The 65,858-nt window shown below is 37.5% G+C and overlaps 1 protein-coding gene and 2 long non-coding RNA genes across 9 annotated transcripts; 2 read left to right on the top strand and 1 right to left on the bottom strand.

The window, feature by feature from the left end:
• The first annotated feature begins 4,392 nt into the window (after positions 1-4,392).
• Positions 4,393-6,621, top strand: LOC135439553 (uncharacterized). 5 transcript variants are annotated; one of them, XR_010438094.1, is made up of 6 exons: positions 4,393-4,476; positions 4,537-4,701; positions 4,772-4,831; positions 4,909-5,015; positions 5,305-5,373; positions 6,603-6,621. It is a non-coding gene; the product is annotated as an uncharacterized LOC135439553 (long non-coding RNA). The 5 variants fall into 5 exon arrangements; XR_010438093.1 differs by lacking the exon at positions 6,603-6,621 and adding an exon at positions 5,759-6,155; XR_010438092.1 differs by lacking the exon at positions 6,603-6,621 and having other exon boundaries at positions 5,305-5,726.
• Positions 6,622-17,544: 10,923 nt separating this feature from the next.
• Positions 17,545-18,898, top strand: LOC135439554 (uncharacterized). 2 transcript variants are annotated; one of them, XR_010438098.1, is made up of 6 exons: positions 17,545-17,620; positions 17,680-17,844; positions 17,915-17,974; positions 18,052-18,158; positions 18,451-18,519; positions 18,596-18,898. It is a non-coding gene; the product is annotated as an uncharacterized LOC135439554 (long non-coding RNA). The 2 variants fall into 2 exon arrangements; XR_010438097.1 differs by having other exon boundaries at positions 18,451-18,898.
• A 7,176-nt stretch (positions 18,899-26,074) lies between these two features.
• Positions 26,075-28,396, bottom strand: LOC135439549 (obg-like ATPase 1). 2 transcript variants are annotated; one of them, XM_064698298.1, is made up of 6 exons: positions 28,274-28,396; positions 28,179-28,208; positions 27,872-28,067; positions 27,301-27,361; positions 26,862-27,243; positions 26,075-26,787 (listed from the first exon to the last, which is right to left on the bottom strand). In XM_064698298.1, the coding sequence occupies exons 3-6, from the start codon at positions 28,050-28,052 to the stop codon at positions 26,218-26,220; spliced, it is 1,194 nt and encodes a 397-aa protein (XP_064554368.1). In that variant the 5' UTR covers positions 28,053-28,067; positions 28,179-28,208; positions 28,274-28,396; the 3' UTR covers positions 26,075-26,217. The 2 variants fall into 2 exon arrangements, with proteins under 2 accessions (XP_064554368.1, XP_064554369.1); XM_064698299.1 differs by lacking the exon at positions 28,274-28,396 and having other exon boundaries at positions 28,179-28,219.
• Between the last annotated feature and the right edge of the window lie 37,462 nt (positions 28,397-65,858).

Below are 65,858 nucleotides of genomic sequence, written 5' to 3' on the forward strand. Positions count from 1 at the left end.
TGTCGACCACCAATAAATAAAATAAATAAATAAAATCGACAACGCACGGCTGTTGCGGCGGCCGGCGGCTAAATTCAAATTTAAGCTATGAGGGGCTCCTTGCCCTTAACTATACTTATAACTAATACAATGCGCATGACATGAACGATAAACTTAACGGCTCCTTGCCCTTTAATTAATAACGCTTAATTATAATATTAGTGGCTCCTTGCCTCTTACTCAACTAGGATCTTATTCTAATATAATGAAAGCTTATGAACTAAAAGGCTATAAAAATAATAGTGCCCACGGCTCCTTGTCGCGATCTTGGCCATAAAAGTAACGGCTCCTTGCCGTGGATCAAAGCTGTAGGGTGGCTGACTCCAGTAGCCTCCAGTAGACTCCAGTTGATGCACGCTGGAGATTACTGTGGACGATAGCAAAGATTTCTTTGAACCTATCCGCTTTCGTCCTAGGGTCGAGCGCACTAGTTGCGGACCCCGGAGTCACCTGATCGTACAAGGCTGCGGGCAGCCGCGGCTCCCTCCCCTGCATCAGGAAAGCGGGACTGAATCCCGTCGAGTCCGCCACACTTGTGTTGACCGCTAGCGATATCTCCGGCAAGAGCTCGTCCCACGAACTCTGATGGCCTTCGATAAATTGCGCTATCATGGTCTTCACGGTCCTATTGGTCCTTTCGGTAGGATTCTCTTGTGGACAGTACGGGGCGGTATACTGGACCTCTACACCCAGCGACTCCAGAAAAGCCGTGAAGCTATGGCTTGTAAATTGTACACCGTTGTCGCACACGAACTTCTTGGGCACCCCGAACCAACTCAAAATCCTCTCTCGAAACGCTGTCTGCAGATGCGCCGCCGTGGCTCTCCTGAGAGGGACCAGTTCCACCCACTTCGAGAAAGCCTCATGGAACACCAGTAGCATCGTGTTGCCATGTCTCGACCGTGGAAGGGGTCCGACGAAATCCGCGCAGAGTACCGCTCAGCTCTATCAAGTATTCCTTGAATTCTTCGCCCACGCGCTGCCTGCGGGACCGGATTTCGTCCTCAAGCCTTTCGAAGTAGCGTGGAGGTAGGAAGAACTCTAGGAAACCCCTCCTACACACTGACCACGGCACATCCCTTAGCCCACTGCTCAAGAACCAACGAGCAGCCCTGTCGCTGAAAACCTCACTCATTGCTCGAGGCAAGCGATCAAGGGCAATACCATATGTGCGCGCTCCTCTAGGAACCCAAGGGGGGTCGGAGCAACTAACGTGCGGTGAAAAGTGGAATTCTCTTCGACGCCGACGTCGGCGTGGTCTCGACGTCGCCCGTCTGGAGCGCGCGCGCTGTACTTTTATGACCGGCCGTTGTATTTTCGGCTCTATGCTTTGTGTGCTCGCTTTTGCACACATTTTTGTCGCCTAGATCTTGCAGGTGTTAATTTTGTTTGTTTTTGCCTAACACAGGGTATGAAAAATATTCGCTAGGGTATGCTCGACTGTTTTTTTTTTTGAAAACACTTATTTGGGCACGCTTGCGGGGCTTTAATCCGCCAACATGCCACGCCCTGCTTGGGCGCCACTTGTAAAGAAGCTACTGGCCGGGGTACAACTCTGTCTTACCAGGACCAGCAAGTTACAAGACATTTATTAATCTGCTGAGACGGCGAGTTTAGGGGAGGGGGAAAGTAAGTGCTTCAACCATACGGTCTCTATCACTACTTCTACAGGGTAGGGCTTGAAGTACGCGCCCTCGAACCACATATACCACCAGACAGCAAACTCGAAACTCCTGATCTCGGGCCGTGGCCTCGTATTGCACATACTACCAGTCAGCAAACTCAAAATAACTGCTCTCGGGCCGTGGCCTCGCACCGCTCACACAACTCGAAATACCTACTCTCGGGCCATAGCCTCGTACCGCTATCACTTTGGGCAATCGCCTCGCAACACACTATACTGGGCAGCAGCCTCATATCACGTTCACTACTGGGCAACAGCCTCGCACCACATTCACTGCACTTCGGGTTAGGGGAAGAAGGTTATATTGAACATCGGTAGACCCCGATGTTAGAGAATAAGGCTAACCGGAGATGAAATCAAAACTAGCAGACTTTTTTTTTTAACTTCATCTTTATTCACTTCTATGTTCCTTATTAATCAAACGCTATCCTACTCTGTAACCTAACTTAGGGCCTTGTCGCACTGTTTGGAGCCCTAGCGCTCCGCTATACACTCTCCCTTTTCACTCGCTATGCACCTGCGATGCACGTCTACTCAACCAGATAGTTGCACCAAAAGTGCCGGAACGCTCGCAAGCGAGCCATGCGCTTGCCTCGGCCGCTCAACTTCACCGCGAGCTTTCGCAACTTCATCTCGGAGCTTTCGCTCTTCGCCGCCGAATTGAAGTTGCGCTCTCGAAGACGGTGTTGAGCAACCAATCGACAAGGCACGGTTGCTGCGGCGGCCGGCGGTTAAATTCAAATTAAAGCTGTGAGGGGCTCCTAGCTTTAACTATACTTATAACTAATACAATGCGCACGACATTAACGATAAACTTAACGGCTCCTTGCCCTTTAATTAATAGCGCTTAATTATAATATTAGTGGCTCCTTGCCTCTTGCTCAAATATGAACTTATTCTTATATAATAAAAGCTAATGAACTTAAAGGCTATAAAAATAATAGTGCCAACGGCTCCTTGCCGCGATCTCGGCCATAAAAGTAACGGCTCCTTGCCGTGGATCAAAGCTGTGGGGTGGCTGACTCCAGTAGCCGCCTCACAGGCTTGGCTTTTATTGAAATTGTTTAATTGTGTATTGATAATTGCGTTATAATAAATCTGATAATTAATTCCATTCAACAAAAATATAAAAATAAAACAAAACAAATAATATATACATAATTTTACGGATGTGTGATATTTACTTGTTTAAATTAATTAATTAATAATAAATTAATAGAATACACACATTTTTAGAAAATGTTACATTTTTGAAAAATGTGGCCCGTACGTTTTCCCAAAAGAAAACACATATTTTGAATTTAAAAAAAATGTGTGTATTCGCCCCGAACAATTCGTGTTTTTTGCGATGATTTATCGAATTTCGTATCGATGTTATGAAAAATTCAAAAGTTGCATTACCATAAACAGCTGATGTAGCAAAGAAGGCGACCAGTAAATTTAAATTATAATTTGAAATTTTAATAATCCCACAGTTTTAAACATTTAAAGATGGCCAAATCCCACAAAGAGTCCCTGAAATGGAGCCCCTACTTCGAGGTCGTATTATTTACCTTTTGGAAGCAAAACTTTGCGGCGTTTAAGTACTAACCAAAGAACATATAGATGGGACATGCAGTACTAGAAATGTGGGCACTAATAAATCGGGATATCTGGTCCAAAAAAAAGTGTAAGATATACATTGATATCTTTTATTCACTTACACTACAGGAAAGTGCTTTGGCTTACTCTCTTCCATATGGTTTGTGCGATAGAACGGTATCGCTGTTTATTTTTATCTCGCTCGCACTTCCTATTCATATAGAAAATATGCAAGTATGCGTGAATAGCAAGTCCAAAAACTTTTAAATGCACACATGCCAACGCTTAGGTACCCTTTCGAACAAGAACGAGCTAAAATTAAAGAATTTCGCATCGACTTGGCAAACCCTTTCATTATTTCATATTACTCGTCCCCTCAAAAGGGAAGAAATGCCACCGACTTTTGAGAAAAATTGAATTTGTGGGCATTTTTACTTGTGCGGACACATACACACACAAACATTTAAACGGTACCTAGACATAAAGAGAGCATTGAGAGCACTGACAGTAAGTGCGAGCGAGATAAAAATAAACAGCGATGCCGTTCTATCGCACAAATGATATGGAAGAGAGTAAGCCAAAGCAGTTTCCTGTAGTGGGAGCGAGATAAAAAACAGCGATGCCGTTCTATCGCACAAATCATATGGAAGAGAGTAAGCCAAAGGAGTTTCCTGTAGTGTGAGCGATCAAAATATATCATATGTATATCTTACTCGCTCGTTGGACCAGATGCAAATTTTTTTTGGTGCCCTAATTTCTAGTACGTCATGTCCCATCTATATGTTTTTTGGTTAGTGGTTACACATTTTGGGACAAAATTATAATACCCTCTGCAAGTGGATAACAAATTCACACGCCGTAAGCTGCGCACCTCATGCAACGGCCGTGCTTTTCTTTCACACTATGTATGGAAAATGCATTCTTGATGTTACGGAACTGCTTGTTTCTCAGTGGGCTGCGCCGGCTGGCTCATCGGTTTCTCTGGGTGTAGTCCCATCCCTGGCCCGCAGTCCGCACAATCGATATTAACAAAACTTCAACGTCTGTAGCAAAACCTACCTATACAACACTCTTCAAAATGAACTACATAATCGATAACAACAAACAATCGGAACTTCTAACAAATGAACAACACTAACAGCTGTAACAACAAGAAAATGTAAGCAAAAAAGGTGAGGCGCTCGATATAAATTAACAAAAAAAAACACTTTTTAACCACTTTACTCTTCCAGATCGGGTTCCGGTTCCGGACCCCGCGTACCTGCCCTACCTGAGACGATCCGCTGATCTTGTCTCCCACATTTTGGCCACTAGATGGCCTGCATCAGCCCGTATTGGCTGACATGTCCCCTTTTCCCCTCAATTGAGATTTAGCTGGACATTTCTCTCTACAGTAGGTGCGTATAGTTGGCTGCGTTTCTTATAATTATTAACAATTTTAACATCTCTTATCTCCTATTTTTACAGGGTATCCCCATTCTGCAATTTATTCTATGCAAGCTGACATTGTCTTCAATTCTTCAACAGGTGCGTGTTATTGCTTTGCTTTGCCTTATAATTATCACAATTGTGATTTAATTTCTAAAATTTCAAATATCTTACAGAATACATTTTTATTTAACAACATTAAATGAAACAGGCGACGAAACACTGCAAAGTTATTGCCAGTCAAGAAAAGAAAAAAATAACCAGGGGAAAGATATAACACCAGGTAATTAATTCACCAATGGGGAGCAAGTACCCGCTAAAATACTGAAATGCGTGTATATATATATATGTGTTACAAAAAAAAGGAAGTTATATGTTTGTCAAGAGCGCTTATAATACCTTGCCTGCCTAAAGAGCTCTCTGGGTGGGGGCGGTAAGGTCCATCACAATGGTTATTCTGCACATATGGTGTATGACATATGCATATATGTATATACATATATATAAGCGGGTATCGCTCGTGCAAAATTTATCAAAAATCTAATTATTTTGTTTTTTTATTTGTTTGGCAGACGCAATAATCTTTGGGGCCTTTCCTTCACTGTTCGCACTTTCGAAAATTTTCTTACGTGAAACTAGGCGTAAGTATATTATATATTCATACAAAAGAACTAATTCTATTGGCAAAAAAAATCTTTTCTCCGTCGGGGTCTCGAGCACAAGTCTACGTCTGACTCTGATGATGTGGGCGTGGTGTTGCTTATGGCCACTTCTTAGCCTGTCCTTCGGGATACGGTCGGTGACTCGTGCGCCGTGGGTATGGCTGAGGTGCGCCGCTGCGTCGAAAACTGGTCCCTTCGGTGGCGGAGCCGTTTATTTTGTTAATTGTCTTATGATTTTTATTTGTACGTCTCGCGTCGCACGTAAGTTTTTAGTGTTTTCTAATTTTTCTATAATGTGACACAATGTTTAAATTCGGATTATTAAACGGCAAACAAAATTTAATTGTTTAATTTTAAATTGCAGAAAACTTTTCTAGAAAATTTTTTTTTATGGGGCCGACATGTAAAAAAAAAATAACTTTAAGCTCGCTTTGAGCACGCCCGCCGTTGACTGCTGATCATATCGAACTCCCTGCTGTACATTTGGGCAGCAACATCGGTGCCGAATTTCGGCACACGCAAACATTTACTAGGCGGACACCGTTGCTGTCCATCTGCACGGCTGCATTTTTTGGGTCAACGGCCCAAATGAAGGCCAAGGGCATATCAAAGGGCATGCGATCCGCTCTCCCTAAAATCTCTTTAAGGGCGAATCGGGCGGCCAATAGCAATCGCCCCTTTTGGCGCCGTGGATCACAAGCCCGGCATTTCCAATCTTCAATAAATTGGGCGCCGCTGTGGGCCCAGCTTCACCCCCGATACCCTGATATCGGCGTGGCCGATAATAAAGAACGCACCCAACTAGGCAAACTATCGATGCTGCCGATAACGTCAAATGCAACATTGATACGAATTTGTGTTTATAATCCGATTAACTAATATATAAATTGCATAAAATATATGAATGCCACTTTATTCCACTTTTCTTGTTATAGCCTCTGTCCACTGAACAAATTTCTTGAAAATGTCATATTTTTGCAAAATGTGTAAAATTCGGCCTGTACGTTTTCCCATAGGAAAACACATTTCACATTTTTGAAAAATGTGTAAATTCGCCCCGAACAGTTCGTGTTTTTTGCGATGATTTATCGAGTTTTCTATCGATGTTGTGAAAAATGTGAATGTGTTCATTACCATAAACAGCTGATATTGCAACGAAGGCAAGCAATAACTTTAAAATATTATTTTAAATTTTAATATTCCCACAGCTTATAACATTTAAAGTTGGCGGTACTTTTGCCAATCACATGTTACCGAAAACCGGTGGAGCACCAATATGTGAAACTTGAAAATGTGACATTTTTAAGCCCAGTGGAGTAAGACTATTACATATATTTGTGCAACACTATTATAATCCTTTTCTTAACACAATTAATTGAAACATAAAATCTTACCATTTTGCGATTCCTGGAGCCATTTGAAGTTTTTTCTTATCTTAGTATAATAAAAAGTATATTTATATATAGTATATATATATATAACATAGCGGCACTTTTAATTATGACGCCAATTTTGTATGGCGCTTTATGTACATACATACATATGTATACAAAAACACAGTTCAAATGAAATACTGCGCAATTGCCATGATAGATTGTTCTAACTTTTATTTTAATTTTTTCCATGCACTTTAATCTTTTTCCCCAGCTTACGAGAATTTCTAATAAATTTCAATAAAAAAGGATTTTCTAAGTAATTTTTATTTTATTTATCATTATAAATACAGATATATACACATAATTTTTTATTGGGCCATATACTACTCGTATGCCACGTACTGCATCCATGGCTGCACCCATAGTTGCTGCGGCTTTGACATCCGCTGTGGCTTCTGTGGCTGTGGAGCCTGTGTCATCTGCGGCGCCTTTAGACCTGCGACCTCAGCCGTAAGTCGCTGAAGCTGTGCGTTCATTTTTATACCCTTGCAGAGGGTATTGTAATTTTGTCGTGAAATGTGTAACGCATAGAAGGAGACATCTCCGACCCCATAAAGTATATATATTCTTGATCAGTATCAACAGCCGAGTTGATATAGCCATGTCCGTCTGTCCGTCTGTCTGTTTCTATGCGAACTAGTCTCTCAGTTTTAAAGCTATCTTTATAAAACTTTGCAGAAGTCCCTCTTTCTGTTGCAAGCAGTTCATATGTCAAAACCAGCTGGATCGGACCACTATATCATATAGCTGCCATAGGAACGATCGGTCGAAAAGTAGGCTCTTGTATGAAAAACATTTTTGTTTATAAAGTTATCTTTACTAAACTTGGTATTTATTTGTTTTACTACGTTCCCCATATATATGCAAAATCCTATTAAGATCGGACAACTATATCATATAGCTGCCATAGGAACGATCGGTCGAAAATTATGCTGTTGTATGGAATATTTTTGTTTTTCAAGATATCTTGACCAAGCTCGGCATTTATTAGTTTTACTATGCTCCCTCCACGTATGCAAAATCTTATTCACATCGGGCTACTATATCATATAGCTGCCATAGGAACGATCGGTCGAAAATTAAGTTTTTGTATGGAAAATTTTTATGTTTTTCAAGATATCTTGACCAAACTCGGTATTTATTAGTTTTACTACGCTCCCATATATATGCAAAATCCTATTAAGATCGGACAACTATATCATATAGCTGCCATAGGAACGATCGGTCGAAAATTATGCTGTTGTATGGAATTTTTTTTGTTTTTCGAGATATCTTGACCAAGCTCGGCATTTATTAGTTTTACTATGCTCCCTCCACTTATGCAAAATCTTATTCACATCGGGCTACTATATCATATAGCTGCCATAGGAACGATCGGTCGAAAATTAAGTTTTTATATGGAAAATTTTTATGTTTTTCAAGATATCTTGACCAAACTCGGTACTTATTAGTTTTACTAAGCTCCCCATATATATGCAAAATTCTATTAAGATCGGGCAACTATATCATATAGCTGCCATAGGAACGATCGGTCGAAAATTATGCTGTTGTATTATGCATTTTGAAAAGGTTGGGTCTGCAAGGGTATTAAATCTTCGGTGTGCCGAAGATAGCACTTCTTTCTCGTTTTTATTTTTGTTTGTTGAGCCCTTTTAAGGCTTTGCTGCTGGTCGCTCCTATTTTTTAACGCAGCATAACTTTTAGTTTTGGGTTGGCGAGGCAAAATAAGCCGAGTCCTCTTATTTTTATACCCTTGCAGAGGGTATTATAATTTTGTCGTGAAATGTGTAACGCATAGAAGGAGACATCTCCGACCCCATAAAGTATATATATTCTTGATCAGTATCAACAGCCGAGTTGATATAGCCATGTCTGTCTGTCCGTCTGTCTGTTTCTATGCGAACTAGTCTCTCAGTTTTAAAGCTATCTTTATGAAACTTTGCAGAATTCCCTCTTGTTGTTGCACGCAGCTTATATGTGAAAACCAGCTGTATCGGACCACTATATCATATAGCTGCCATAGGAACGATCGGTCGAAAAGTAGGTTCTTGTATGAAAAACATTTTTGTTTATGAAGTTATCTTGACTAAACTTGGTATTTATTAGTTTTACTACGCTCCCCATATATATGCAAAATCCTATTAAGATCGGACAACTATTTCATATAGCTGCCATAGGAACGATCGGTCGAAAATTAAGTTTTTGTATGGAAATTTTTTATGTTTTTCAAGATATCTTGACCAAACTCGGTACTTATTAGTTTTACTAAGCTCCCCATATATATGCAAAATTCTATTAAGATCGGGCAACTATATCATATAGCTGCCATAGGAACGATTGGTCGAAAATTAAGTTTTTGTATGGAAAATTTTTATGTTTTCAAGATATCTTGACCAAACTCGGTATTTATTAGTTTTACTACGCTTCCCATATATATGCAAAATCCTATTAAGATCGGACAACTATATCATATAGCTGCTATAGGAACGATCGGTCGAAAAGTAGGCTCTTGTATGAAAAACATTTTTGTTTATAAAGTTATCTTTACTTAACTTGGTATTTATTAGTTTTACTACGTTCCCCATATATATGCAAAATTCTATAAAGATCGGGCAACTATATCATATAGCTGCCATAGGAACGATTGGTCGAAAATTAAGTTTTTGTATGGAAAATTTTTATGTTTTCAAGATATCTTGACCAAACTCGGTATTTATTAGTTTTACTACGCTTCCCATATGTATGCCAAATCCTATTAAGATCGGACAACTATATCATATAGCTGCCATAGGAAAGATCGGTCGAAAATTAAGTTTTTGTATGGAAAATTTTTATGTGTTTCAAGATATCTTGACCAAACTCGGTATTTATTAGTTTTACTACGCTTCCCATATATATGCAAAATCCTATTAAGATCGGACAACTATATCATATAGCTGCCATAGGAACGATCGGTCGAAAAGTAGGCTCTTGTATGAAAAACATTTTTGTTTATAAAGTTATCTTGACTAAACTTGGTATTTATTAGTTTTACTACGTTCCCCATATATATGCAAAATTCTATTAAGATCGGGCAACTATATCATATAGCTGCCATAAGAACGATCGGTCGAAAATTAAGTTTTTGTATGGAAAAATTTTTATGTTTTCAAGATATCTTGACCAAACTCGGTATTTATTAGTTTTACTACGCTTCCCATATGTATGCAAAATCCTATTAAGATCGGACAACTATATCATATAGCTGCCATAGGAACGATCGGTCGAAAATTATGCTGTTGTATGGAATTTTTTTTGTTTTTCAAGACATCTTGACCAAACTCGGCATTTATTAGTTTTACTATGCTCCCTCCACTTATGCAAAATCTTATTCCATCGGGCTACTATATCATATAGCTGCCATAGGAACGATCGGTCGAAAATTAAGTTGTTGTATGGAAACCTGTTTTGTTTTTCAAGATATCTTATCCATACTCGGCATTAAGTATTTTCCCTGTGCTTCTTAAATACGGGCAAAGCACTATGAGCATTTTGAAAAGGTTGGGTCTGCAAGGGTATTAAATCTTCGGTGTGCCGAAGATAGCATTTCTTTCTCGTTTTAGTTACTTGCGGCATATTTAATAGGCGTGCAAACGCATCCCATGCCTTGTTTTGGTGGCTTGTCATTTCCATTTCTCAATTCTAAATGAGGACACCCAATTTGAACTATGCCACCTTTTTTTGTAAAGCATAGTTATAAAAAAAAATTTGCTGCCATTTGGTAGAAATATGTTGAAATATTGCCGCCATTTTGATGAATAAAAATGTTAAGTGAATATTGCCAGCTAGTTCTTTTGCATTAACATAGGGTGTAATATGAAAAATAGAAAAAAGAGCATTTCCTTAAAACTGGCTGGACGATTTTCTTGATGTAAAAAGCAAAATGATTGATAATTCGTGGTCTATATGCTAAACTACAGTGCATTTGGGGCCATTATCGGAGGAATTAATAAATAAAGGTTGAAATTTGAATAGATATTGCCGCCATTTTGATGAATAAAAATGTTAAGTGAATATTGCCAGCTAGTTCTTTTGCATAAACATAGGGTGTAATATGAAAAATAGAAAAAAGAGCATTTCCTTAAAACTGGCTGGACGATTTTCTTGATGTAAAAAGCAAAATGATTGATAATTCGTGGTCTATATGCTTAACTACAGTGCATTTGGGGCCATTATCGGAGGAATTAATAAATAAAGGTTGAAATTTGAATAAATATTGCCGCCATTTTGATGAATAAAAATGTTAAGTGAATATTGCCAGCTAGTTCTTTTGCATTAACATAGGGTGTAATATGAAAAATAGAAAAATGAGAATTTCTTGAAAAAAAAAACAAAATGATTAATAATTAGCTGTCTATATGTTAAACTACCGTGCATTTATGGCCATTATCGGAGATAAATAAAATTACCCTTGCAGAGGGTATTATAATTTTGTCGTGAAATGTGTAACGCATAGAAGGAGACATCTCCGACCCCATAAAGTATATATATTCTTGATCAGTATCAACAGCCGAGTTGATATAGCCATGTCTGTCTGTCCGTCTGTCTGTTTCTATGCGAACTAGTCTCTCAGTTTTAAAGCTATCTTTATGAAACTTTGCAGAATTCCCTCTTGTTGTTGCACGCAGCTTATATGTGAAAACCAGCTGTATCGGACCACTATATCATATAGCTGCCATAGGAACGATCGGTCGAAAAGTAGGTTCTTGTATGAAAAACATTTTTGTTTATGAAGTTATCTTGACTAAACTTGGTATTTATTAGTTTTACTACGCTCCCCATATATATGCAAAATCCTATTAAGATCGGACAACTATTTCATATAGCTGCCATAGGAACGATCGGTCGAAAATTAAGTTTTTGTATGGAAATTTTTTATGTTTTTCAAGATATCTTGACCAAACTCGGTACTTATTAGTTTTACTAAGCTCCCCATATATATGCAAAATTCTATTAAGATCGGGCAACTATATCATATAGCTGCCATAGGAACGATTGGTCGAAAATTAAGTTTTTGTATGGAAAATTTTTATGTTTTCAAGATATCTTGACCAAACTCGGTATTTATTAGTTTTACTACGCTTCCCATATATATGCAAAATCCTATTAAGATCGGACAACTATATCATATAGCTGCTATAGGAACGATCGGTCGAAAAGTAGGCTCTTGTATGAAAAACATTTTTGTTTATAAAGTTATCTTTACTTAACTTGGTATTTATTAGTTTTACTACGTTCCCCATATATATGCAAAATTCTATAAAGATCGGGCAACTATATCATATAGCTGCCATAGGAACGATTGGTCGAAAATTAAGTTTTTGTATGGAAAATTTTTATGTTTTCAAGATATCTTGACCAAACTCGGTATTTATTAGTTTTACTACGCTTCCCATATGTATGCCAAATCCTATTAAGATCGGACAATTATATCATATAGCTGCCATAGGAAAGATCGGTCGAAAATTAAGTTTTTGTATGGAAAATTTTTATGTGTTTCAAGATATCTTGACCAAACTCGGTATTTATTAGTTTTACTACGCTTCCCATATATATGCAAAATCCTATTAAGATCGGACAACTATATCATATAGCTGCCATAGGAACGATCGGTCGAAAAGTAGGCTCTTGTATGAAAAACATTTTTGTTTATAAAGTTATCTTGACTAAACTTGGTATTTATTAGTTTTACTACGTTCCCCATATATATGCAAAATTCTATTAAGATCGGGCAACTATATCATATAGCTGCCATAAGAACGATCGGTCGAAAATTAAGTTTTTGTATGGAAAAATTTTTATGTTTTCAAGATATCTTGACCAAACTCGGTATTTATTAGTTTTACTACGCTTCCCATATGTATGCAAAATCCTATTAAGATCGGACAACTATATCATATAGCTGCCATAGGAACGATCGGTCGAAAATTATGCTGTTGTATGGAATTTTTTTTGTTTTTCAAGACATCTTGACCAAACTCGGCATTTATTAGTTTTACTATGCTCCCTCCACTTATGCAAAATCTTATTCCATCGGGCTACTATATCATATAGCTGCCATAGGAACGATCGGTCGAAAATTAAGTTGTTGTATGGAAACCTGTTTTGTTTTTCAAGATATCTTATCCATACTCGGCATTAAGTATTTTCCCTGTGCTTCTTAAATACGGGCAAAGCACTATGAGCATTTTGAAAAGGTTGGGTCTGCAAGGGTATTAAATCTTCGGTGTGCCGAAGATAGCATTTCTTTCTCGTTTTAGTTACTTGCGGCATATTTAATAGGCGTGCAAACGCATCCCATGCCTTGTTTTGGTGGCTTGTCATTTCCATTTCTCAATTCTAAATGAGGACACCCAATTTGAACTATGCCACCTTTTTTTGTAAAGCATAGTTATAAAAAAAAATTTGCTGCCATTTGGTAGAAATATGTTGAAATATTGCCGCCATTTTGATGAATAAAAATGTTAAGTGAATATTGCCAGCTAGTTCTTTTGCATTAACATAGGGTGTAATATGAAAAATAGAAAAAAGAGCATTTCCTTAAAACTGGCTGGACGATTTTCTTGATGTAAAAAGCAAAATGATTGATAATTCGTGGTCTATATGCTAAACTACAGTGCATTTGGGGCCATTATCGGAGGAATTAATAAATAAAGGTTGAAATTTGAATAGATATTGCCGCCATTTTGATGAATAAAAATGTTAAGTGAATATTGCCAGCTAGTTCTTTTGCATAAACATAGGGTGTAATATGAAAAATAGAAAAAAGAGCATTTCCTTAAAACTGGCTGGACGATTTTCTTGATGTAAAAAGCAAAATGATTGATAATTCGTGGTCTATATGCTTAACTACAGTGCATTTGGGGCCATTATCGGAGGAATTAATAAATAAAGGTTGAAATTTGAATAAATATTGCCGCCATTTTGATGAATAAAAATGTTAAGTGAATATTGCCAGCTAGTTCTTTTGCATTAACATAGGGTGTAATATGAAAAATAGAAAAATGAGAATTTCTTGAAAAAAAAAACAAAATGATTAATAATTAGCTGTCTATATGTTAAACTACCGTGCATTTATGGCCATTATCGGAGATAAATAAAATTAGGATGAAAAATATGTTGAAATATTGCCACCGTTTTGTTATTATACTGTGTATAAATACATAATTGCACTGTTGCCTTATTTAGCAGCAGTCTATTTCACCAAAGATAATGTTTTATTGTAAAATGCCAATTATTTCTTTTATTAATTCATTTCTTTCACATATACAAATATTTTGAATTAATTTGTTCCCGCTCAATTCTGTATAACCACTAACCAAATAACATGTAGACTGGTCAAACCGTACATTTGGTGGTGACAAGCGTTTTTTTTGCGGCTGGTCCAAAGTCGCCTTCGTGTTTGTTCGGGTTCGAGACATGCCCGCATGCTCTCACAGCAAGAGAGTAAGAATACATATGACCTGTGTCGTGGAACGGCATCGCTGTCTTTTTACTCGCTCACTCTACAGGAAACTGCTTTGGCTTACTCTCATCCCATTGAGTAATAAAGAGACAGAGGAGGCGTTTGGATCAAAAGCTCTTTTTCGAAACACTTCGTGCGCGATAGCGAGGTTGCAAACAAAAATTGCAAACACAACACCCGGCTGTCTACAGCTACTTCTGCCGTTGCCCAAAAATCAAAGACAACTTCAGAACATTTCCCATATGAACCAACAACAACCATAATCAAAACAAACGACTCGACAATGAAAAAATCACACCCCAAATTCTGTATAATTTCCTATTTAGTGTGCAACTATTAGTACAATCAATAATAATTGTTTTCTTTAAACATTCTATACCATTTCTATACATGAGGGTATCAATGCCTCGACGCGCCAAATAGTTGTTGGCATGTGTGTCTCATCTCACACACATAGGCAAAAAATATTCATGTGTGTGTTTTCCAAGCCAAGGGAAGTATATGAATTTAAGAAGATTGCAACATGCTGTTGCGCATGTGACGTCACAAGCTAGGGCTTTTTGTATGCGATCGTGGCGTACAATAAAGTAATACATTATTTAATACATGCATTATTATAAAAGACCCTATTAATATATTACTTTAATGTACGTAATAAAGATAGAAATATATTCTAAGCATCACAAGAAATGAAATTCTTTAAAACGTGACGTAATAGTATATGATGTTGACGAGCCGTGTGCATAACCCTTTGATTTAAATGGCATGGCCTGCTCGCATTCGATTTTTCTACCTACTTGCGCCGAGACTCGGCTATGGAACAACAACATTAGAACCCAAATAGTGTTGTTGTTGTTTCTACGCGCCGCCTTGTTGGAACGACAGAGAAACCAGCAACAAACACAGTGGCATTATTTGTCCCTTTTTTTTGCACTGAGTTTCCTATGTCCTCATCATCGCGCAGAAACTTTTGAAGATCAAGACGGACGACGAAAAAAAAAAAGGGTTTTCGTGCGCACTGTTGTTGTTTTGCGAGTGATTTGTTGTTGCTTCCTATAGTAAATGAGCTTTATTTTTGAGTTGGATTTTGCGTTTGCGGACCAACCCGATCTACCTCTCGGGATTTTTAAAACGGTAAAAAAAGCTCGGAGTGAGCCTTCAGCTCTGTCTCTTTATTACTCAATGAAATCATGTTAGTAAACCAACTTGTATTGCCTATATAATTAAGCCACAAGTTAAATGCAATTGTCATTTTGAGAATACACGAATATTTTATAGTACAATAAGATTTACTACTGAAAATTTCATCAGATCGGTTAAGAAACACGAAAGAAAATGTGCTTTGGCCAGCAAACACGTGCAGCAGCAAGCGCAAATTCCAAGAATTTCTGCATACATGTACTCACACACAATCATGCGCGTCTTCTTTGAATTCTATCAACAGCATTGCAATTGCGATTGTTTTATTTTCTGTGCTGCTATTTTAATACGTTTTTTTCTCATTAAGACTTAATTATTGGTGTGGCTATTGAGTAGAGGCGGCGAAAAGTAGCGCGGTCAGTTACGAGTTGGCTGCATTTGGTGTATATAAGAAAAAGAGGGTTCAGGGTATCCCCTAGTCGGGAGCTCCCGACTAGAACCTCTTACGTGTTATTTTTTATTTATTTATTTTTTAAGCACGAAACCAAATAAATTTAAATGCAGAATTGCAAAAAAATTAAATTATTTATTGTCTACATTCATTTGTTTTTTAATTTTAGCTTATAATATGGGTAAACCAAGGGGTTGAAAAATTAGGATTCCACTATTCTTTAAATATCTTAATTCCGGGATAATTTAAGAAAACACATTTTTTGAATTTTTAAAAAAATGTCTGTATTGTGTGTTATTTGCGATGATTTATCGAATTTCGTATCGATGTTATGAAAAATAGAAAAGTTGCATTACCATAAACAGCTGATGTAGCAAAGAAGGCAACCAGTAATTTTAAATTTTAATAATCCCACAGTTTTGAACATTTAAAGATGGCCAAATCCCACAAAGAGTCCCTGAAATGGAGCCCCTACTTCGAGGTCGTATTATTTACCTTTTGGAAGGAAAACTTTGCGGCGTTTAAGTACTAACCAAAGAACATATAGATGGGACATGCAGTACTAGAAATGTGGGCACTAATAAATCGGGATATCTGGTCCAAAAAAAAGTGTAAGATATACATTGATATCTTTTATTCACTTACACTACAGGAAAGTGCTTTGGCTTACTCTCTTCCATATGGTTTGTGCGATAGAACGGTATCGCTGTTTATTTTTATCTCGCTCGCACTTCCTATTCATATAGAAAATATGCAAGTATGCGTGAATAGCAAGTCCAAAAACTTTTAAATGCACACATGCCAACGCTTAGGTACCCTTTCGAACAAGAACGAGCTAAAATTAAAGAATTTCGCATCGACTTGGCAAACCCTTTCATTATTTCATATTACTCGTCCCCTCAAAAGGGAAGAAATGCCACCGACTTTTGAGAAAAATTGAATTTGTGGGCATTTTTGCTTGTGCGGACACATACACACACAAACATTTAAACGGTACCTAGACATAAAGAGAGCATTGAGAGCACTGACAGTAAGTGCGAGCGAGATAAAAATAAACAGCGATGCCGTTCTATCGCACAAATGATATGGAAGAGAGTAAGCCAAAGCAGTTTCCTGTAGTGGGAGCGAGATAAAAAACAGCGATGCCGTTCTATCGCACAAATCATATGGAAGAGAGTAAGCCAAAGGAGTTTCCTGTAGTGTGAGCGATCAAAAGATATCATATGTATATCTTACTCGCTCGTTGGACCAGATGCAAATTTTTTTTGGTTCCCAAATTTCTAGTACGTCATGTCCCATCTATATGTTTTTTGGTTAGTGGTTACACATTTTGGGACAAAATTATAATACCCTCTGCAAGTGGATAACAAATTCACACGCCGTAAGCTGCGCACCTCATGCAACGGCCGTGCTTTTCTTTCACACTATGTATGGAAAATGCATTCTTGATGTTACGGAACTGCTTGTTTCTCAGTGGGCTGCGCCGGCTGGCTCATCGGTTTCTCTGGGTGTAGTCCCATCCCTGGCCCGCAGTCCGCACAATCGATATTAACAAAACTTCAACGTCTGTAGCAAAACCTACCTATACAACACTCTTCAAAATGAACTACATAATCGATAACAACAAACAATCGGAACTTCTAACAAATGAACAACACTAACAGCTGTAACAACAAGAAAATGTAAGCAAAAAAGGTGAGGCGCTCGATATAAATTAACAAAAAAAACACTTTTTAACCACTTTACTCTTCCAGATCGGGTTCCGGTTCCGGACCCCGCGTACCTGCCCTACCTGAGACGATCCGCTGATCTTGTCTCCCACATTTTGGCCACTAGATGGCCTGCAACAGCCCGTATTGGCTGACATGTCCCCTTTTCCCCTCAATTGCGATTAAGCTGGACATTTCTCTCTACAGTAGGTGCGTATAATTGGTTGCGTTTCTTATAATTATTAACAATTTTAACATCTCTTATCTCCTATTTTTACAGGGTATCCCCATTCTGCAATTTATTCTATGCAAGCTGACATTGTCTTCAATTCTTCAACAGGTGCGTGTTATTGCTTTGCTTTGCCTTATAATTATCACAATTGTGATTTAATTTCTAAAATTTCATTTATCTTACAGAATACATTTTTATTTAACAACATTAAATGAAACAAGCGACGAAACACTGCAAAGTTATTGCCAGTCAAGAAAAGAAAAAAATAACCAGGGGAAAGATATAACACCAGGTAATTAATTCACCAATGGGGAGCAAGTACCCGCTAAAATACTGAAATGCGTGTATATATATATATATATATGTTACAAAAAAAAGAAGTTATATGTTTGTCAAGAGCGCTTATAATACCTTGCCTGCCTAAAGAGCTCTCTGGGTGGGGGCGGTAAGGGCCATCACAATGGTTATTCTGCACATATGGTGTATGACATATGCATATATGTATATACATATATATAAGCGGGTATCGCTCGTGCAAAATTTATCAAAAATCTAATTATTTTGTTTTTTTATTTGTTTGGCAGACGCAATAATCTTTGGGGCCTTTCCTTCACTGTTCGCACTTTCGAAAATTTTCTTACGTGAAACTAGGCGTAAGTATATTATATATTCATACAAAAGAACTAATTCTAATGGCAAAAAAAATCTTTTCTCCGTCGGGGTCTCGAGCACAAGTCTACGTCTGACTCTGATGATGTGGGCTTGGTGTTGCTTATGGCCACTTCTTAGCCTGTCCTTCGGGATACGGTCGGTGACTGGTGCGCCGTGGGTATGGCTGAGGTGCGCCGCTGCGTCGAAAACTGGTCCCTTCGGTGGCGGAGCCGTTTATTTTGTTAATTGTCTTATGATTTTTATTTGTACGTCTCGTGTCGCACGTAAGTTTTTAGTGTTTTCTAATTTTTCTATAATGTGACACAATGTTTAAATTCGGATTATTAAACGGCAAACAAAATTTAATTGTTTAATTTTAAATTGCAGAAAACTTTTCTAGAAAATTTTTTTTTATGGGGCCGACATGTAAAAAAAAAAATAACTTTAAGCTCGCTTTGAGCACGCCCGCCGTTGACTGCTGATTATATCGAACTCCCTGCTGTACATTTGGGCAGCAACATCGGTGCCGAATTTCGGCACACGCAAACATTTACTAGGCGGACACCGTTGCTGTCCATCTGCACGGCTGCATTTTTTGGGTCAACGGCCCAAATGAAGGCCAAGGGCATATCAAAGGGCATGCGATCCGCTCTCCCTAAAATCTCTTTAAGGGCGAATCGGGCGGCCAATAGCAATCGCCCCTTTTGGCGCCGTGGATCACAAGCCCGGCATTTCCAATCTTCAATAAATTGGGCGCCGCTGTGGGCCCAGCTTCACCCCCGATACCCTGATATCGGCGTGGCCGATAATAAAGAACGCACCCAACTAGGCAAACTATCGATGCTGCCGATAACGTCAAATGCAACATTGATACGAATTTGTGTTTATAATCCGATTAACTAATATATAAATTGCATTGTAAAATATATGAATGCCACTTTATTCCACTTTTCTTGTTATAGCCTCTGTCCACTGAACAAATTTCTTGAAAATGTCATATTTTTGCAAAATGTGTAAAATTCGGCCTGTACGTTTTCCCATAGGAAAACACATTTCACATTTTTGAAAAATGTGTAAATTCGCCCCGAACAGTTCGTGTTTTTTGCGATGATTTATCGAGTTTTCTATCGATGTTGTGAAAAATGTGAATGTGTTCATTACCATAAACAGCTGATATTGCAACGAAGGCAAGCAATAACTTTAAAATATTATTTTAAATTTTAATATTCCCACAGCTTATAACATTTAAAGTTGGCGGTACTTTTGCCAATCACATGTTACCGAAAACCGGTGGAGCACCAATATGTGAAACTTGAAAATGTGACATTTTTAAGCCCAGTGGAGTAAGACTATTACATATATTTGTGCAACACTATTATAATCCTTTTCTTAACACAATTAATTGAAACATAAAATCTTACCATTTTGCGATTCCTGGAGCCATTTGAAGTTTTTTCTTATCTTAGTATAATAAAAAGTATATTTATATATAGTATACATATATATATATATATATATAAAACATAAAATCTTACCATTTTGCGATTCCTGGAGCCATTTGAAGTTTTTTCTTATCTTAGTATAATAAAAAGTATATTTATATATAGTATATATATATATGTATATATATATATACTATATAAGTAGTAATTAATTTAATTAATAAGAATATTTTATTATAAATTGTAATGTTACAAAATCGGCGTCATAATTAAAAGTGCCGCTATGTTAGGGGCTGCCAACTTATAAAGAATGCTAACCTATGTGAACATAAAGGTGCCACCTTGTGAGAATAAATAAAAGAGAAAAGTAAAAGTATACATAACGATAAATATTTTGTTAACATGATATTTATATTAAATAGTTGTTGAAACATTCTACAATTTGGGTCATTATATGTTTAAATATAAATAAAGATGCGAATTATAGATTTTTATTGCAAGCCTTTTTACAAACTTTTCATCGCCATGCGTAAAAAGAGTGACCGACATTTTAATTATTCACTTTTTTCACAGGCTGTCAACTTCGTGTTCTTGTATGCTAGCATACGCATTAGTTGGCAGCCCCTAACATAGCGGCACTTTTAATTATGACGCCAATTTTGTATGGCGCTTTATGTACATATGTACATACATATGTATACAAAAATACAGTTCAAATGAAATACTGCGCAATTGCCATGATAGATTGTTCTAACTTTTATTTTAATTTTTTCCATGCACTTTAATCTTTTTCCCCAGCTTACAAGAATTTCTAATAAATTTCAATAAAAAAGGATTTTCTAAGTAATTTTTATTTTATTTATCATTATAAATATAGATATATACACATAATTTTTTATTGGGCCATATACTACTCGTATGCCACGTACTGCATCCATGGCTGCACCCATGGTTGCTGCGGCTTTGACATCCGCTGTGGCTTCTGTGGCTGTGGAGCCTGTGTCATCTGCGGCGTCTTTAGACCTGCGACCTCAGCCGTAAGTCGCTGAAGCTGTGCGTTCATTTTTTTTATTTTTGTTTGTTGAGCCCTTTTAAGGCTTTGCTGCTGGTCGCTCCTATTTTTTAACGCAGCATAACTTTTAGTTTTGGGTTGGCGAGGCAAAATAAGCCGAGTCCTCTTATTTTTATACCCTTGCAGAGGGTATTATAATTTTGTCGTGAAATGTGTAACGCATAGAAGGAGACATCTCCGACCCCATAAAGTATATATATTCTTGATCAGTATCAACAGCCGAGTTGATATAGCCATGTCTGTCTGTCCGTCTGTCTGTTTCTATGCGAACTAGTCTCTCAGTTTTAAAGCTATCTTTATGAAACTTTGCAGAATTCCCTCTTTCTGTTGCACGCAGCTCATATGTGAAAACCAGCTGTATCGGACCACTATATCATATAGCTGCCATAGGAACGATCAGTCGAAAAGTAGGTTCTTGTATGAAAAACATTTTTGTTTATAAAGTTATCTTGACTAAACTTGGTATTTATTAGTTTTACTACGCTCCCCATATATATGCAAAATCCTATTAAGATCGGACAACTATATCATATAGCTGCCATAGGAACGATCGGTCGAAAATTAAGTTTTTGTATGGAAAATTTTTATGTTTTTCAAGATATCTTGACCAAACTCGGTACTTATTAGTTTTACTAAGCTCCCCATATATATGCCAAATTCTATTAAGATCGGGCAACTATATCATATAGCTGCCATAGGAACGATTGGTCGAAAATTAAGTTTTTGTATGGAAAATTTTTATGTTTTCAAGATATCTTGACCAAACTCGGTATTTATTAGTTTTACTACGCTTCCCATATATATGCAAAATCCTATTAAGATCGGACAACTATATCATATAGCTGCCATAGGAAAGATCGGTCGAAAATTAAGTTTTTGTATGGAAAATTTTTATGTGTTTCAAGATATCTTGACCAAACTCGGTATTTATTAGTTTTACTACGCTTCCCATATATATGCAAAATCCTATTAAGATCGGACAACTATATCATATAGCTGCCATAGAAACGATCGGTCGAAAATTATGCTGTTGTATGGAATATTTTTGTTTTTCAAGATATCTTGACCAAACTCGGCATTTATTAGTTTTACTATGCTCCCTCCACTTATGCAAAATCTTATTCACATCGGGCTACTATATCATATAGCTGCCATAGGAACGATCGGTCGAAAATTAAGTTGTTGTATGGAAACCTGTTTTGTTTTTCAAGATATCTTATCCATACTCGGCATTAAGTATTTTCCCTGTGCTTCTTAAATACGGGCAAAGCACTATGAGCATTTTGAAAAGGTTGGGTCTGCAAGGGTATTAAATCTTCGGTGTGCCGAAGATAGCATTTCTTTCTCGTTTTAGTTACTTGCGGCATATTTAATAGACGTGTAAACGCATCCCATGCCTTGTTTTGGTGGCTTGTCATTTCCATTTCTCAATTCTAAATGAGGACACCCAATTTGAACTATGCCACCTTTTTTTGTAAAGCACAGTTATAAAAAAAAATTTGCCGCCATTTGGTAGAAATATGTTGAAATATTGCCGCCATTTTGATGAATAAAAATGTTAAGTGAATATTACCAGCTAGTTCTTTTGCATTAACATAGGGTGTAATATGAAAAATAGAAAAAAGAGCATTTCCTTAAAACTGGCTGGACGATTTTCTTGATGTAAAAAGCAAAATGATTGATAATTCGTGGTCTATATGCTAAACTACAGTGCATTTGGGGCCATTATCGGAGGAATTAATAAATAAAGGTTGAAATTTGAATAAATATTGCCGCCATTTTGATGAATAAAAATGTTAAGTGAATATTGCCAGCTAGTTTTTTTTGCATTAACATAGGGTGTAATGAAAAATAGAAAAAAGAGCATTTCCTTAAAACTGGCTGAACGATTTTCTTGATGTAAAAAGCAAAATGATTGATAATTCGTGGTCTATATGCTAAACTACAGTGCATTTTGGGGCCATTATCGGAGGAATTAATAAATAAAGGTTGAAATTTGAATAAATATTGCCGCCATTTTGATGAATAAAAATGTTAAGTGAATATTGCCAGCTAGTTCTTTTGCATTAACATAGGGTGTAATATGAAAAATAGAAAAATGAGAATTTCTTAAAAAAAAAAACAAAATGATTAATAATTAGCTGTCTATATGTTAAACTACCGTGCATTTATGGCCATTATCGGAGATAAATAAAATTAGGATGAAAAATATGTTGAAATATTGCCACCGTTTTGTTATTATACTGTGTATAAATACATAATTGCACTGTTGCCTTATTTAGCAGCAGTCTATTTCACCAAAGATAATGTTTTATTGTAAAATGCCAATTATTTCTTTTATTAATTCATTTCTTTCACATATACAAATATTTTGAATTAATTTGTTCCCGCTCAATTCTGTATAACCACTAACCAAATAACATGTAGACTGGTCAAACCGTACATTTGGTGGTGACAAGCGTTTTTTTTGCGGCTGGTCCAAAGTCGCCTTCGTGTTTGTTCGGGTTCGAGACATGCCCGCATGCTCTCACAGCAAGAGAGTAAGAATACATATGACCTGTGTCGTGGAACGGCATCGCTGTCTTTTTACTCGCTCACTCTACAGGAAACTGCTTTGGCTTACTCTCATCCCATTGAGTAATAAAGAGACAGAGGAGGCGTTTGGATCAAAAGCTCTTTTTCGAAACACTTCGTGCGCGATAGCGAGGTTGCAAACAAAAATTGCAAACACAACACCCGGCTGTCTACAGCTACTTCTGCCGTTGCCCAAAAATCAAAGACAACTTCAGAATATTTCCCATATGAACCAAGAACAACCATAATCAAAACAAACGACTCGACAATGAAAAAATCACACCCCAAATTCTGTCCCTGCTATCCCTTTTTGGTTTGAAGCTATAGGCTATGATCTAAGCTTCTACACTCTTCTAACTCATTGTTGTGGTTTCTAAGCACTGCTATGCCTTTAATTCGCAAAGTTATGTCTTTTTCTTCTCCACTGGCTTTCAACTTTCAAGCAGCCCGGCAGATTTTATAATTTTTAATTTTTCGATCAGCAAAGCACCCTTTCTCAAAATAGGGTATTTTAACTATTCATAAGTTCTGTAACCAAGTACCACTAACCTTCTTATATACACATATTTGACCCAATGTCTGAGAAAAATACAATTTCCTATTTAGTGTGCAACTATTAGTACAATCAATAATAATTGTTTTCTTTAAACATTCTATACCATTTCTATACATAAGGGAATCAATGCCTCGACGCGCCAAATAGTTGTTGGCATGTGTGTCTCGATCTCACACACATAGGCAAAAAATATTGCATGTGTGTGTTTTCCAAGCCAAGGGAAGTATATGAATTTAAGAAGATTGCAACATGCTGTTGCGCATGTGACGTCACAAGCCTAGGGCTTTTTGTATGCGATCGTGGCGTACAATAAAGTAATACATTATGTTAATACATGCATTTATTATAAAAGACCCTATTAATATATTACTTTAATGTACGTAATAAAGATAGAAATATATTCTAAGCATCACAGGAAATGAAATTCTTTAAAACGTGACGTAATAGTATATGATGTTGACGCGCCGTGTGCATAACCCTTTGATTTAAATGGCATGGCCTGCTCGCATTCGAATTTTCTACCTACTTGCGCCGAGACTCGGCTATGCAACAACAACATTAGAACCCAAATAGTGTTGTTGTTGTTTCTACGCGCCGCCTTGTTGGAACGACAGAGAAACCAGCAACAAACACAGTGGCATTATTTGTCCCTTTTCTTTGCACTGAGTTTCCTATGTCCTCATCATCGCGCAGAAACTTTTGAAGATCAAGACGGACGACGAAAAATAAAATGGGTTTTCGTGCGCACTGTTGTTGTTTTGCGAGTGATTTGTTGTTGCTTCCTATAGTAAATGAGCTTTATTTTTGAGTTGGATTTTGCGTTTGCGGACCAACCCGATCTACCTCTCGGGATTTTTAAAACGGTAAAAAAAGCTCGGAGTGAGCCTTCAGCTCTGTCTCTTTATTACTCAATGAGTGTAAGCGATAAAAAGACATCATATGTACATATATCTTACTCGCTCGTTGGACCAGATGTACCGATATTCTATGTGTCCACTTCGGTAACACGGCATGTCCCATCTATATGTTCTTTGGTTGGCGGTATAACATAATTCAGCACTGATTCCAATCACTGGTTCGGTTCCGGTTGGAGCTAGTAGCTCGATAGGCCTTTTGAAAGAACAACATGAGGTGTGCTTACATTTTATTATTTTTCTAAAAAACTGGCTGATCGATTTGTTTAGAATTAATGCGTAAGGCTTCCTAAAACATGTATCTTCAAGTTGGTATAGCGTGCATTAAGAGCCATTATCCCTGAGAAAAGATATTAGGGTTTAAGTGCAAGGCTAATTGTTTAAGGTAATTTTTCATGGGGCTAGCGACGAGGTTGCTGCACTGTTGTACAAATATCTTAAAAACGTGCTGATCGATTTTTATAATTTTTTCAAGGTTGGTTAGGTGAAACTATATGCTTTAATCTTGTATATGCGGTTTTCGAGGCCACTATCCCGGAATTAAGATATATAGAGAATGGTGGAAACCTAATTTTTCAACGTCTTGTTATACCCATATTATAAGCCAAAATTCCAAAACAATGAATGTAGACAGTAAATAATTTAATTTTTGGCAATTCTGCATTTAAATTTATTTGGTTTCGTGCTTAAAAACATTAATAAGTGCATTTAAAAGTGACCGATTCCTTTTCCGATACCAAGTACCAAAAATCGACGCTAAGTCACCGTCGCTAATTTGACGCACATTGACAATCGTGCCGCCACCGTGCTATCGATAACTTTTAATTGCTTATTATATTTAATAAAAAAAATAACTAATCAAGTTTCGCCGACGGAAATGGACTCCTGATAAAAACTACGTGGAGTGACCAAAACGAAGAATTACCATAATTAAATCTTTTTTTTTTTAAATTAACTATACCTATCCAATGCTGGATTCTAACAAAATAAAATTCACAATTTTTTGTCATACAAAAATCAAATGCATTTTTACTTGGGACATGTATGTATGTGAAGCGTGGCATCAGGCAAAGCAAACAGTTGTGAATATAAAATTAAATGTACGAGATAGTCAACATGATTATCTAAGTGGCCATACAATATCATTTTTTCTTGGCGTCCTTGAGACCAGCGCCGGCGTTGAATTTGAAGAAAATTATATCGCCGTCTTCAACGGTATAGTTACGTCCCTGCTGGCGATATTTGCCGGCCGCCTTAGCAGCTACCTCACTGCCCTCCGCTTTAAAATCTTCGAAGTGCATCACTTCGGCCATAATGAAGCCCTTCTCAAAATCAGTGTGTATACGTCCAGCGGCCTGTGGAGCCTTTGTGCCCTTTTGGACCGTCCAAGCCTTGACCTCATCGGGGCCGGCAGTAAAGAAATATTCCAGCTGCAAGGCCTTGTAACCAGTAATAATGATCTTATCCAGCTGACTTTTGCATTTGGTCTCTTCTTCGTAGGCCTTGCGCTCCAATTCATCCTTTTCAGTAAGCTGCAGCTCGAAAGCACCTGAAAAGGGTATAAGTAGCGCGCCGGGGTCGTTCTTGTCAATCCAATCCTTAATCTTGGGCAGCCATTTGTTTTTTTTGCGTATAAAATCTTTGTCGGAAAGATTGACCAGATAAATAGCTGGCTTGGAGGTCAAAAATAAATATTTGCTCAACGTTTCAATCTAAATTAAAGAAAAAGATGCAAGCAAAAATTTAGGCGATAGCTAAAATAGCGATACAAATGTACGAAGCTTACATCGTGCGCATTCCAGTCCTCAAAGCGCAAATGACGCTTCTGATCAATCAATATGTCCTTGATTTTCAGCATGGAGTCATATTCGGGCTTAAGCTTTTTGTCACCGCCTCGAGCTACAACCTTTTCCAACTTGTCAAGGCTCTGCAGCAGTTTTTCTTCATCCTTCAGACGAAGTTCCTCAGAAATGATTTCCAAATCGCGCACAGGATCAACTTCTCCCTCTACATGCGTCACGTCCGGATCCTCAAAGGCGCGGCACAAATGGAAAATGGCGTCGCAAGCGCTGATGTGCGAAAGAAAGTCATTACCCAAACCCTGTCCCTCGGCGGCTCCCTTGACCAGCCCAGCGATATCTACCACATTTAGATAAGCGGGTACAACACTGCAAGAAACATCAAACAATTTTATTTTACCTCAATACAATACACGGCTTAGTCACCTGGCTGGCTTGTGAAACTCCACAAGGTAGTCGAAGCGCTCGTCGGGCACGATCACCCGACGTGTAGGTAACGCAAGTAAAGCGAGAGAGAATACGTGATAGAGAGAGAAGGAAAAACAAAGACAAAACGCATGTTAGCTTGTATTGAAATTGGGTTTGGGGCGGAATCGAAGCCGGCACTGACTTAGCCACATTGCCAATCATTGCAATTTTCTATAATTTTTTTTTTTTAAATCACTAACCCCGCGAGCCACAGCCGCGCACTCGAAGTTAACCAAAATGAAGTCGCTCAAATTAAACGACCTGCGCGTAATTTGCATACAAAACAGCTGCTGGCCCGTTGCTTTGCAGCCTGTGGAATCTTAGCCTGCAACTAGATCCGGCAAATTGCCGAGACTGAGACACGCCCCCGCGACGGCAGCAAAGTAAGAAGCAACTCTTGGAAACTTGGGCAAGGCGATCGATTGAACGCAAAAAAATTGTTCAAATGCCATTGATTACAATTATTTAAAGGCAACGTAAATTGCGATTGGAATGGCCAGCGGCTGCTTATGATAATTGGAATACTTATTCTCATTGGGCTTAATGGTGCAGAAGGGGAAATTCTCAGCTGGAGCGGCGCTTTGGGTCAGCACGTTAAAGAACGTTGACTTGCCAACGTTGGGCACGCCAACAATGCCGATGCGCAGGTTAGTACCAATGCGTCCGATCAATGGCTTGCGTTCAGGTTCATCGTGCTTCTTAGGTGGCATATTGACTGTTTGTTGCTGTTGGTGCAAAAGAAACATATGTATGTAGATATATATTTATTTTTTTTTACCTTTTTTGGCCACAGCATTCAACATAACCTCAACGTCATTTGCTACGTTCACACTTACTTGTAAGCTGTACCCTGCTGTTCGCCCTGGCTGTAAAGTAACTTGAACATTTAAAATTATATTGAATAAATTAAAATGCTTTATTTTATATTTACATTAAGTGCTGGTGCCGGTCACGATAAAATGAAGTTGTAGCACGGCTGCTGACTGGGACTACCTCGTTGAAATAAAGAGGGGAGAGAGAATAAGTAAACAGCTGTCATCAAATATCTGCGATTATGCCGAAACATTCTCATTTTTTTCACATAGCAGCCAGCTTTGTGTTACTCACATTATCTCAAGTTTACACTGTGGGCAATAGATGGCGCTAACCGGCGCGCATTTAAAATACTGAAAATGGAAACTCTCTGACTGACTGAAGTTAAACCAACTGATTGGTGATCAACACACAACTATAACTGTAGGAGATAGGAAACTGACATTTTTCTGAAGCTTTCTTTTGGCTTCAAATAAGGCGAGGTTTTGGAAAATCGATCCGCAAGTGGAGGAAAATGGTGGTCGATGTTTGTATGATAAACATATAAAAAAACAGAATTATAATTGCGATTACGATGGTTTTTGAGCATAACTCCTAGGAACTAAGAGTTAGAATTAGCAATTTTGAAATATAGCTTCTAAAATAGTACAAACCGATCATGTATCTTTTATTTTATGGCTATCACAGCTTAAAAACAAAAAATTTCCAGATATTGATCAAATATCTTACGCAAATGTTTATGGCAAGCCATGTTTCAGAAAAAAACGCACGCAAAAACGGCCCACATAGCTCTGCTTCTAAACAATTGTTCTGAAAGTGGCCACAATAATTTATTAATAGGCCTTAAATGTCTTTTTCCAAAATCAAAACGAGACCATTTGAATAAACGTTGTTTTTACCCACAGTATGTGTTTAGAGTATATCTTAGCCGCATTCATCCGCTTGGCCAAATATCCAGCTTTGCTAGGCATAATCTTTGTCAGAAAAGCCAGTTTGCGGTGCACTGTTAGATGTTGAAGCGGTGTTCGACACAGTATGACACAATGGTCTGATCCACGAGCTATTTGCATGACACGACCCCAAATACTTAACTAAAACAATGCAAAGCTTCTGTACGGACAGGTGCATATACTTCTACCTGACTGGCACAAGCTCAAAGAAAAAAAATTAAGACTCTATATAAAAATAATAAGACCATTCGTATCCTGAACAGATACATCAACCGAAAATGTAAACAATCCATTTAAAACAAGCTTGCTATATACAAATCAATATTTTTGCACATCATTTTATAAGCATCGGGAGTTAAAGATAATCTGCCATATTTCTATTAAACAAAATCCTTACATAAGGATACCAATGTCGAGGCAATTGATGATCTAATTTCTCGTTCAAATTCACTTAAATAACTCTAATATAATGCACAACCTACGTACTGTCAGATATTCCCATGAAGTATTAGTCAATTACCTTTAAAATACTTATATATAAGTTTTATATTTCCATCTCCAAAGTTTTTTGTGCTATGGGTTATTAAATATTTTTTAAAAAATATAATAATAAAAAAAATGATTTGGATGTAAGGATTCTCACCCTAAATCTAATCATTGACTTCCTAAATAGTTAGAATATTAATATATCTATGAAAATAAGGAAAACTATTGAGTGGATGGAAACAAGGTGGATGTTGTAGTCGGGTAAAATCAGTCCTGCAATACTCTGCTTATTGATCATTAAAAACTTAAATGGAAAAGAGTCTTCTTTATCATTTGGTTGGGGACTTTTAGACTTAGCCCAGGCATTATCGTTTTTGGCAATTTGTGGGCGCGTTGTTGCAATATGCTTGTAGTGGGAATCATAGATTATCGCAGTGTTTTCATTGAGGATACAATCTATTAAATGTGTAGCTTCAATAAAAGACATAAGACAGACTTACCGTTATACGTATATTGTAAAAACCAATATACTCTATTACTTTGTACACAGTGTATAATAAAACACTAAAAGGTGTGCGTGTGTCTGGTTGCAGAGAATCTGACTAAATTATTCCTTCATTTTCGGTACAGTTTCTGTTCTATAATGTGATTAGCAACAACAATGGGCAACATATCTGTGAAAGTTATTTTTTCAGACGCACGTACACGCAATTTGGCGGCTTAGTGAAAACCCGCAATAATCAATAATTAAGCATAATTAGTGAACCGATCGTGAGCTTTATTGTATATTGAAACGCAACCAGATTCCCAAATGTTCAGAAAAGAGAAATATATATAGGGAGAGTTCGCAACTGATCGTTTGATTCGACTTGATTCATTTCTACAGAGTGTTTCTGTCTCAAATTAAATGCGCCGTTATGCGTAAGTCCACGCTTCATAATGGATAAACATTCGTATGTATGAACACATATAATTTTAAGCTTTTAAAATAGGTAAAAATAAAAAAAGGATAAAAATAAATTGCAAAACAAGTTGTGCAAAATGTGTGGCAGATGTGGCAAATAAGATATCTTCGATGCCATTAAATGCATATTGCGTCCATCTACACTTACAAACATTTTTTCCTAAAACATATAAATTATTGGCGAAAAAGTTGTTATAATGCTTAATTTTGCTTAATTCATTACATTTCATTTTTTAATTACAATTATCAATGCCTAAGAACTAAGCCTAGCCTAAGAATTAGAATGTTGCCTAATTCGTTGCTTTGAATTTGTATACCCTGAACCCATTAAAAATGGGTATAATTTATTTTTGCAAATGTATGTTACAGGCAGAAGGTAGCAGCTCCGACTCCATAATTCTTGATCTTGAGCTAGAGACTTGAAATTTTGAACGTAGGTCCTCCTAGTGCCCGCGTAGTAGTACGAGTTTAAATAATCTGTAAATTGCCACCTCGTAATCAAAATCTGTTTTATTAAGCATATCTCTTAGGTTTCAAGAGCTAGAGTCATCAAATTTCACATGTAGCTCCTCTAAAGTATTTACAGATCATGTATACATTTTTGTAAAAATGAAAAATTTCGTAAACTGTTGAAATTTAAATAATAAAACTGGCGTTGTCACCCAACCTCCAAAAATAACATAAAATAGTTTCTTCAAAGTGTCAAAATTTTATTTAAATATAACTTGGGCTACAAGCAGTTTAAAAATTCCAATTGGGATTTAGGGCCCCCCAATATGTATATAAAAAAATATTGTTTGTAATGATAATTAAGTCCTTTTTTATTTTCATCACTATTTTCAACAAATATTTAATGTGATTTTCATTATCATTAATTTTTAATATTTGTGAAAAAATAATGCAAGTATGTATGCTCTTACTTATTCCTATACGAATGTTAATTCGAGGTTTGCGTGTCACATCATGTGCTTTGCTGTGCACTCTAAATTACACAATTTGTACATAAATAAAAAATATGTTGGCCTGACTGACTAATCGGTGATCAATACATAGCCCTATTTTTATCTAACAAATCTAAAGCGATCCACGCGACATATATTGATCTTATTTATGCATAAGCATTTAGCATATGTACGAATATGCTTGTACATACATATGTGTAGATCGTGTCACTGTGCACGATAGGGAGCTGGATCATAATTTGACTGCGGTTTGGAAGCATTTAAAAATTCATTTATCTACGTATAGGCAACCGCAGTAGCGTTTAAATGATCATATTCAGGCCAACTGTTGTTTAGTACATTTGGCGATTCGTAACAATTTAATTTTTTTGCCCACAAACCGCAAAACGTTCTCTCACCGGTTTTTTATCCGTTACAAATTGGTAAAATAGGGTAAAGCTATGCACATGTAAGTAACAGGCAGAAGGCGGCATATTTGACCCTACAATGTGCATCGACAGCTGAGTCGATTTATCCGTTTATCTATCTGACCGCCATAGAATTCATACGATGAGCATACGAGCCTGGTCGATCTAGCCATATCCCTCTGTCTGTTGTTTTGTATAGGTGCGTCGATTTCGGAAACTATATTTGAAATACTTGTTCTTCAATATCATAAGCAGAACGACAGATATCGATTTTAAAATAAGACTTTTATTAAAATATCTCGAAGATTATAAAAGCATGAAATACCAAATGAAATACCGAAAATGGGTAGAAAGCGTATAATGTTTATTTGCATGTGCATGTAATAGGCAGAAGGAAGCATTTAGGACCACGTAAAGTATACATATTTTTGTTCTGCAGAAATATCAAAGCCAATCTAGCCATGTCCATCTGGCTTTCCATCCCTATGTATGTACACTTCTATATCAGAGCTAGGTATTCCTGGTGCCCGCGTGAAACGACTTTGTATCCGATGATCGAAAAATAAAATTGTAATTGGAGCCCCCACCTATTTATACCAGAATTTTAAGGCTCTTTTCCTTTTGCAAATATAAGAATATTCTTTGGCACAATAACATCCACTGATAGTGTAAGGTGCCTGGCATCTCCATGGTGACAGCCTTAGGGCCGCTGTCTCAATAATCAAGTAGAATCACATGGACCGAATTAAGAAGAAACATTTTAAAAAGGGGTATATTGTATTTGTGCTAAATAATATAAATAACTGGCAGAAGGAAGCACCTAGGATTTATATTCTTGATCAGGACGACGAGCTGCGTGGGTTTATCCATGCTGTCCGTCTGTATAAAAGTATCTATATATAAAACTGTTTGTCCTGACTGACTGAGTGACTGGTAATTAACGCATAGCTCAAACCGTATATGAAATGAATCTAAACGTTTTACTCTTATTATCTTACGTGATGGAGGTGTACGCTAAGTCGGGGCTGTATGAAATGCCACCCGCAAGTGGGGAAAATTGCGAAATTCGGTTGTATGAAACTTTTTACTTGTCATCTAGAAAATCCAGGCCCCTTGCTGGAAACGGGGATCAAGTTTGGGCAGAAATAAACATTCAAGGATCTTTATGAAAATTAATTTCAGACGTTCTTCACACTTTTCGGAAATTTCACTCCTCGTGGAAAATGGATGTCAAAATTTGTATATGCCTACTTTTCAGTTTCGTCCGATCGGCTTCAAGCTTTATTTCAAAGACCTTTGTAAAATTCATTTGAGAGGTTTTTCCCACTTTTGGCGGACTTCAAATGAATTTTCAAAAATATTCAAAAATGGATTTCAAAAAAACTACGGAAAGATTAAAATTTGCAAGGTCGGGAAATGGGGGTAAACTTTAAATTTAATGCAAGCCGGGCTAGTCAAAATGCCAGCTACTACATACATATGTATATGTATATAAGTTAAAAAATAGGCTCTAGTCGCGAGTTCCCGACACCAAAAGCAGCATGCGCTACGCGCTCGTGTGTCTAAGCAGTAATAAAAATAAATACAAAAAAAGGTCCTTCAGCAGGATTCGAACCCGTCGCAGATCGCAATACTTGCAATACCGCCTCTATTTAACAGCCATGCTTAAAATTCAAATTCACTGAAAAACAACGAATTAAAATAGAAGCAGAAACACACGGCACAGAAAAAAATACATTCGCGATTGTACTTCTGTTTATCGAATTCAATAACAACGCGCATGAATTTGTGTGTGTACATGTACACAGAAATTCTTGCAATTTGCATTATCTGATGCAAACACGTGTCAATATTAGAACACGAATTTTTTTAAAACCTTTTGGGTTTCTTAACCGATCTTGATCAAATTTTCAGTAGTAGATCTTATTGTGCTGTATAATAATAGAATAATTAAAAAAAAAAACAATTGCATTTAAATTGTAGCTTAAGTTGTTGGCTTATTTATTTGATTTATAGCTATTGGGTGGAGGCGAAAGGGGTGGCGATAGCTATAAAATAAAATATATTTGTTATATATAAGTTATTCGATAAGCTCCATGTCAAGTTTGGTGTTTTTAGCTCTTAAAAGATTCTTAAGAGATTTGCTCAAAAAACAGGGTTTTGATTTCGAGTCTTATCGATTGCTCGGAAACGGGGAAAGTTATCGATTATCGGAAACAATCTCGTACTGCACGGGCACTAGGAGGACCTACGTTCATTTCAAATTTCAAGTCTCTAGCTGTCCATAGACGGACATGGATAGATTGACTCGGCTATTAATGCTGATCAAGAATATATATTCCTTAAAGGGCCGAAGATTTTTCCTTCTGCCTGTTACATACAAGCACCCGCAAGCTCGCCTTACGCTCTTTTGGCAGCAGCTTTGGTTTTTCTTTACTTTGGACGAACGGAGGGACACCCGAATATTGGACAAAACGAATACACTCTCTCAAACTATTGGAACAGAGTATAAAATGTTAGTAGACAGGAGTTTACGTATTTTACCGAAATAGGACGGTTAGCTTCAGAGTAGGCAAGTTTTGCATGTAGATATACATACAAGTATTTTCTAATAAAAGTACAATTTTCGCTCTCAGAAAAAGGTAGCATCGACCGTAACTTGCCAAGATTCAGATATGAATATTTTCATAACTGTGACAAATCATTTGCGTGTATATACATACAGCTTTAACCATGTTAGCTAGGCAGTTTTTCTTTTTTGTTGTCCACTATGTCCATTAAAGGCGCTCTTTGCATATTGTTTGTTAATTAGCAGCACTTAATAGACTTTTATTGCGCTTAATTATCCCAAGCGACGAGCTGAGCGAGGAGCGGTTGGCTGGGAGCGTTAGCGGGGTGGGCTGCTCCACCCTTGGCCCGCCCGCATGGATATGGGCAGCTGCACTGACCTAAGAACGTATGCGGCCCATAAATTTCTGAATGTATGTATTAGTTTGAATTTGACTGTAATTGCCGCTTCTTATTGGCGTTGCACCCGCTTTTAATTTGCCAAATTAGAAATAAGCCTGAGAGCGCCGTCAAAAGGCTACCCACGCAACTATTCATGTTTCATTCTCCAGGTGTCCGCAGGCTATGGTCATAATTAAAGCAACGCCGCATACACAAAACACTCATACCTCCAATGTACAATATACTTTTTGAATTTCATATTCATAGTTAGTTATTAAGCGTACGTTTATGTTACGCAGCGGGGCGTGGTTGCGCTCAGGCAGGTGAAATGAATATGAATATTAGTTTGAACGCATAACAAAAAGTTTCCATGAATTTGAGTTGTTGCTGCTATATCAGCTTGTTGCCTCATTTAATAAAAGTGTATTATTCGTTTAGTTTGTTTATAATATAACTTTCTTTCAACTACTGCATCCCAACATAAAATAATTCAAAATGGGGACTGGGAAAGCAAATCAAAAGACTTAAGCAGCGAACGCGATAGCTGTTATATCGCAAATATATTTGACATATTTTCAAGAACTCTAAATTGCAAGGATTTTTCGATAAATTTGAAGCTTATCGGACGAAACTTGAAGTTTTACCTAAGAGATCGTTGACCCGCAGTTTCCACCCAGTGCAGATAGATTTTGCACTTTCATATATTTCTTTGGAAATAATTTTTCAAATCAGATCCTACTAAATTTAAAGGTCTATTTAATTGGGTAAAGCCTGAGCAAATGAGCGCGTTGCTCGAGGTGTTTCTTGTTCATTTTTATTTTTTGGATGTGTGCATTAAGTAAACATATAAAAATGAATATAAATGCGTATCTATGCTTGCCTGCCTCTAGTTGGGCACTCCCGACTAAAGCAGCAGCTGTCTTCTTGGCACTCTCAATTTGTATTAGCTAATTTTGTATTTCTTAAATTTGTAGCCTGCTTACAATCGAGTCACATATTGCCCGCCATAATGATAAAAAGTGAACTCAAGGAAAGGCCCAGGTAGAGAAGAAAGGCCAGAATGTGGAGCAGGGTACTTTAACAGTGTCAGTCTCAGTCTCTGCTAAAACCTCAGGGTTGTTTTGAATTTCTATTTTCACAAAAAAATGTTTGATGCGTGTGTGCAGAGTGTTCTTTTTTATTTTTTTATGATTATTGTTGTGCTTATTACGGTTTCCATTTTAACTGTGTGGCTAGGGGAGTCGTAGGGTAACGCCCATTTTCTTCATATGTACATTCTTACACATATTTCTGTGAGCGGTCTCGTTCCGGTGTCAGCTTTTTCCATAACACAAACATGTGTATGTGTAGGTTAGCCATGTATAATTTTTATATACATATTTATTTATATGTGTTATCATTATATTATGTGTTTTTGAGTTTAGCGGACCTTTAATATTCAATTCAATTCATCTTGCATCATTTCCGAAATCGTCCTCCCCGTCTTACGCATTTTACGTGTACTTCTTTTTCTTTTGCCTTTTATTAAAAACAAGCTGGTATTCTCCGGCCTTGCCCGTGGCAAGTTTTGTGTTTAACATTTTCGATATAAGCTTTGCACAAATTTCCGCCCATGCAAAATGTTTTTTCTTTGTATATAAGTTTAAAGTCCATCGATTTTAGAACAGAAAGTTGGAATTGGGCCATGTAAGTCTTGTGGTGAAAATCTTGAAGCCGAAAAATAAACTTTCCTTCAGTAAACATTTTCATTAAGTTCTTATATAAGGCTTCGAAAATAATTTTGAAGCAAATCGAACAAAATTTAAAACTTCGACCAAAAAATTGCCACAGATGAAGCTTGAAAAGTGTGAAAAATCTTTCGAAATTAATTTGAACGTAAAACTTCACCCACCAAATCTGTAACCCCCTTTTATACCAGGGAGGAATGAAATTTCCGAAAAGTGTAAAACATCTCTCACATGAATTTCAACAAAGATCTTTGAAAATAAGTTTGACGCCGATTAGATAGTAAACTCAAAAGTTTTATACACGCGTTTTTCGTGATTTTTTCACAATTGCGAGTGGAATTTCCAAAACCACGTTTCGCGTGCATGTCCATCACATAACGTAACTACAGTTAAAGTGTCAGCTTCGCACCTCCTACTGTTTGGGCTGTGTGTCTAATCAAACAATCAGCCAGTCAGGACAAACAATTTTATATAAAGAGATAATTTGGTTGATCGTGTACAACTTAAAATTCCAATAATGTTTACCTATTTAAAATTTGTAGAAAGTGTGACAGGCAAAAGGAGGCTCTGCGGCCCCATTAAGCATACATACTTTTGGTCAGCATCGATAGTCGATGTAACTATGTTTTTTCGTTTGTTTGTCTGTCTTGCTGTCCATTCGTCTGAGTAATTGCGACGGCCTTTATACGAGCTGGAGACTTAAAAGCGTTCAACTCTTTTCGTATTTGCTCGCTTCCTACAAAATTGAATAAGCAATTGTAGTGGTATAGCGTTATGCTATGGATTATACATACTTGCCAACTTTATAAAGATTGAACTATAAACATTGAAGCTTTATCAAGTAAGCATTTTTCGTAGTTTGGGACTAAGGGACAAAAAATACAACTTGTGGCTAGCGTGCTTATGTGTGTTTATGCTCAAGGGCAGCTATGTACTGGCTACACAGGGCATTTCCCAGCCGGGAACTTCCGACCAGAACACCCTCACTTGTTTTAGTTTATTTATTTATTTTTTTGTATATTTACATGTAATTGGCAGCAGATGCGAGAACATTGAAATAGATCGGGATCTGCAGGGAGTTTAGGTTGTAATTGGCGTGACGACCTCAGGCATTTGTTGTTTACCATATGTAAAATTGAAATATTGGACTAATACATCATTCTTAACGTTAGAATAAAACATGGGTATGTGTGTGCTTTCAAAAGTAATAGACTTTGGGTGAATTAGTTATACAATTTTCAACCTATTTAACTGTTTAAGCAAGTAGGAAAAGCCAATGATAGTAGCGGATATTACCCGGCATTGCCGATTTTGCTTAAAGCTGATCGAATAAAAAACAATTTTTTTGATCTTCCAAAAACTTGTTTATAATATGGGTAATATGGTGGGAATAATTTTGGTTTCACTTTTTTGCGTTTGTCAGAAATGAAATATGTCGATGTGCTCTGAGCTATATAAATTGGTTAAACAAAAATAACTGGGCTCTGGATCTCTAAGACAATAGTAGGGGCACACGAGGCTTTAAAAGATTACACGTGTTGGATCTTCCACATATCGTCATAAATTAAACTAAATGAATAATCTCTATATATATAACTGTTTGTCCTGACTGATCAACGCAAAGCCCAAACCGTAAGAGCTAGGAAGCTGAAATTTTCACTGTAGTTACCTTATGTGATGTAGGTGCACGTTAAGACGGGGTTTCGGGAAATTCCACCCGCAACAGTGGTAAATTGGCGGAAAACGGTTTTATTAAAGTTTTTTGTTTACCATCCGATCGGCCTCAAACTTATTTTCAAAGATCTTTGCTCAAATTCATTTGAGGGGTGTTTCACACATTAGGAAAATCCATTCCTCCTTGGTGGAAATGGAGCTCAAAGATTTGGTGGGTGACGTTTCGCGCTCAAATTCAGTTCCAGAGATCTATAAGAAAAATCATTTGAGACGTGTTGCACACTTTTCTCAGAATCCAATTTTTTCGGGTGGAATGCGACTCAATGAATTTTTGGGCGAAGTTTTAAGTTGTGTCCGATTTGCTTCAAACTTACCTTGCCCGTGGCACGTATGTTAAAAATCAACGTTCTCAAAAAGCTTTAAACATGATTTTGAAACTTATCGGACGGTAAACAAACAACTTTCATACAAACGTTTTCCATCAAATTACCACTGTTGCGGGTGGAATTTATTAAGTTCTTATTTAGAACTTTGAAAATAAGTTTGAAGCAAATCGGACACAACTTAACACTACGCCCAAAAAATCTTTAAATCCCATTCCCCCCGAAGAAGTTTGAATTCTGCGAAAAGTGTGAAACACGTCTCAAATGATTTTTCTTATAGATCTTTGGAAACGTATTTGAGCGCGAAACGTCACCCACCAAATCTTTGACCTGCATTTCCACCAAGGAGGAATGGATTTTCCTAAAAGTGTGAAACACCCCTCAAATGAATTTGAACAAAGATTTTTTGTGCGAAGTTTTAAATTGTGTCCGATTTGCTTTAAACTTATTTTCAAAGCTCTACATAAGAATGTAATGAATACGTGTTTCAGCGATTTGGGAAATTCCACTCGCAAGATTGGTAAATTGCCGGAAAACGTTTGTATGAAAGTTATTTGTTTACCGTCCGATCAGTTTCAAAATCATATCAAATTTGTTTGAGAACATTGATTTTATAACACACGTGCCACGGGCAAGGCCGGGTTATACCCGCTAGTATGTAATATGGAGAAGGAGGTATTTCTGATGACATATAGTGAATATATTCCGGGTCGGCATTAATTGCCGACGCGACCCAGCCATGTCCGTATGCTTGTATAAAGGTGGCGATCTCGGAAATTTATGAGATATCGTATACCATAGGTAAAATATGTTAAGTTGCTTATAAATCTCTCTCATATCCATAATATCGAATCGAAATTGTTTTCAGATAAAGTTAGTAAGAATAAATCGGATTATATGAACTATATAAACATCAAATGATGCATGTTTATATGAAGGTTTTGGCATAGCATTTACAGATCTAGATCAAATTAAGGGGAAAAGGGGGGTGTTATCTGAAACGTAAATTATACTTGATCTTTGTATGCATTCAATTTTATGTCTCTACCTCCTAAATTGTTCGAGACATGCTCAAAATACGGCAGTTGAAAGCTGATATCTACCCATTTCATCGAAATGGAGTGCATAAACTTAATCCACGTAGCAAACAATAATCTACATTCCAAATATAAGCCGCCGTTAAAGCTGAACAAGGGGATATACATTTATTGATTTAGAGGCATTTTCCAGTTACAGATATTTGCTAAATATCATTGCATTTCATTTACCCTATAGGGTATAAATTGCTTCTCCGTAGTTTTTTACTGGTTAAACAATGCTTAGAGAACGCATTCACATATTGTGAGACACAAAAAATGCGGTAATAAAAATGAATTGAGGTTGAATTTGAAACTTAGAAGCCAGTGTCGACGACTGAGCCAATTATTGTTAGTAACAATAACAGCAGCAACAAGTTGCAGTTGAAGAAAAAACCAGCAGCTCTGTCGACGGCAGTGAGCAGAGCAAAAAAGTTAATAGGACCGCATTCATTAAATCCATTTAATGTTCAGAGCGGCAAATTATTGCACTAAAAAAGAAAAAAATAATATACAGCGCACCATAATTGCAGTTGGTTGAACACCCCAAACCATGATGACGGCCATTAAACTGGCCAACAAATTTGCCGAAGCTGAGGGATGGGTTAGGTGCCTGAATGCTGGCACTGGCCATGTAAAGTAGCCCGAAACAAAACGCAAAGCAAAACCGGTAGCTGTAGCTGAAGCAAAAAGGAGTAGTAACGAGTCCAGCTCCACCTTCAGCTCCAACTCGAGGTTTCAACTCTCAAACCAGGCCAGGTTTTACTCTCTCTTGCTTTAATTACTTTCGTGGAAAACACGCGCGCCATTTTGCTGCTGCTATTGTAGGCTTTTCCCGCACCAGCGAACTATAATTTTCGTGGAAAAGTTACTTCTCTTTCTGAATCGTCAATTTGCGAACCACATGCAATATCTTCCTTTGACTTTTATTGCCCCGCGTAGATGTTGTTACGACGGAATTTTCCGCTTCTTATGTAATCATTAATGAAATGATCCAACTATGCAAAAACTAAAATAAAACAAGTGTGCTCTAGATGGGAGTGCTCTTCTATACACTGAACCGTCTCCTACTAAAACCAGAAGCAGCTTCCGCTGCTTTTTTCTTATTTATTTAATGGGTAAAGGAATAAAACTAGCATTTTTGAAAGAAAATTAGAAATTGAAAAAATAATAATAGTTTCCGTACCTTAACTCCACGTGCCACGTGGCTTGCCATGTTTTTTTTAATATCGTGTTTCTTTTAACCGATCTTGGTAAAAATTAGAAATGAAATGCATCTGTCTGTGCGACCGAATATTCGTATATTCGGAAAATGTTTTTAATCAAAATGTTTATTTATTTGATTTCACGGGATGGGGCTGTTCAAAAATGAAATAAAAATGACCTGTAAGTACTATATGAAAAACTACAGGTCATATTTGCTAACTACCTCTCCCTAAGTGATATGGTCGAATGCAAGATTTCGACATTGATTGCCGACATATTTTTGGGATTCTTTTTACAATACTCGTATATGTACATTTATAAATATATATTTATTTATATTGTATATTTATTTATTTATAGGATTTAAAAAAAACAGAGAGCAGAAGATAAGGCAAACCTCCAGAACATATCAAAGCGCGCTCCTTGGTGGACATCATTTGGCGTAGTTTGCTTCAGTTTAACTCTTCACGGCTTTTCTCGGCCTGGCTGATGTAAGTTGTTATTTTGCATGTTAAGTATACATTTTCCACACCCTTAATTGACACTGTGCGCCATTGGATAGAAGAGTGCATGAAAGACTGTAGTCAAAGCTTTCTTAAATACTGCAAGAAATAATCATTTTTATTGTATTCTCTATTAAGTACATTGATAAATATATGAATGTAATAGAATTTAATTTAAAACCGCCTTTCACACGCATTTCCTTCAATCAAAAGTAAATGTATCGTATTGCAAGACCTGAAATATTCGCGACATTAATTATGTAAAAGTAATCAACGTGGCATAATTTTACAAGGTACGGAAGGAAAGCTTCTTGGATAGATCGGCATCGTTAGTACACTGAGGAATGTTCAGCTATCTTGTTCGCTCAGTTCTTATTGGTTGCCATAATCATAATCTTATGTGCATTTGTTTAAGCGCTGTAGTGACAGTGCGGCTCAAAAAAATAAAAAACAATGGACAAGTAAGCGTGCTCTAGTCGGGAGTGACCGAATAGGGGATACCCTAAGCCATCTTCTACCAAAACCAGAAGCAGCTCGCACTACGAACTGGATTGCTTAAGCTTTAGCCAAAAAATACATTTTTTACATAGTCAATGGCTAAACAAGTAAGAGGTTCTAGTCGGGAGATCCCGACTAGGGGATACCGTGAACCCTCTTCATCCAACACCAAATGCAGCTTACGCTACGCGCTCGTTTGCTTTAGTAGTAATTAAGAAAAATTAAAATAAAAGAAAAATTGTTCCCTTGGCAGAGTTCGAACTCGCAACTAACCGAACCACTTGCCGCCGCCTCTACCCAAGAGCCACACCAACAATAAAGTTTTAATGAGAAAAAAACCAATTCAAATAGCAGCACAGAAAACAATACAATCGCAATTGAACATTTGTGTATTCTCAATTGTATTATCAATTGCATTAATTGTGGCTTAAATAAGTTGGCAATACAAGTTGGTTTATTAACTTCATTTTTATCTTTGTGGTGGTAAAGGGGAGGTGGCGATAAATATAAAATGAAAGATACTTGATATATGTATATGTACTATTCTAGAAGCTACATGTCAAGTTTGGCGACTCTAGCTCTTATTATTTACCAAAATTGCGCAAAAAACAGGATTTCGATATCGATTTTTATCAATTACTTGGAAACGGGGCAAGTTATCGAATATCGGAAACAAACTCGATATGCGCGGGAACTAGGAGGACCTACAGCTAAAATTTCAGTCTCTAGGTTTTATAGGTTCTGAGATCCTTGTGTTCATACTTACGGACAGACGGACATGGCTAGATCAACACGGCTATTGATGCTGAACAAGAATATATATACTTTATGGGGTCGGAGATGCTTCTTTCTGCCTGATACATACACTTTTCACAAAAACATTATACCCTTTTTACCCATTTTTAATGGGTTCAGGGTATAAAAAGTATAGACTTAGCCCTCTTTGCCAAATTTTAGCTAGCACTGCCACTTTACCGTCATACTAACATTTGAAATTGTATTCAAAACAAATGAATTACAGTAACAGTACAACAAACAGCATATAATATGCAAACAATTGCAATTATATTAATAACACTTAAAAAAGAATGATATGTGCACATGCTTACAAAAATTCTACCGCTTTGCGATTTCACCATTTGCAAACGCTTTCTGTAATTACTTCAGTATTTGAAATCCAATCTTGATACAATTTTCTGGAGTAGATATTAATGGCTACAGCCCTAAAAACCCTTTAAAATCTAAGAGACGCGGTCAACAACCCGGATCTCAATATCAATTTGTATTAATTGTGTCGAAACGGGACAATTTATCGATTATCGGAAATAAACTCGCACTGCGCGGAGACTGGGAGGACCTACGATGGACCTACACCTATTAATACAGCAGCCAAAAATCTCAATAAAATAGAAGCAAAATACAAGAAAATACAAAATACAAGAACAAATATTTCAAAATTTCATTTTTTTTCTGAACATCCCATAATATTTTAAAAATTTATTAATTAATTGTAAGGGTGACATTTTAAGTCTTATACGATTAGCCTCAAACTAATTTTAAAGGCAATACATGAAACTTAATAAATTTGACATTGGGAATTCCCCCCGCAAAAGTGGAAACAGCAGCGACCAGATATAGGTATTTTATATTTACATACGCGTTAGTTAAGTTCAGTTATTTAGAGCTAGACGATAATAGTGAGAAATGCTCCAAATGCACTATGGAAATAGGCCGCCACTTAGAACTGTGTCCACACCCATTCACCCAGACGGAAAAATGAAACTGCAAGGCAGCAACGAAATAAACCTCTCATTAGCCTAGCTATAATTGGGCTTCTTTTTATAAGCTGTTTTTTTTAATGTATTTGCGCAAGACTTTCCTAAAATGAGTGCGGATGCTCCGGCCCAAGTTTCACTCAAAATGGCAACAATTGTTCAACAGAAAAAAGAAAGAGTAGGAGCTAGATCAATGACGATAGGGGAAAGAGAGAACAAAAGGCAAAAGTTGAAACGCAACAGCGAGCAGTGTTTTGCGATTGGAGAGTAGAAGGCGAAAACGACCCCGCGTACTGGCGCAAACAATGGACAACGCCTTCAACGTGACTGATTGCCACATGGCACGGAAGCAACGCCGATGACGACGACGACTTGGCGACTTGGCAAACCCAAGTTTCAGCCGTCGCCATTTGCGCCGCCGCCGTCTACGTCGAAGCCAGCGCAATGGCCGCCAAAGCTGTCGCGCTGTTGTTGTGGTTGCTATTGTTGTTGTTACTGTTGCTGTTGTTTACCATTTTGTGCGTGTATTTGTGTCTTATTTACTGCAGGCATGCAAACCCACCGGACCGCTCCCCGCAGCAGCTATCTTTCACTTGCCACTGTCTGTGCAGCCGACCCATCGTCAGCTTGGAACCACAAACTGGTTGCGCTTACTGGTATCTGGAGGATGCGTCTTTCGACGACTTCTGTTTTTACACTTAGAGCAGCCATCGCGACTGTTAACAGTGCTGTTGGCAGCACTGCTGATGCTTATGCACACTAAATAAAGATACACTGACTTTGACATTCAGTTTGCACTAATTGCTTAGATCGTATACGCTTGTATGCATTTGGTATGCAAACATGTATTATTATTTGTGATAGCATAAACCTATTATATCCTGTGGGAACCGAAAATTTAAATACCTTATTGCTCCCATTAAAGTTATTAAAAATAGTTTTTAACATAATTAAAATTATAGCAATTGCTATATTGGCTATATTATGAACAATGCGTGCGGTTTATATTTTATTCTTAATTTCGTGCGATAGGTATAATGTTTGAGCATCTTGCAAGCATTTGATACCCTACAGAAACAGAACAGCTGTACAAACGCACTCAATTATTTGCCGGATTCGTATGACTATAAAATATGTTATGTTCTGTATGTAGGTAATGATAGATGATATTGGACAACTCTTGTCAATATAACTTTAAAGGAGGATCGGACAGATAGATGGACTTAGCCAGTTAGGCTTGGGTGCTTACGCTGCTGATGGATTTATATACATACTTTCTAGAGTCTGAGATGCCTTCCAGTGCCTGTTAAACACGCACAACTTAATTATATGCATCATACTCAATCCCACCAAGTATTAGGCTTAAGAAAACAGTTCACAATAAAAGATATTAAGAGTATCTATGTTTCGTGCTATATATTTTTTTAATAGCTCTGGTGGTAGTTATATCCAACTTTCGATAATTTGCACAGTTGTTGCTGCCGTTGGTCGTGATTGCAAGCTGCAGGCTCTCGGTACTCTTCGACAGGCAAGAGGCTTCGGGGGCTTACAAAAGGTTTGCATTGCAGGCTAGTAAAAATTATTATTAGGTGGATCTTATCGACAGGAAACGATCATCGCACATTCGCATTGGCCACGGTTGCTTGGGGCAGCTTCCGAATCTGGCCCAGTCCCTTTGTTTCACAGGCAACTGATTTTCCAACCCTTCACCATTGCTGCTGTTGCTGTTACACTTGCTTTACCAGTTCAGCTTTGAATTTTTCAGATTGCCATTTGCGGTTGCTTATTAAATGCATTTTGTTGTGTTATTAGGCTCCGGCATTCGTGGAAATTGTTACTTACTGCAACTGGTTTTTGTTGTTGTTTAAATTCTTGTTGCTGGTAGTGCTACTGCAGCTTCTGTTTCTGTATTGCATCGATTTCTTACATATGCCAGCAATTTCGTTCTATGGCTTAATGTTGCATTACACATATACAACTAATTTTTCTTGTAGATATGAATACACGCACACGTACACGAAAACAAGTATTAATGGTCTCGTAGGGATTGCTTGACTAGGATCTATCTTTATCTTTAAATAGTCTTAATCCTTACGATAACACACACACCATACTTGGTGTCTCTAGCCTTTCAAATCTCGGAGCTATGCTCCGCAAAATTATTTAAATTACGAAATTTATCGATACTTTGCAAATATTAATGAATACCGAAAAAGAAACAAACTCATTTGTCTAAAATATGCAAGAAAATGTAGTTAAAACTTCAAGTTTCTATCTTTTAAAATTTCTAATAATGACGCGTTTATAAAGATCGGCAGAGAGACATGGCTACATCGACTATATCTTTCTGATCAAGAAAGGGGCAACTTATTGATTATTTGATGCAAGCTCGTAGTGTGCGCACCATAGAAGGATCTACGATCAAATTTTCAAGTCAGTAGCTCTTATAAATTGTGATACATCCGGACGTTAATATGCGCACGGACAAGGCTAGATCCATTCGGCTATTGATTCTAATAAAGAATATACACATAAACCTTATGGGTTCGCAGATGCTTCCTTCTGCCTGTTACATACATTTGCACAAATACCTTAGACTCCCTAAAAAAGAGTTGATGAAAGCAAGAGTCAGGTCTCGCACGCGCTAAGTTGCCGATTGTCGATAGCTGGTTGATCTTAAAAGTTGTGACAGTATAAAATAATGCCGCAATATATTTCGTGTTAATTTAAAATCTTTCACTCGATTTTTTGCCAACTGGTAACTGTATTGGAAACAAATTCAAAAGAAAGAAAGGTAGAAATAAAATTATTCGATTTCAGGCAGCTGCAGTGAGGACTGGGTCCAGGCCTGGTCTCTACAGGATGCGTGAAAGCCGATACTCGCGCATTGTTTTGATAATTATACAGTGCACACAAAGATGATGAGATTGTGATGAGGCGGATTCAGAGTTGGTGTTAGGCATGTGCCGTAGTATTTGAGGCCATCCATCAAGGACTAGAAATTGACTTCCGCTCGCCAGGAGCGCAGACGCACAAAGCTTTGGCACCCCGTGCAGGATGCTTTGATTATTTGGCTGCTGATGGAAGCGCTTCCGGGCTCGGCCTATAATTATATTAGTGCGTTGTCGTTGCAGGCGTCAAAAGGGTGCTATATGCGAGTCCTGCCCAAGTCCTGTGCGCAGACGTAATTACAGCAAAACACTGAGAGAGTAAGTAAGCGAATCTCGCTTGCGCCCCTTTTGTTTTTTTTAGTTAATTTTTGCACACTTCCGGCTTGACATGTGACAGGCAACGCGTCCGTTCTATATTCACCAGTACGGGGTACACATTCATGTACAAACGGGGGCGTTACACTCCCGCCCGTCAAATGAATCGCTGCACAAATTCAAACGCGCGCAAGAAATAGGCCGGCTGCCAGTCAGCCACTGGGCGTTCAACAGCTGGTCCGGGGTTTGGCACCTCGTCACAGCCACCGCCTTGTACCATGATCACTCGTACTCGCGCTCGCTGCCACACCCGTCCAGCCTCTGAAGCCGCCTTTGCCAAATATGTATTGTATGAGAGTATGTAAGTGTAGGTAAACATTTTCGCTCGATCACTCTACACTGAATCCAAATTTGGAAGGCTGACCAAGCGTTTATTTAATGTTCAACTCGTTTCCTGGAATGTGTCAACGTCAACCAATCGGGCTTTGAGTCCTGGTATAATCCTTTTCTCCGCATACGTTTATATTCATTTATAATACGATTTTGAAACAGAATGCATTTTGTCAAATGGCCAATGGAGCGTGAAAGAACTGCTCACAATTTGGTAATTGTGTGGGCGATTAGTGTTTGATGCGCCTAACATATAGATTCGGAAATAAGTAGAACGGTACAAAAAGCGTGAACGAGAGGTTGCATTTGAAATTCTAACTGGATTAACATTTACGTGTAAGTCACAATACTTGCCAGATTCGCTTCAGAAACTTAATTAAAAAGTAAAATTCCATGCTGTTTTTATACCCTGAACAAAATCCAAATGCACGAACAGGCAGAAGGATACATCTCCGAACCCATAATGAACATATATGTATATTTGGTATCGAAATTCTGAGCTGTTTACGTCCACTAATCTCCGTCAATATTTTCGTGTGGTTGTCCGTTCATCTGTGCAAACGTATCGAAAGGCTAGATTGGTATGTAGGTATGTAGTATATACAGATATGTTGCCTTTTTTGAAATCTCGCACCCTTCCCCAAAAATTAAAAACTAATTTTAACAAGTTAGAGGCTCTAGTCGAGAGTTTCCGACTCCTTTACCCTCTTTTGCCAACACAAAATGCAGATTGCGCTACGACCTCGTTTGCTTTGGCAGTAATAAAACATATTCAAAACAAATGGTCCCCAAAATAGGAATCGAACCCATAACAGATCGCAATTCTTGCCACCGCCTCTATTCAAGAGCCACACAAACAAACGACTTTCAGTGAAAAACAACGGATTAAAATAGCAACACAGAAAACAATTCAATCACAATTGTTATTCTGTTGATATAATTTAATAAAGTCGCGCATGAATGCGTGTGTGCATATGTATGTATATACAATAATTATTTGCGCAAGCTGACGCAACATGTGTCAATATGAGCACACGTTGTCTTTAATAATTACTATGTTAATCGATATTGATGAAAATTTCGTATATATATCCTTAAAAAGACATTTGCTTTAAAATTGTGGCTTAAATTAGTGGGTAGATCCAATTGATTTATTTGTTTGATTTATAACTAATGGGTGCAGGCGGGGGTGGCAATAGATATAAAATGAAAGATACTTGAACAAATATATACATACTACTACTAGCGGGTATAACCCGGTCTTGCCCGTGGCACGTATGTTATAAAATCAATGTTTTCAAAAAGCTTTGAAAATGATTTTGAAACAGATCGGACGGGAATCAAACTACTTTTATGCAAATCGGGCAAAACTTAAAAATCACCAAAAAAAATCTTTGAAATGCATTTTCCACCGAAGGAGTTTAGATTTTGCGAAAAATGTGAAACACGTATCAAATGATTTTTCTTATAGATCTTTGGAAATAAATTTGAACACAAAACGTCATCCAACAAATCTTCGAACCCCTTTTGCACCAAGGAGAGATGGATTTTTCAAATAGTGTGAAACACCCCTCAAATGAATTTGAACATAGATCTTTGAAAATGAGTTTGGGGCCGATCGGATGGTAAACAAAAAACTTTCATACAACCGTTGTCCGCCAATTTACCACTGTAGCATGTGGAATTTCCCATATCGCTGAAATACGTATTTATTAAGTTCTTATGTAGACCTTTGAAAATAAGTCTGAAGCAAATCGGACACAAGTTAAAACTTCGCCCAAAAAATCTTTGAATCGCATTCCCCTCGAAGAAGTTTGGATTCTGCGAAAAGTGTGAAACACGTCTCAAATGATTTTTCTTATGGATCTTTGGAAACGTATTTGAGCGCGAAACGTCACCCACCAAATCTTTGACCTCCATTTCCACCAAGGAGAAATGGATTTTCCTAAAAGTGTGAAACACCCCTCAAATGAATTTGAACAAAGATCTTTGAAAATAAGTTTGAGGCCGATCGGATGGTAAACAAAAAAGTTACATACAAACGTTTTTCGCGATTTTTCCACACTTGTGGGTGGAATTTCCCGAAACCCCGTCTTAACGTGCACCTACATCACATAAGGTAGCTACAGTGAAAATTTCAGCTTCCTAGCTCTTACGGTTTGGGCTGTGCATTGATAACCAATCAGTCAGTCAGGACAAACAGTTTTATATATAGAGATTAGAGGAGGTACAACTTTGGTGACTTTAGCTCTTAAAATCTAAGAGATTTGCATAAAATCTCGGACTCCGATATCGATTTTTATCAATTGCTTGGAAACGGAGCAAGTTATCGATTATCGGACAAATATCGTACCGCGCGGGTACTGGGAGAACCTACGTTTCTACGGACAAACGGACATAGCTAAATTTTATGGGGTCGGAGATGCTTCCTTCTGCCTGTAACATTCATTTGCAGAAAAACATTATAGCCTTTTTACCCATTTTTAATGTGTTCCTGGTATAAATAGAAAAAGTATGCCAATACTATGTACACATTTTAAGATGTGGCTTGAAGCTTGCGGCATGTGCGTGTGTATGTGCAAATATAAAAGGCAGCTCCAATACTTGCAACGACATATTGGCATTGGGTGTCTTCCCAATTGCCCAGTCTTAGTTTTGATTCCTATCTAAAACTAAAAATGGAATGGAGGCCGCTATCCACAAAATCAAATTTGGAGACCCTTGCTTTAAAATCCTAAGAGATATGGTCAAAAAATAATATATCTATATTCACTTTCATCGACTGCTTGGAAACGGGAGAATTTATCCATGATTTGGAAAAAATTCGATCTGTGCGGGCACTAGGAGGAGGGCCCAGCTCTTAAAGGTTCAAATATAAGGACAGACGGATGATTGAACGGACAGACGGACATGTTTGGATCGACTCGGCTATTGATGCTGACTAAGGATATGTGTACTTTATGGTGTTGGACATGCTTAATTATGCCTGGTAAAGTTCGTAAATTCTGAGTTTACTGAAAATATATTGAGAATCAAAATATATTTCCTAACAAAAATTAACTTTTCGAATGATTCTTCCTATAGAGCTATTTGATATAGTTTTGGGATCTTAAAATGATTGGGATCATATATAAACAGCTATTCAAACCAATAAATGTCGAGTTCGGTCAAGATGTCTTGATAAACAAAATTTTTTTTCAATCGAGAACTTAACTTCCGACAGATTGTTCCTATAGTAGCTAAATGGTATAGTGGCCTGATCAAACCGGTTGTTTAAGAATATATATACTATATGGGGTCGGCGATGTCTCCGTGTATGTGTTACACATTAAAAATTATGAATTCTTTTGAATGGAATTTTCGATTACCTGAAATGAGTGTGGTGCCGAGCATCACGGATAATCGAGGCTCAACTGCATTTGTAATCTGTGTATACAATACGAGAACCAAGTATATCTCTTAAAATTTTGAATACGAGAGTATATAAATATAAATATATATATATATATATACATATACTACCAGGTATTCCCCGGCCTTGCCCCTGGCAAGTTTTGTGGATACAATTTTAGATTTAACTTTTTCACCCAGTTCTTGTCTGTGAAAAATTTTAATCGTACTATTTTGAACTCAACGTCTATTTAAAAATATTTGTAAGGTCCCTCGAAAAAATAATTTACGGGTTGAATCAACGGTTTCCGGCAATGTTAGTCTTCTGCTGAGAATCTTGAAGATGATAAATAAACTTTCCAAGAGCGATGGATTTCAAGAAAAACGTATCAAATAAATGTTCACAAATATCTCTGCAAATTAGTTTGATCCGATGGTTAACAAAATAGTGATACGTCACAAATCAGTTGTCACAAAAATCTTTGACAAGGAATTTGAACGCAAAACTTACTCACCAATTACTTGCCCGCCATTTATACCAAGGAGGAATGGATTTTCCGAAAAGTGTTAAGCACCCATCCAATGAATTTGACCAATGATTTTCCAAAGTGAGCTTGAGGCCGATCAGATGGTAAACCAAAAAGTATCACACAAACGTTTTCCGCGATTTTTTCACACCTGCGAGTGGAACTTCCCCAAACCTTGTCTTAGCGTGCACCTCCATCACATAAGGTAAGGTTACGGGTTAAACTGTGCGTTGATCGCCAATCAGTCAGTCAGGACGAAAATAGTATCACATTTCGGGTCGGTGGATCGACTTAATGGTACTATGACTTACAATTGTACAAAGCCATATACTCTTTTTACCAATTTTCAATTGGTTCGTTTGTTTTTCAATTCAAAGTGAATAATTGATGGATGCGTGTGTGTATTTAAGCTAACAAAAGTTTAAATTTGCCTTGTACTTGTACTTGGGTTTTTTATCAACTTCAATGCTGTCATGTATATTTTTTGACAGACTCTAGCATATTGTTTACGTATTTGATCGTTTCTTACAGAATAGCTGCCAGGCAGGTCGAGTCGGTAATATAAGAATGGTGGTAATGAAAATTTTGTTATAATCCATTTTCGAAATCGTTAGTAAATTAATAATAAATTAATAGGTCTAACTGCTAAAGTTGATTTAATGCAAAAATTCCAATATATTCGTTTTGAATAAATAAAAATTAGCTGTGCTTTTCTTCTTAAAAGTTTTATCCCACTTTCGTTAAACTATACAGCGGGGCGCATATTATCTGCCGGACCTGCAGTCAAGTTAATGACTAAGTACCTTTGGGTCATCTTTAAAAAATAATTGCAAAGTTGTATATTCATTTCGCGATCAAATAACATGATCAAGTGCGTGTTCACAGATGCACAACAAACCCATTAACCCTCTCTTGGGTTAGCAAAAGAGTTGCTGGCCTCGGCCTGCCATGTGGCAGGCCATGTGACCTATGTGCGTGACTAGGTCTCAAAGATGCATATATTGATATTGATGAAGGGATCTATGAGACTCTTGATATAATGCCAACTGCGTTACCCATGCCGTGACACATTGGCTATGTGTGTCTAGGACAAGTGTCCGGCGAAGTGCAATTATAACATAAACAATAGACACGCATGCGACCAGGAAGCAGAGGCTGAAAAACAGCGAGGACGCAGTGAGCGCCAGGCAAGCATAGTTTGTCTTTTTGCTCTGTTTTTGGTTATAGTAAAATAAGGCGCCTAAGGGTGATTGACTTTCAGCACATCATGTCTCGTAGGTTATGAGAGCAGGAGACCCAAAATTTGGGATGTGAAATTGTAAAAATGTGAAGTTTTTGAAATTAGTATGTGCACATAGTCGTAATAAAGCACTGAAAGTGCGCGCGCTCCTTTTTATAACGTTGATCTTCAACGCCATATTAAGGACGCAACACTTCCCTGCCCAGTGGTTAGCGAGGATCCATATGATCCATAAGTCGGGCAAGCCGGAGTATGACCCTGAGTCATATCGGCCGATCAGTCTCCTGCCTTCCTTGTCGAAGATCTGGGAAAGACTGATTGTCGCCCGACTTTCAAGGCTTATGGATCACATGGCCACCCTTTCTGATCACCAATTTGGATTCAGGGGAAGGCATGGCACTGTTGAACAGGTTCACAGAGTGATTAACCATATTTTTAAGGCTTACGACGACAAAGACTACTGCTATGGAGTCTTTGTAGACGTTAAGCAGGCCTTCGACCGAGTCTAGAATGATGGATTGCTCCAGAAAATCAAGATGAGTCTTCCCGCCCCCTTCTTTCTACTTCTGCGCTCTTATCTAATGGAGCGAAAGTTCAAGTCAAAGTTAGAGCAGCAATCTCTCCTGTCCGCAAAATGAAGGCGGGTGTCCCCCAAGGCAGCGTACTGGGCCCCTTTCTCTACAACTTGTACACGGCAGACATGCCCACTCCGGATGAACTACACGAGTTTGCCACCCCAGGCAAATACTTGATGGCCACATTTGCCGATGACGTGGCAATATTTTACTCCGCCCACTGCGAGCATGAAGCCACTGACGGTGCCCAGGAATACATCCACTTGCTTTTCGGGCGCACATCGACGGCCTTCTTTAGCAGTGCCGCTATTAGATGGCCAAGGCCAACTGGCTACTAAACCCCAACAGCCCATTGCCACTTCGCTGCAAACGGGCAGTTTACAACGTCGTGGTGGCGCCAACTTGAAGATACGGTACTCAGGTTTGGGGCATTGCATCTCGGACAAATCGAAGCGGATTCAGACACTCCAAAACTTGGCCTTGCGCCGAATTACAGGTGCTGACTGGTACGTCAGAAATACTACCTTGCACAGAGACCTCAAAATGGAGACCATAGACAGCCAAGTCGGAGCATTCGCCAACCGGTACAACGAACGCTTGCAGCGACACTGCAGCCGGGTAGCAAGATACCTCGCTGGGAGGTGTGTAGTCAGGAAGCTCAAGACAAGATCGTTCAAGGACCTCCTCCAACCACGACATAGGAGACGCCCCAGAGTCCCCCGACCACCTACGTGACGATGCAGCCTTACTCAAAAAGCCGCCTTTGACGTTTGACCACGATAAAGCCTGAGGACCCAACCAGGCTTGGCGTAATATCACCTAAGCCAACTGTGTTGTAATAAAAATGTATGCTATTTTTGATTCAATACAATAAACAAACAAAAAAAAAAAAAAGTATGTGCACATAGTCGTAATAAAGCACTGAAAGTTTAATAATGATCGGAGAGTAAGCAAAGCTGTTATTGTTGTGTCTCCCAGATGGTAATGTTTAAAAAGTCTTTAAACCGTGACAGACGGACTGCTTAGCGGCAAGGAAAGCCCTGGCCAACAGCGAGCGAGAGAAAGCATGGGGGCTGGTGGCTTTATGGTTTGACTACAAGCTAGACGAAAAGCTGCCCAATCACCAATCGCAAGTCGCGCGATGAACAACCACAACAAACAACAGTTGGCTGGGGTTATATTCAACTGTTGATTAAAGCCGGTGCGCGGGGCGTAGGTTGTTCAGGGCGCCTCTGAGAGCTATGCGTATCCAACAGTTGATTTAAAAAACAAGTTGCAAATGTATTATTAACTTAACCGCGTAATTACAGCTAAAAACAACAAAAGAAACAACAATACTGGTCAGGCGGTGCATTGAAAGAGAAGATGGGCGTGGCAAGCGTTCCGTTGACAGTTTTTACAAACGGCCATTTTTGCAGTTTTTATTGTTATTGCATCCATGGTCATATACTCATAGCTCAAACCATATACTTAAACCCTGTTCATTGTCTCATTCGCATTTTTCGTTCTTCATTTACCATTTGATTGTAATAATCATATACACGATACATGTTTATTTATTAAAGCGTGTACCCATTGAAAATGAATAAAGAAGGCATAATGGTTTTGTGCTATATTCGCAGGAATACGAAGGCATCTCCGACTCCATAAGTTAGGTCATGTTTATATTTTGAATATAAGTTCTTATATACCATACAGATAAAGTTAATTTTAACTTATTATTAGCTGCCCGTTTCCCCTAATATCAACAAATATTATAGATCAATAGAGCTAGTTACACAACAATCGCAACATAGGTTTTTGTATATGTGTTCTGTGTACAGGAAAATTTTAGCTTTTGAATATCTTCTGCGTTTTGGTTTTACCTATATATTTGTACTAGCGGGTATAACCCGGCCTTGCCCGTGGTACGTATGTTATAAAATGTTCTCAAAAAAATTTGAAATGATTTTGAAACTGATCGGATGGTAAACAAAAACTTTCATAAAACCGTTTTCCGCCAATTTACCACTGTTGCGGGTGGAATTTCCCAAATCGCTGAAATACGTATTTATTAAGTTCTTATTTAGAGCTTTGAAAATAAGTTTGAAGCAAATCGGACACAACTTAAAAATTCGCCCAAAAAATCTTTAAATCGCATTCCCCCCGAAGAAGTTTGAATTCTGCGAAAAGTGTGAAACACGTATCAAATGATTTTTCTTATAGATCCCTGGAAATGAATTTGAGCGCGAAACGTCACCCACCAAATATTTGACCTCCATTTCCACCAAGGAGGAACGTATTTTTCGAAAAGTGTGAAACACCCCTTAAATGAATTTGAACAAAGATCTTTGAAAATAAGTTTGGGGCCGATCGGATGGTAAACAGAAAACTTTCATACAACCGTTTTCCGCCAATTTACCACTGTTGCGGGTGGAATTTCCCAAATCGCTGAAATACGTATTTATTAAGTTCTTATTTAGAGCTTTGAAAATAAGTTTGAAGCAAATCGGACACAACTTAAAACTTCGACCAAAAAATCTTTAAATCGCATTCCCCCCGAAGAAGTTTGAATTCTGCGAAAAGTGTGAAACACGTCTCAAATGAATTTTCATATAGATACTTGGAAATAAATTTGAGGGCGAAACGTCACCCACCAAATTTTTGACCCCCATTTCCACTAAGGAGGAACGGATTTTTCGAAAAGTGTGAAACACCCCTCAATAGAATTTGAACAAAGATCTTTGAAAATAAGTTTGAGGCCGATCGGATGGTAAACAAAAAAGTTACATACAAACGTTTTTCGCGATTTTGCTACACTTGCGGGTGGAATTTCCCGAAACCCCGTCTTAACGTGCACCTACATCACATAAGGTAGCTACAGTGAACATTTCAGCTTCCTAGCTCTTACGGTTTGGGCTGTGAGTTGATCACCAATCAGTCAGTCAGTCAGTCAGTCAGGACAAACAGTTTTATATATAGAGATACATATATATGTATGCAATATCATAAGTATCAGAAGTAAGTATAAACACCTAGGGTTTTTGAAAATGCACAAAACATAGTCAGATGCTGATGGAAGATGCAGAGTACCTCCTAGTCGGGCACTCTGTACCAGTGTCCTCCTAGCTTTTATATTAACGAAATATAAACACACAGCTCCAACGGCCATGTTAAGTATGAGTAACATTTGTTGAAGATTAAAACTTGCAAAATACAATTTGGTTATTAACCTATAATCTATATTAACATTTCTATATACAACTGTTTTTACTGAGCCACGACTCCTGATTCACTGACTGATTGGTGATCAATGCACATCCAGAATCGTAAGAGTTAGCAGGCTGAAGTTTACATCGTAGTTTAACGGCACGCTAAGACGGTCGTATGAAATCTTTTTGCTTTCCATCCGATCGGCCTCACTCCCATTTGTAATGATCTCTTGGATGGAAAATGCAGGTCATCGATTTTTGGGGCATGTCTTAAATTGCGGTCGAACTGCTTCAAACATGTTGCAAAGAACCCCTTAATAAATAGCTTATATCCTCTAGTGCACATATCCTCCGGTGCTCATCTGCGAAAACTGTGCACTCTTAAAGATGATGTAGTATGAGTACTCTACAATTCCTTGAGCGCAGCTAGAACACGCGTCCGTGACGACAAGGCCGAATCGCTTTAAATAGCTGTGACCAGATATAAGCGATGTTAAAATATAAATACGGCTCTTCATACTTGTAATTTATATGGGCTGCTATTTTTGGAACAAGTTATGCGTCCTATGCTGTGAACCCTTTCTGTTGTGTACTCCGTGGGCGCTGTCTCCATTCTGCCTCCATTTGGAGTCTCCAACTAACGATCGGTTCACCGTGATTAGTGACCAGTTTTCTTCGTGAGCACAAGCGCCATCCCTGCGAAGATTATTGCCTATTAGTCCCATACTATCCGAAACCACAGTTGACACTAGGGCGCTTAAGCGATATACCCAATAAACTCTGCAGCGTGCTACTTTCTGCTTGTGCCTGTTTTTGTGTATGGATGTAGAAAAGAAGGTTCGAAAATGTATAACGGGAGCTCGGTGCTGAGTTTAGGGTATCTTCTAGTCGGACACTCCTGACAAGAGCACGTGGTTTTAAATTAAATTTAATTTATTTAAATTAAAACATAAAAAGGGGTTTTAAATCGGAATTAATTTTCATGCTAATGTATTCTTTGTCTTAATCTGACAGGATATTTGTGTAAATCTTACCGATAGTGCATTGAAAAATCTGGCATAAATATTCATATTTTCACAGTGTCCGTATATTATTGTGTTTTTATCTACATTGACACATACATAGTCTTGACCTAATATTACAGCAGTTCGTCTAGGCCACGGTAGATTACTGTAACACGGTTTGCAACTCGGTTCCTCATAATAACGACTTTTAGGAAGTTGTCAATGAAAAAACGACAACTGCAGCATGGATTAACAAAGCCAATGTCGAAAAGAGCCGCCATTTGCCGAGCCCATCGTATAAAACGTGCCATAAATTGGAAAAATTGCAATAACAATGAACAAAATCAAAATTGGCCACAGGATCCAGGACAAGGCAGGCCTCTGGCAGCAATTTTAGACGGCAAAAAATGTGCTGCATACATGCATCCGAGTTGAAAATATGAGCAAAAAAGTCAACCATTGAATGTTGCATAAAAGTAATTGTTTGGCCAAGTAATGGATACGCTCTCAATGGGAGTTTTTGCCGGGAGAATAGAGTTGGACACCTCTTGGCCAGGGGCATTCACACAATAACAATAACACGCATAACTGTCAACTTCATGTAACTGACAAACTGTTCTGGGGATGCGGTTGGCCTTTGCCTGTTGTTCGCTGTTTGTTTTCCATTGTGCTGATGCTTGGTGAGGGCACAGCATGCGACACAATTTATCAATTAAATAATTTTGCCTGCACTGGGTTTCCATAAGGCTTTCTACGAGCCTTTTAATTACGTGGTGCGCTGACAAATTCCCTCTAATGCTCTTGCTGCTGTATACCATTATTCAAGACGACCCTCGTTGCGTTCGGAGCCATCGGAAGTCCCGGCACAATTGCCGCTCATAAATCCTAGCTAATGACAATAATAGTTGTCAATTTTTCATAGTCATTGTCACTTTCGAAATTTACTGATCGATTGATCGCCAAATGGTTGCATTGGAACAAATAGTATCAAACGTGATGCTACAGAATGTCTGCCATGTGTGTTTATGGCCTTGTGCCAATTGTTTGTCTGGCTAACCACAAGGCGTCTAGCCTGACAGTATAGCAAGCTGCTTGCCCAGTCTTCGTTTCAATCAAGATAAATACCATTGCAGAAGTATAGCCGATTTGCGATACATTATTGTTTTGGTCGTCGTATAGCTACGTTGTTATCTTAAGACCAATTTTCGGGCAATGTCCTCATAGGAGTAATAAAATAAAACACTCTGCTGTTGATCATATTTTGCTTATGAATTCGGAGAATAATAAAGCTCATATTTGGATAAGAAGTTATTAAATACAATAACGGTTTTCATTGAAATTAAATTTTTCGACGATCTTGTCAATAGGAGCCTTATTATTTTACAATACTTCTAAAATATAGGGAAAACGTTAGGAACACGGTTACGTTTGTAATTGATGATTTTATCATGGTAAAAATCGTAGCTTAATACCTGAACAATTTTAAAACGAGTTTGCCTTAAGCTGACATTAGAACAAACGAAGTAGGAATCAAATTTAATGCATAAGCGAAACTTAAAGTAAACTGAGATTTGAATTTTTACCAAAATGGGTAGCAAAGTTAAAGTAAAAAATTTGGAAATAAGGTAGAACCAGTTTCAAAAACGACAAATTGGTATTAAAAAATTGTAATACCCTGAACTAAATGAAATTGGGTTAAAAAAGGTATAAGGCAAATACATTTTTGATCAGGACGACGACCTGAGTCGATTTAGCTATGTCCGTTCGCCCGTCTCTCTGTCCTATACCATACCCAAAACGAGTTGATAATTTTTGTTTCCGATATCTCGCCCCATTTTCATAAATTAAAAAGCTAATTTTTTAAAGCAAGAGCCTTATGATTTGGTTGTATATACACACATGAATACCATATTTATGACCTTAAAATTTCCCGAAGATCGGACTGCATACGTAGAATTGACATTGCATTTCGTATAGTTTCGCGCAGGCGGATAAAGCAGCGCTGCCGCTGCGTAAGTTGCGCAAGTTGCGCACATGAGCTTGTGGGTTGTGGTCCGTCTTCAAGCACCTGCTTAAGCATTATGAATTGGACATTCATATTGTACTTAATTTAATGACTTAAAAATATATTATACTGACCGAGGGGTACAGTGGATTTTGTCGTCAAGCACACTCGACTACAGTGTTCTTACGTGTGCCGCATGAAAATATTAAGCCTGCTTAATTACATTAACAGAAAGTAGAATTTCTAAAAAAAAAAATAGCAAAAATTATTGCGGAACGACTAAAAGCAAAACATGAGAAATGAACGAAATTAGACTATCTGTAACAGCAGCAATAATGCGAAGCTTGAATTCTATTAGCGAAGGGACAGAATATGCATTGCTTGTGAGCAAAAAGAACTTACATCTCTTTAAGTATGTTGCAGCTGTAGAAGAACTAGTGCAATTTATTAAGAGTGAAAGAATGCAAAACTAGAAACACAGAAAGTGCATTAGATCGTGAAATATTATTCCTTCGCAAATATGACAACATTGCGATATTAACATCTGACGAATACAAGATAATACTGACAAATACAATATAAGATTTATACATATATAGAATTTTAAGACTGGAGGGAATGCCACTGAAATCCATTAACTCCACAGTCAACTGTCCGTCCCACAAGTTGTGCAAATACACGCGGTCATACTGTAAAGCATGAACTTTGAGTATCTAGCTTCTGTTTAAGCTATGCTTAAAAACCAAGCATCAAAATCGATTTTGATTATTGATACTGTGGAAATATGACAAGATATCGACAAAAATTTATGTTCGTATTGCTTATGGTATAGGAGAATATATATTTAAAATTTTAAGTCTCGAGCTCATTTTATGATCGACGCGTTCATACAGACGGACGAGCTGACATGCCTCCTTCTTCCTGTTACATAGACTTTTACAAAACTATTATACCCCTTTTACATTATACACCGCATAAGCAGATATTGTAAAGGACGGCATTAAGAGCTGCAACACATCGAACATTGAGACAACAAAAATATTACAATAAGAACAACATTACCTCACACACTAAACTTTTGAAGTACTACACATAAGCAACACAGCAACAGACATGAGACTAAACTATAAAACGGACATGGTAAATCGCAAATCAATGCATGCAATCAACTAGTTTCAAAGCAGCGCAGATGTGTATTAAAAGAATTATAGGATTTTAATGTTTGTTAAGTGATGTATTGAATTTTTTAATAATTATATGTAATATAATAATATATTATATTACATTATTATATTATATGTTTAATAATATTTTGCATAAGACTGCCGGAGAGGCAGTCTAAATCAATTTATTAAAGAGAAGAGCAACATGTTTGTTTCATTCACATAGATGGATATGGCTAAATTGACTCAGCTCATCGCCCTGATCAATAATATATATATTTTATGGGGTCGGAGATGCCTCCTTCTGCTTATTACATACATACATTTTGCACAAAAACATAATACCCACGAATGGTTAATCATTTTCAATGGGTTCAGGGTATAATTATAATACATTTTGCAAAGGCATAACAATGGAAAGGCTTTCGCAGCATGTGGTCCTTACCCAGTTACTGCGCTATAAAACCTGATAGAGCAGCTTACACAAAGCAATATAAGCATCCGCAGCAACAAAACCCAAAACATTAAATTAAAAATCGCGCCTGATGTGTTTGCACGTTAATTTTGCGACGCTGTTGAAAAACTTTTTAATTGATTGACAATTTTCACATTTATCGCTTAAATAAAGCAGAGGACAAAAAATATTTTTTGTTTTAATTCTGAATTGCATATTGTTTGTTTTTAACAATTAATTTGCAAGCGAATTCAGTTGAATTACGCCCTACATTTGACACGCTTCACTGCATCATTTTACATTCGTAATTCGATTTAATATCCAAAAAGAATTTGTCCTCAACGTGACTTTAAAGTGGAAAAAGTGTTTAGGAGCTGTGCTTGATTTGGTTGCGGGTAAATATTTGTAACTAGTTAGCTTTTTAAAGTTAAGAAATTTGTAATGGAAGAAACTACTTCTGCTGTTGTTATTAATTGGTAAACTTGGTAGACATACATTTAAATACATTCCGCTTTTGCGAAACTATGATAACAATGTTCAATTTGTGTTAAGTATGGTAAATATATATACTATATATAAAAAAACACAAAAATTAATTTTTATTTTTAATTTGTTAAAAATTAAAATGATTTTAGTAGTACAAAATTAATATATTATATATTCACTAAGTTATGAATTCAAAAAAAACGAATAGTAATATGTAGGTAGTAATATTGTTCAAATATACGATTCATTTGTCCGCGTTCGTTGTGGTGAGGCCGATAAGATTTTAAGACACCCTATCGGGTTTTTTAATTAGCAAAGAAAACACATACAACGAACCTCATTATGTGTGTATATGAAAAGTAAGCTTTCGTTCATTAAACCTCTCACCTGCATTTTCCATCCGAGAGCGGGGGATATTCCGAAAGGCGAGTCAAATAAATTTGAACAAAGATCTCTGAAAATGAACTATAGGCAAATCCGATGGTTAACAAAAAAGTAGCATGCAACAGTTTTCCGCTATATTTTCTTGTTACGGGTGGAATATCCAAAATCTCGGAAACACATATTTATGAAATTCTTAAGTAAAATTTCGAAATCAAGTTTGAAGCAATCCGACAAAATTAAAATCTTCGCCAAAAATATCTTTGATCCGGGATAGCTTTGATTCTGCAAAAATATGAAAAAAAAAAACACCTCCCATGAATTTTCATAAAGATTCTTAAAAATGAACCCGAAACATCAACCACCAAATTTTTGACCCCCAGAAGGAATGGATTTTCCAATAAGTGTAGATACGCCTCAAATAATTTTTAACAAATATCATTGTTAATGAGTTTGAAGCCGATTGGATGGTTAACAAAAAACCCAGACACAAACGTTTTCGCGTTTTTTTTCACACTTGCGAGTAGAATTCACCACATTAGGCAACTACAGTGAACGTTTCAGTTTCCTAGCTGTTGCGTTTTGAGATGTGCGTTGATCACCAACCAGTCAGTCATTCAGTCGGTCAGTCAGTCACCTTATGTGATGAAGGTGCATGGTAAAACGGGGTTTTGGGAAAAAACCGTTGCATGAAAGTGTTTCACACTTTTCGAAAAATGTATTCCTACTGGGTGGAAATGGAGGTCACAGATTTGGTGGGTGACGTTTCGCGCTCAAATTCATTTCCAAAGATCTATATAAAAAATCATTTGAGACATGTTTCACGTTTTTCGAAGAATCAAGGCATCCTCGGTTAAAAGTGCGATTCTAAGATTGATTTGGTGAAGTTGTAAGTTATTTCCGATTTGCTTCAAGCTTATTTGCAAAGCTCTACATAAGATTTTAATAAATGCGTGTTTCAGCGATTTGCGAAATTCCACCCACAACAGTGGGTAATTCGCGAAAAATGTTTGTATGAAACTTTTTTGAGTTTTAAATTTTTTCCGATTTGCTTCAAACTTATTTTCAAAGCTCTAGATAGGGATTTAATGTATAAGTGTTTCAGCGATTTGGGAAATTCCACCCGCAACAGTAATAAATTGGCGGAAATAGTTTGCATGAAAGATTTTTGTTTACGTCCGATCAGTTTCAAAATCATTTTCAAAGCTTTTTGAGAATATTTATTTTATACGTGCCATGGGCAAGGCAGGGTTACACGCGCTAGTAGAGATATATGTAAGCTGCACTTAAAATTATAATAATTGTTTCTTAAAGTTTCAGAACATGAGGATAATGAAGTATAAACAGTAATGGTCGGTAATGGCCCCAACCGACATTTTTCCTTATATACTGTCCCAATACGTGGTTTTATGCCTGTATTTCTAGATGGTACGCTCACAAAATATCATTTTGCATCGATGTTTCCATACGTGACCGCGAAAAAGAACAATAACCGTCTTCTATTCGCTATTTAATTAATAACAGAACGCAATGATATGTTGTAATTTTTCGGATGAAGTGGAAACCAAATATGAAATGGCCCAGTTGCTCCGTTTCAGTTAAATCGATCAAAATTGATTGAGCTTATCAGAGGTATATACCCAATTTGGTATGAATACCCTCTCGTATACACAAATCCAGAATATTTCACTTTTTTAATATATTCCTGGGCCTTGTTACTTATATAGATTTAGATGTTATAAGATTACCTACATTAACTGTTAACTATCTCAATTGAGGTTAGTCCCCTGATCAGGATGAAGAGCTGAGTTGTTCAAGCCACTTCCGTCTGTTTGTACGTCTGTAAGAACGCGTCGATTTTGGAAACTACAAAAGATAGAGACTTGATATTCGAAATATATATTCTCGTGCTCATACGCTCATAAACTCATGCTGATAAAAGTTGCTAAGCAAGAGTAACAGAAGATTAGCTGTAAATAAAAGAAAACTAACACAAAAACAAGAAACAAAAAAAAAAAACCCAGGATATACACCACTTTTTTTGTTATCTCGTCCATTTTCCATCAAGTGATGGTTTCTCAATCAAGGCCCGAAATTTATGTGCTAGATACACAGACAGATTTTCGATACATAATATTTGTGATTAGGTAGTATATTTTACCTTTTGGATACCACCCTCAATTTCCAACAAAATTGAAATTATCAAGTCAATTTTGAGGGTACAGCCATTCCATTTGGTTTTTACACACATTTGGATCCCTTATTTCAAGAGTTCATTTTGCCGCATATGTGGCAAAGCCGCTACATAAACTTCGCAGTTTGTGTGTTTTTGTGTATATATCAAATAAAGTTTAAATGTTTGGAATGATAGCTCGGCACTGGGTTCGGGGTATCTTCTAGTCGGGCAATTCTGACTAAAGTACTTTTATTTTGTTTAATTTCCCTGCATTGCAACCCGCGGCGTTGGATTCTAAAGGACCCCCGCTGCGTATTTTAATCTCATTAACTGTGGCCGTTGTTGAGCACATAACGTTGTTTTAGTTTCACCGAAAAGCAAATTTCATTTGATGTCCTGGGGATATTGCTTGTGGAGCTAACACCGTGTTGTGTGCGCGTTTGATTTATTGCCTGTTTTGGCACAATGGTTTAATTAAACAAAAAATGGAATTGAAAACGTGAGCAGCGCAATAGTTTGAGAGATTACGACAATTGCTCACCAAATGTTTTGTTATTAATAGGAGTATTTCTGCCTAGCCTGTGCCAAGTTCTTTCTTTTAATTTGAATTTATTTTTCACTTGCCTACCAGGAACCCCTAATATCACCCAGATGTATGGATTGTGTGAAAATAGTTACAACACGTTTACATTCCGGTACTCGATACTTAATTGCTCTATTTGCGGGCAGCACATGACAGTTGAGCCCATGACAATTGCGTAAAAGGGGGATTTGAAAACGAACGGAAACTTATACTTTTAATAATATGCGTATGAATTGTACATATATCATTAGCTGTTTTCTAAGTTGCTTCTGTACATTTGCATGTTGCTGTTACGCTTAATAAGTTCGTTAACAAGACCTCAAATAACATATATATATATATATATTATATTTTAATGTTTAATTTGAATTTTGAAAGCTATTATTTAAGTCGTGCCTCACGGCAACCAGAAAGGGTTGAGAGCACACTTTGACAATGTACATATTCATTGACTAGAACTTTTGTTAAAATTTTGGCTTGATATCTAAATAATTATGGGACAACTAAAACCAGAATCGAAACGCCATCGAGCCCTATTCGGGACGCACAATTCAAATGGTAGTAAATTGTAGAGCCAACTGCTTACCGTTCCGAAGCTGCACGCAATACCTTATTCTGTCCACGCATATCTCGACCATCCATGTGTTCTTACATAGATCGCTAGATGGCTAGCCAAAATTACATTTAATTACTTACGACAGGTTGGTCGTTTTCGATAAACACAGGATTCAGACAGGCTGTCTGCTTCTTTGCTGCCACCTGCCCGAAAAGGCAAGGTATCCCAAACGATGGTTCGTCCACCAAGTAGAAAGAGTTACGGAGTAATTAACAGCAGAAGTTACTTAGTTCTTTAACCTTAGAGGAATAGCTTCAAGGACCAGAAAGGACACACTTGTCAGTGCAGTGTATCTCTAGACAATTACCCCAATTTCTCACACATTCTCAAATACACACACGCAAGCGGAAAGACGTGACAGAGCCCGAGATGATTATCTGCTAGAGTTAAATTCGATACCGTCTATTAGCCTCGTTATTTCCCCTTTGCCTGCCAGTTTTTGAAGTGGTATCGTGTGTCTCAAAGCGCGCCAGGACCTGCAGTGTGCTTGGGTGCTGCGGTGAACAATGGAATTTTTCCGAACTCTCTGCTGTACCTGTCCAAGTCCTGTGTACCATTATTGTCGATCATCTACTGGTTTACTGTGTTATTTTGCAGTGTGGCTCCCACGCTGCGCCAATTGTTTCCAAAAAATGTTCCAGTACGCTACTTCATAATGATGAAATGGGAGTCGAGCTCAGACAGGAAGCGCATCACAGTGTGTTCGCTGTTTGGTGTATCCGCATTGTGCAGCATATCATTCATCATTCGTCCATA

The sequence above is a fragment of the Drosophila montana genome, unplaced genomic scaffold (assembly GCF_035044405.1).
Source record: "Drosophila montana isolate Dmon_TW-CO22-7 unplaced genomic scaffold, ASM3504440v1 contig_413_1, whole genome shotgun sequence".
NCBI classification, from domain to species: Eukaryota; Metazoa; Arthropoda; class Insecta; order Diptera; family Drosophilidae; genus Drosophila; species Drosophila montana.

Bases quoted from the DNA above. Each gene is read 5' to 3' on its own strand.
- LOC135439549 (XM_064698298.1), bottom strand. From the start codon at position 28,052: ATGCCACCTAAGAAGCACGATGAACCTGAACGCAAGCCATTGATCGGA. The intron at 27,362-27,871 runs ATAAGTATTCCA...CGTTACCTACAC, and splicing joins CACCATTAAGCCCAATGAGA to GTCGGGTGATCGTGCCCGAC. The intron at 27,244-27,300 runs GTGACTAAGCCG...TGTTTCTTGCAG, and splicing joins GAGTTTCACAAGCCAGCCAG to TGTTGTACCCGCTTATCTAA.